Source organism: Microcaecilia unicolor, chromosome 3 (genome assembly GCF_901765095.1).
Source record: "Microcaecilia unicolor chromosome 3, aMicUni1.1, whole genome shotgun sequence".
NCBI lineage: Eukaryota > Metazoa > Chordata > Amphibia > Gymnophiona > Siphonopidae > Microcaecilia > Microcaecilia unicolor.
Window position 1 is genome coordinate 99,286,679 of NC_044033.1, and position 72,089 is coordinate 99,358,767.

The following is a 72,089-nucleotide window of genomic DNA, read 5'->3' on the forward strand; positions in this document are numbered from 1 at the left end:
ATCCCTCTGCCTGTCGGCATACCTCAGGGTTCTGTTCTTGGTCCCATCGCTTTTCCTACCATCTCTATGCTGATGACTCCCAAATCTACCTTTCTACCCCTGATATCTCACCTTGCATCCAAACCAAAGTTTCAGCGTGCTTGTCTGACATTGCTGTCTGGATGTCTCAACGCCACCTGAAATTAAATATGACCAAAACCGAGCTTCTCATTTTCCCTCCCCAAACCCACCTCCCCGCTCCCCCCATTTTCTATTTCTGTTGATGGCTCTCTCATTCTCCCTGTCTCCTCAGCTCGAAACCTTGGGGTCATCTTTGACTCTTCTCTCTCCTTCTCTGCTCATATCCAGCAGATTGCCAAGACCTGTCGTTTCTTTCTTTACAACATCCGTAAAATCCGCCCCTTTCTTTCCGAGCACTCTACCAAAACCCTCATCCACACCCTTGTCACCTCTCGTTTAGACTACTGCAATCTGCTTCTTGCTGGCCTCCCACTTAGTCACCTCTCCCCCCTCCAGTCGGTTCAAAACTCTGCTGCCCGTCTCGTCTTCCGCCAGGGTCGCTTTACTCATACTACCCCTCTCCTCAAGACCCTTCACTGGCTCCCTATCCGTTTTCGCATCCGGTTCAAACTTCTTCTACTAACCTATAAATGTACTCACTCTGCTGCTCCCCAGTATCTCTCCACACTCGTCCTTCCCTACACCCCTTCCCTTGCACTCCGCTCCATGGATAAATCCTTCTTATCTGTTCCCTTCTCCACTACTGCCAACTCCAGACTTCGCGCCTTCTGTCTCGCTGCACCCTACGCCTGGAATAAACTTCCTGAGCCCCTACGTCTTGCCCCATCCTTGACCACCTTTAAATCTAGACTGAAAGCCCACCTCTTTAACATTGCTTTTGACTCGTAACCACTTGTAACCACTCGCCTCCACCTACCCTCCTCTCTTCCTTCCCGTTCACATTAATTGATTTGATTTGCTTACTTTATTTATTTTTGTCTATTAGATTGTAAGCTCTTTGAGCAGGGACTGTCTTTCTTCTATGTTTTTGCAGCTCTGCGTACGCCTTGTAGCGCTATAGAAATGCTAAATAGTAGCAGTAGTAGTAGTAGCACAAGGTGTGCTTATATACATTAAAAAAATAAAAAAAAATTAGGAGAATTTCAATGATTGAGAAACTTATCCACCCTCTAAGAGTAGCTGTTTACCTCAGAGTTAGCACTCTGCTTGGTGAGTTACCACTCTGTGAATTTCTCCAGGTATTCTTTTCATAATCTTAGTGCTCTTTTCATTTCCTCTTAAATAGATTCTTTTCAGTTGATTTGGATTCTTCCATATGTCCTCCATGGTATTTTGTAGTTAGTACCCTGGTTTGTAGTTATTATTTCTTGTGGGTATACCAGTGGTCTTATTGGGAATAATATATTTGAGTTTGATATCCCAGTATGGAGGAGGCAGAACTAGGCTTCCAGCTGTCACCTCTGTGACATTGACCAAACTGAGGGGCTAGAAATGGCTGACTTTCCCGCTTTTGAAAGGTTAGTGAGCTGAATTATCCTCTTTTGAAAGGCTTGGATTCCAGTTCCAGAGCTTTGGATGTGTTGTACAGTAAGAGTTCCTCCATAGCAACTAAAGACATTGCACTTTCTAAGGGAAAGCATTTCACCTTTGGAAAGTAGAAGAAATATAGATGTAGTTTCAGCTGGGTCAAAGACTGGAATTTCTGGTCTTCTTTGCTGCCCAAATCATGGTGATTTACATCCCCTCCCTCCCGTTTATCTACAACTACTTAACTGGTCATAAAAGTAAAACAGTTGAACCCCCTCACACATTAAAAAAAAAAAACTAGGGAGCCACACTACCCTTAAACTTTCACTGGACAGGCCCCCCATCCAGCTACTAGCCTGGGCTGAACCTGCTTAGTTTTTGTAGCGCTCCGGGATACAGGTTCAGTAAGGGTAATGTGGCTCACTGAAAGTCAAGCTTCCTTTAGGCCTCTTAACCTTTACCATAGCCTGCCAATGCCTGCTAGGGGACTTTTTCAGGCTGCATACTTACATATTTGAATTTCTTTATGTGGAAGTGTTCTCTCTAGGTTAGGATCTGCTTCACCTGCATTTTTCTAAATTTGCCAAAACCTCTCTCAGCCATGTCACTACCAGGCTTAGAGCCCTTCTTCTAAGAACAAGATACCCTTGTCTTCTAAAAGCAGCATTTCCACTGGGGGATGTGACAGGGGGCATTATTGTTCCAACTATGCTCATTAAAGAATAAGGGTAGCTTGGTGGTTTCGAGCACTGCTGAGGAGGGCAGCACAAAATGAGAAAACAATCTCAATGGACCTTTGTGGACTAGCCCTAACCTGTGGGAAAAACTATTGAATGAGTAGAATCACCAGATGGGGCCCTCCTGAAATTTTCCAAGCTACTACACCCCTAATTATTTAGTAAGTGGGTGATAAATGAAAGATTAAAACTATTGGGGTTGGGGGTAGTTAGTGAATTAGGGTATTAATGATTGAGATACCTAGGTAAACAGTAATTATTAAGTAGGTACGGGGAAGTTTGTTTGAGGGAGGTATTTACGTAAGGCTCAGTAGTGGCTATAAGGTAGTAAGGTATTTACTTGAGTTATTATAGTTAGGTTAGTTGGGGTTAATGAGAAACTACTGTTAAGTAGTAGTAGTAGTAGACTGACTCTCACACTTGTTGAAGAGTGCAAGAACTAGGACATTAATTGTCTCCTCCATGACTCTTGCTAACCTGCGTGGCAGAAAATGGCCATGAAATAAGAACTTTGAGCTCCATTAGGCCATTACACTGTCTAATGACTTGCTTTTTCCCTCATTTACAAAGGTTTGGATTCCAGTTCCAGAGCTTTGGATGTGTGTTCCACAAGAATTATTCCTACATGGGAACCATAACTTGCACTTTCTAAAGCATATAAAAATGTTTCACCACGGGAAGGTCTGAAAGAATATGGATCTGTTTTTAGCTTGCTCTTCTTTGTTTTCTATATACTTAGGTCATGGATTAGAGAACTGTAGCTCTTCCTTAACTGCAGTCCATTTTTTAGTTTCCCTTAGCTACAAATTAGCTAGTCATAAAAGTGAAAGAGGCAGAAAAGGAGCAGGACTCAGTTTTGGACAGTGAAACATCTGTTGGCCATTGGGGGGTGGGGGGGGGAGAGAGAGGGGATAAAAGCCACCCAACCCAACAAGCCCCTTGTATTCCCTGATGGTCTTTCACTTAAGTACTAACCTAGCCCAACCCTACTTATTTTCTGGTTTTAGCCAAGGAGCAGATGTTATCAGAATTGTATAGGTAACTGCTGATATAACTTTCTGAAGGCCTTTTAAGCTCAGTTTTAGGCTGGTTGGATATTTACAAATCAGATCCTTTGGGTGGCAGTGTTATGCCTGTGTGACCGTTTCCTTCATCTTCCTTTTGCTAGCCTTCATTCCTGTTTGCCTCAGCCATTTCCCTTCCAGGTATTGAACCCCTTTCCTCTTTAACAAACAGGCAGTATTTCTAATGGGGGATAAGAGAAGGATACTGGCTCCAACCAGGATGATTAAAAGAATACCTGAGCGAACGTAGTTTGGTGTTCTGACACTGCTGAGGAGAACTATGAGAAAAGAAATAAAATTATAGTTTTAGGCCTAGCCTGCAGAAGGAATCCTAGGGTGAGTAGAACTGTTTGATGGGTAGCTACTGAAAATTCCCAAAATGTTCAAGGACCTTTTTCTGATGGAGCAGAAAAACATTTGCTTCAGTTGCACTCCTGGAAAGTCTCAATGACTTTCATTGAGGAGCTTATTTCTCATCTTTCCATCTTTCTGTTTGTGACATATTTGTGTCTTGCATGGCTGGGAACAATAGAAACTTGGAAGACAAGAATGCAGAGGGTGATTTAAAGAAAACCTCAGAGGATGAATAGGTGAGTAAAAAGCTTATAGCAACTTAAGGAGAAGAGCAGAGAGCTAGAAGTATATGTACGCCAGAGACAGATGTGGCTTAAATTCCAAAGCAGAAAATAAGTACTTGTATATATGTAGACCACTTTGAATGCAATTGCAAAATACCACAGAAAGGCGATCAAGTCCCATTTCCCTTTCCCCAATAGATTGGAGAGATAATATTGACTGGTGAGTCCAAGAGTGGCCAATTCAGGACTTCCGTAGAAAGCCAAGTGGCTCTTTAGAAGAGAGGGCTAGCTCTGTTCCCAGTATGGAGAAATGTGTGTACTCACTTATATTGAACTGGATCCTCAGATTGCCTATGTTATCAACCAACATTAGGAAGTACTTTCTTTTTATTCTATTTATGAACAGCGTCCCCGTATAGATTACCACATGGACGTAGTTTACGGACCCAATTGGTTCATTCCATGTATAACAGGGACGTTTCATCTCAGGAGTTTCTTTAACCTAGATATTCAGCATGTGTGCATTGTCAGTTTTGCTCACAGACTATTGAATGTATTCAATGGCAACAAGGTGAAGAAGACATTTGAAATTTAACACGACATATGAAACTACTTATAGTATATGCAGTTATCTGTGCCTGTCAAAAGTGGTATGTGGAACGAACCACTAAAAAGATGAAAGTTCCCTTAACACAACAAAAAAGCCGATTAAACAAACAGGTACTCACAGCTCCAATTGTGAGAACTGATGCTGAAATTGTTCACAATTGCAGTGGTTTATTGTTGATCATGTCTCAGGTCCTGATCGAGGTGGAAACATGGAGAGCATTTTAACTAAGAAGGAGCAATGTTGGATCTTTGAACTCAATACTGTAGCTCCTAATGGGTTGAATGACTTCATTGAGTGGAACACTGTTATTTAATGGACTGACTTTATATGAGACCATTTTTATAATTGCGACTACATTTATAATTTTGTTATTGTATATATTTTTACATTTTTCTGTATTTTGCATTCCAGGGTGGGCAGGTGGGATTTTTGCTTTTATATGCTTATTACTCTGTATGACTTTGTTCAGGGTCATGATTTGATAGTGTTCCGGGGTCCCAGTTTTTTGGTTTCCATTATGTTTGTTGTCGATTGAAGGTCGGTTACATCTTTCCCTACCGAGGGAGCATTTTAAGTAGTTGACTTTAGGCACTGTTTGTTCATAGAAACTTGTGCCCTTGGTTGCAGGTTGTAGCAATATGAATCCGGGTCCCTGGCGAAGATATTTTCAAAACCCAGTGGCGTCGGACATTAGGATGATCCTGCCATTACAAGCCTCCAGCGTTCAGAAGAACTAGGAGAAACAGCGTGCAGTGAGCTCACCCGACAGCCCTGAGATAAGTACGATTTAGATATTTAGCTTTCAAACTATTTTTATTCATATTTTATTGACATTAGACATCTTTATGTGATATTGAGTAGTTTACTGTTTGTAAGTTGTGGTAAACACAGGTTTCCCTACCCCAAGGAAGCCGCCAGAGGGCGCTCTTCTACAAGAAACTGGGAAAATGCCATGATAGAGCCAGTAGAGGGAGCTCCAAGGGAATATCTGGGTTATACCCTGAAGGGACAGCTAGAGGGCGCTCATGGCATAGGATCAGCTTTTCCCTATGGAGGCCACCAGGTGGAGCTATCGAAGTGGGGGAGGGAAAGGTAGCGAAGGAGAGTTCTAGACTGAGACCTGACTGGAACCAAGGGAGCAGGGCCTAAAGAGGTGGGGAGGATTATTGATCACCTCATAAATGCCTTTCTCCCAGTGGAGAGAGGGAGGATGGGAAGCCAGATGCCTAATGTTTGCTGCTTGATGGGGTATGCCTGGTGCCTGGGAGAGAAGGTCTCAAGGAAGGAGGGACAGGAGGAGGCTCTCAAAACCAGGAAGGTACTAAATGCCCTGATGTTGTAAGGCTGTTGGAGCTGATAATTGGCTAAGTGTCTTGATGCTATGCAGCTAATAACCCTGGCAGGTTGCTGAAGAGTTCAAGCAGGGTCTGTGATGAAATGCTCTGATGTTACAAAAGCTGTTGCAACTAATTGGCTAAGTAGTGGGAGCAGTGTCCTAAGAGACTGAGCACACATTAAGGACCTCTTGGAGAGGTATTCTGGACTGTGTTAAAGGGCCAAGTGCACAATGAAGGTTAGGAATTGTGTGACTAAAGCTTAAGCCAAATAAAATTGTTAATTATAAGAAGCATTGGAGTTGCTGTGTGTTTGTCAATGAAACTTGTTAGGAAGAGAACAGAGGGTGATGATCATTTACAAAGAGGACTGGAACCTGAGAGTGTTGAATGAGTGCCAGACACTGGAGTAAAGCTGTCCTAGTGGTACTGTGAAGGAAGCTAAGCAGGGTCAGCTCTGGCTGCTTCCTGGATGGGTGACCCAGTTATAAAGTGAGTGCTTCTCCATAGAAGTGAGGGACATGAGAAATGTTATGGGTGTTGCAAATATTGTAAAAATAGGGGTAGATAATTCTAATTGTTTAATTTTCCATTGCTTTTCTCACTGTCTAAACTGTATATTTTATGTCTGAGCACAATATTGGAGCACAAGGTGTGCTTATATACATTTACAAAATTAAAAAAAAAATGAGAATTTCAATGATATACATTAAAAAAAAAATCAAAAAAATAAGGAGAATTTCAATGATTGAGAAACTTATCCACCCTCTAAGAGTAGCTGTTTACCTCAGGGTTAGCACTCTGCTTTGGTGAGTTACCACTCTGTGAATTTCTCCAGCTATTCTTTTCATAATCTTAGTGCTCTTTTCATTTCCTCTTAAATAGATTATTTTCAGTTGATTTGGATTCTTCCATATGTCCTCCATGGTATTTTGTAGTTAGTACCCTGGTTTGTAGTTATTATTTCTTGTGGGTATACCAGTGGTCTTATTGGGAATAATATATTTGAGTTTGATATCCCAGTATGGAGGAGGCAGAACTAGGCTTCCAGCTGTCACCTCTGTGACATTGACCAAACTGAGGGGCTAGAAATGGCTGACTTTCCCGCTTTTGAAAGGTTAGTGAGCTGAATTATCCTCTTTTGAAAGGCTTGGATTCCAGTTCCAGAGCTTTGGATGTGTTGTACAGTAAGAATTCCTCCATAGCAACTAAAGACATTGCACTTTCTAAGGGAAAGCATTTCACCTTTGGAAAGTAGAAGAAATATAGATGTAGTTTCAGCTGGGTCAAAGACTGGAATTTCTGGTCTTCTTTGCTGCCCAAATCATGGTGATTTACATCCCCCCCCCCCCCTCCATTTATCTACAACTACTTAGCTGGTCATAAAAGTAAAACAGTTGAACCCCCTCACACATTAAAAAAAAAAAAAAACTAGGGAGCCACACTACCCTTAAACTTTCACTGGACAGGCCCCCCATCCAGCTACTAGCCTGGGCTGAACCTGCTTAGTTTTTGTAGCGATCCGAGATACAGGTTCAGTAAGGGTAATGTGGCTCACTGAAAGTCAAGCTTCCTTTAGGCCTCTTAACCTTTACCATAGCCTGCCAATGCCTGCTAGGGGACTTTTTCAGGCTGCATACTTACATATTTGAATTTCTTTATGTGGAAGTGTTCTCTCTAGGTTAGGATCTGCTTCACCTGCATTTTTCTAAATTTGCCTAAACCTCTCTCAGCCATGTCACTACCAGGCTTAGAGCCCTTCTTCTAAGAACAAGATACCCTTCTTTTCTAAAAGCAGCATTTCCACTGGGGGATGTGACAGGGAGCATTATTGTTCCAACTATGCTCATTAAAGAATAAGGGTAGCTTGGTGGTTTCGAGCACTGCTGAGGAGGGCAGCACAAAATGAGAAAACAATCTCAATGGACCTTTGTGGACTAGCCCTAACCTGTGGGAAAAACTATTGAATGAGTAGAATCACCAGATGGGGCCCTCCTGAAATTTTCCAAGCTACTACACCCCTAATTATTTAGTAAGTGGGTGATAAATGAAAGATTAAAACTATTGGGGTTGGAGGTAGTTAGTGAATTAGGGTATTAATGATTGAGATACCTAGGTAAACAGTAATTATTAAGTAGGTACGGGGAAGTTTGTTTGAGGGAGGTATTTACGTAAGGCTCAGTAGTGGCTATAACGTAGTAAGGTATTTACTTGAGTTATTATAGTTAGGTTAGTTGGGGTTAATGAGAAACTACTGTTAAGTAGTAGTAGTAGTAGTAGACTGACTCTCACACTTGTTGAAGAGTGCAAGAACTAGGACATTAATTGTCTCCTCCATGACTCTTGCTAACCTGCGTGGCAGAAAATGGCCATGAAATAAGAACTTTGAGCTCCATTAGGCCATTACACTGTCTAATGACTTGCTTTTTCCCTCATTTACAAAGGTTTGGATTCCAGTTCCAGAGCTTTGGATGTGTGTTCCACAAGAATTATTCCTACATGGGAACCATAACTTGCACTTTCTAAAGCATATAAAAATGTTTCACCACGGGAAGGTCTGAAAGAATATGGATCTGTTTTTAGCTTGCTCTTCTTTGTTTTCTATATACTTAGGTCATGGATTAGAGAACTGTAGCTCTTCCTTAACTGCAGTCCATTTTTTAGTTTCCCTTAGCTACAAATTAGCTAGTCATAAAAGTGAAAGAGGCAGAAAAGGAGCAGGACTCAGTTTTGGACAGTGAAACATCTGTTGGCCATTGGGGGGGTGGGGGGGGAGAGAGAGGGGATAAAAGCCACCCAACCCAACAAGCCCCTTGTATTCCCTGATGGTCTTTCACTTAAGTACTAACCTAGCCCAACCCTACTTATTTTCTGGTTTTAGCCAAGGAGCAGATGTTATCAGAATTGTATAGGTAACTGCTGATATAACTTTCTGAAGGCCTTTTAAGCTCAGTTTTAGGCTGGTTGGATATTTACAAATCAGATCCTTTGGGTGGCAGTGTTATGCCTGTGTGACCGTTTCCTTCATCTTCCTTTTGCTAGCCTTCATTCCTGTTTGCCTCAGCCATTTCCCTTCCAGGTATTGAACCCCTTTCCTCTTTAACAAACAGGCAGTATTTCTAATGGGGGATAAGAGAAGGATACTGGCTCCAACCAGGATGATTAAAAGAATACCTGAGCGAACGTAGTTTGGTGTTCTGACACTGCTGAGGAGAACTATGAGAAAAGAAATAAAATTATAGTTTTAGGCCTAGCCTGCAGAAGGAATCCTAGGGTGAGTAGAACTGTTTGATGGGTAGCTACTGAAAATTCCCAAAATGTTCAAGGACCTTTTTCTGATGGAGCAGAAAAACATTTGCTTCAGTTGCACTCCTGGAAAGTCTCAATGACTTTCATTGAGGAGCTTATTTCTCATCTTTCCATCTTTCTGTTTGTGACATATTTGTGTCTTGCATGGCTGGGAACAATAGAAACTTGGAAGACAAGAATGCAGAGGGTGATTTAAAGAAAACCTCAGAGGATGAATAGGTGAGTAAAAAGCTTATAGCAACTTAAGGAGAAGAGCAGAGAGCTAGAAGTATATGTACGCCAGAGACAGATGTGGCTTAAATTCCAAAGCAGAAAATAAGTACTTGTATATATGTAGACCACTTTGAATGCAATTGCAAAATACCACAGAAAGGCGATCAAGTCCCATTTCCCTTTCCCCAATAGATTGGAGAGATAATATTGACTGGTGAGTCCAAGAGTGGCCAATTCAGGACTTCCGTAGAAAGCCAAGTGGCTCTTTAGAAGAGAGGGCTAGCTCTGTTCCCAGTATGGAGAAATGTGTGTACTCACTTATATTGAACTGGATCCTCAGATTGCCTATGTTATCAACCAACATTAGGAAGTACTTTCTTTTTATTCTATTTATGAACAGCGTCCCCGTATAGATTACCACATGGACGTAGTTTACGGACCCAATTGGTTCATTCCATGTATAACAGGGACGTTTCATCTCAGGAGTTTCTTTAACCTAGATATTCAGCATGTGTGCATTGTCAGTTTTGCTCACAGACTATTGAATGTATTCAATGGCAACAAGGTGAAGAAGACATTTGAAATTTAACACGACATATGAAACTACTTATAGTATATGCAGTTATCTGTGCCTGTCAAAAGTGGTATGTGGAACGAACCACTAAAAAGATGAAAGTTCCCTTAACACAACAAAAAAGCCGATTAAACAAACAGGTACTCACAGCTCCAATTGTGAACAATTTCAGCATCAGTTCTCACAATTGCAGTGGTTTATTGTTGATCATGTCTCAGGTCCTGATCGAGGTGGAAACATGGAGAGCATTTTAACTAAGAAGGAGCAATGTTGGATCTTTGAACTCAATACTGTAGCTCCTAATGGGTTGAATGACTTCATTGAGTGGAACACTGTTATTTAATGGACTGACTTTATATGAGACCATTTTTATAATTGCGACTACATTTATAATTTTGTTATTGTATATATTTTTACATTTTTCTGTATTTTGCATTCCAGGGTGGGCAGGTGGGATTTTTGCTTTTATATGCTTATTACTCTGTATGACTTTGTTCAGGGTCATGATTTGATAGTGTTCCGGGGTCCCAGTTTTTTGGTTTCCATTATGTTTGTTGTCGATTGAAGGTCGGTTACATCTTTCCCTACCGAGGGAGCATTTTAAGTAGTTGACTTTAGGCACTGTTTGTTCATAGAAACTTGTGCCCTTGGTTGCAGGTTGTAGCAATATGAATCCGGGTCCCTGGCGAAGATATTTTCAAAACCCAGTGGCGTCGGACATTAGGATGATCCTGCCATTACAAGCCTCCAGCGTTCAGAAGAACTAGGAGAAACAGCGTGCAGTGAGCTCACCCGACAGCCCTGAGATAAGTACGATTTAGATATTTAGCTTTCAAACTATTTTTATTCATATTTTATTGACATTAGACATCTTTATGTGATATTGAGTAGTTTACTGTTTGTAAGTTGTGGTAAACACAGGTTTCCCTACCCCAAGGAAGCCGCCAGAGGGCGCTCTTCTACAAGAAACTGGGAAAATGCCATGATAGAGCCAGTAGAGGGAGCTCCAAGGGAATATCTGGGTTATACCCTGAAGGGACAGCTAGAGGGCGCTCATGGCATAGGATCAGCTTTTCCCTATGGAGGCCACCAGGTGGAGCTATCGAAGTGGGGGAGGGAAAGGTAGCGAAGGAGAGTTCTAGACTGAGAGCTGACTGGAACCAAGGGGGCAGGGCCTAAAGAGGTGGGGAGGATTATTGATCACCTCATAAATGCCTTTCTCCCAGTGGAGAGAGGGAGGATGGGAAGCCAGATGCCTAATGTTTGCTGCTTGATGGGGTATGCCTGGTGCCTGGGAGAGAAGGTCTCAAGGAAGGAGGGCCAGGAGGAGGCTCTCAAAACCAGGAAGGTACTAAATGCCCTGATGTTGTAAGGCTGTTGGAGCTGATAATTGGCTAAGTGTCTCGATGCTATGCAGCTAATAACCCTGGCAGGTTGCTGAAGAGTTCAAGCAGGGTCTGTGATGAAATGCTCTGATGTTACAAAAGCTGTTGCAACTAATTGGCTAAGTAGTGGGAGCAGTGTCCTAAGAGACTGAGCACACATTAAGGACCTCTTGGAGAGGTATTCTGGACTGTGTTAAAGGGCCAAGTGCACAATGAAGGTTAGGAATTGTGTGACTAAAGCTTAAGCCAAATAAAATTCTTAATTATAAGAAGCATTGGAGTTGCTGTGTGTTTGTCAATGAAACTTGTTAGGAAGAGAACAGAGGGTGATGATCATTTACAAAGAGGACTGGAACCTGAGAGTGTTGAATGAGTGCCAGACCCTGGAGTAAAGCTGTCCTAGTGGTACTGTGAAGGAAGCTAAGCAGGGTCAGCTCTGGCTGCTTCCTGGATGGGTGACCCAGTTATAAAGTGAGTGCTTCTCCATAGAAGTGAGGGACATGAGCAATGTTATGGGTGTTGCAAATATTGTAAAAATAGGGGTAGGTAATTCTAATTAATTTTTCCATCGCTTTTCTCACTGTCTAAACTGTATATTTTATGTCTGAGCACAATATTGGAGCACAAGGTGTGCTTATATACATTTAAAAAAATAAAAAATAAAAGAGAATTTCAATGATATACATTAAAAAAAAAATAAAAAAAATAAGGAGAATTTCAATGATTGAGAAACTTATCCACCCTCTAAGAGTAGCTGTTTACCTCAGGGTTAGCACTCTGCTTTGGTGAGTTACCACTCTGTGAATTTCTCCAGCTATTCTTTTCATAATCTTAGTGCTCTTTTCATTTCCTCTTAAATAGATTCTTTTCAGTTGATTTGGATTCTTCCATATGTCCTCCATGGTATTTTGTAGTTAGTACCCTGGTTTGTAGTTATTATTTCTTGTGGGTATACCAGTGGTCTTATTGGGAATAATATATTTGAGTTTGATATCCCAGTATGGAGGAGGCAGAACTAGGCTTCCAGCTGTCACCTCTGTGACATTGACCAAACTGAGGGGCTAGAAATGGCTGACTTTCCCGCTTTTGAAAGGTTAGTGAGCTGAATTATCCTCTTTTGAAAGGCTTGGATTCCAGTTCCAGAGCTTTGGATGTGTTGTACAGTAAGAATTCCTCCATAGCAACTAAAGACATTGCACTTTCTAAGGGAAAGCATTTCACCTTTGGAAAGTAGAAGAAATATAGATGTAGTTTCAGCTGGGTCAAAGACTGGAATTTCTGGTCTTCTTTGCTGCCCAAATCATGGTGATTTACATCCCCTCCCTCCCGTTTATCTACAACTACTTAACTGGTCATAAAAGTAAAACAGTTGAACCCCCTCACACATTAAAAAAAAAAAAAAAAAAACTAGGGAGCCACACTACCCTTAAACTTTCACTGGACAGGCCCCCCATCCAGCTACTAGCCTGGGCTGAACCTGCTTAGTTTTTGTAGCGCTCCGAGATACAGGTTCAGTAAGGGTAATGTGGCTCACTGAAAGTCAAGCTTCCTTTAGGCCTCTTAACCTTTACCATAGCCTGCCAATGCCTGCTAGGGGACTTTTTCAGGCTGCATACTTACATATTTGAATTTCTTTATGTGGAAGTGTTCTCTCTAGGTTAGGATCTGCTTCACCTGCATTTTTCTAAATTTGCCTAAACCTCTCTCAGCCATGTCACTACCAGGCTTAGAGCCCTTCTTCTAAGAACAAGATACCCTTCTCTTCTAAAAGCAGCATTTCCACTGGGGGATGTGACAGGGAGCATTATTGTTCCAACTATGCTCATTAAAGAATAAGGGTAGCTTGGTGGTTTCGAGCACTGCTGAGGAGGGCAGCACAAAATGAGAAAACAATCTCAATGGACCTTTGTGGACTAGCCCTAACCTGTGGGAAAAACTATTGAATGAGTAGAATCACCAGATGGGGCCCTCCTGAAATTTTCCAAGCTACTACACCCCTAATTATTTAGTAAGTGGGTGATAAATGAAAGATTAAAACTATTGGGGTTGGAGGTAGTTAGTGAATTAGGGTATTAATGATTGAGATACCTAGGTAAACAGTAATTATTAAGTAGGTACGGGGAAGTTTGTTTGAGGGAGGTATTTACGTAAGGCTCAGTAGTGGCTATAACGGTAGTAAGGTATTTACTTGAGTTATTATAGTTAGGTTAGTTGGGGTTAATGAGAAACTACTGTTAAGTAGTAGTAGTAGTAGTAGACTGACTCTCACACTTGTTGAAGAGTGCAAGAACTAGGACATTAATTGTCTCCTCCATGACTCTTGCTAACCTGCGTGGCAGAAAATGGCCATGAAATAAGAACTTTGAGCTCCATTAGGCCATTACACTGTCTAATGACTTGCTTTTTCCCTCATTTACAAAGGTTTGGATTCCAGTTCCAGAGCTTTGGATGTGTGTTCCACAAGAATTATTCCTACATGGGAACCATAACTTGCACTTTCTAAAGCATATAAAAATGTTTCACCACGGGAAGGTCTGAAAGAATATGGATCTGTTTTTAGCTTGCTCTTCTTTGTTTTCTATATACTTAGGTCATGGATTAGAGAACTGTAGCTCTTCCTTAACTGCAGTCCATTTTTTAGTTTCCCTTAGCTACAAATTAGCTAGTCATAAAAGTGAAAGAGGCAGAAAAGGAGCAGGACTCAGTTTTGGACAGTGAAACATCTGTTGGCCATTGGGGGGGTGGGGGGGGAGAGAGAGGGGATAAAAGCCACCCAACCCAACAAGCCCCTTGTATTCCCTGATGGTCTTTCACTTAAGTACTAACCTAGCCCAACCCTACTTATTTTCTGGTTTTAGCCAAGGAGCAGATGTTATCAGAATTGTATAGGTAACTGCTGATATAACTTTCTGAAGGCCTTTTAAGCTCAGTTTTAGGCTGGTTGGATATTTACAAATCAGATCCTTTGGGTGGCAGTGTTATGCCTGTGTGACCGTTTCCTTCATCTTCCTTTTGCTAGCCTTCATTCCTGTTTGCCTCAGCCATTTCCCTTCCAGGTATTGAACCCCTTTCCTCTTTAACAAACAGGCAGTATTTCTAATGGGGGATAAGAGAAGGATACTGGCTCCAACCAGGATGATTAAAAGAATACCTGAGCGAACGTAGTTTGGTGTTCTGACACTGCTGAGGAGAACTATGAGAAAAGAAATAAAATTATAGTTTTAGGCCTAGCCTGCAGAAGGAATCCTAGGGTGAGTAGAACTGTTTGATGGGTAGCTACTGAAAATTCCCAAAATGTTCAAGGACCTTTTTCTGATGGAGCAGAAAAACATTTGCTTCAGTTGCACTCCTGGAAAGTCTCATGACTTTCATTGAGGAGCTTATTTCTCATCTTTCCATCTTTCTGTTTGTGACATATTTGTGTCTTGCATGGCTGGGAACAATAGAAACTTGGAAGACAAGAATGCAGAGGGTGATTTAAAGAAAACCTCAGAGGATGAATAGGTGAGTAAAAAGCTTATAGCAACTTAAGGAGAAGAGCAGAGAGCTAGAAGTATATGTACGCCAGAGACAGATGTGGCTTAAATTCCAAAGCAGAAAATAAGTACTTGTATATATGTAGACCACTTTGAATGCAATTGCAAAATACCACAGAAAGGCGATCAAGTCCCATTTCCCTTTCCCCAATAGATTGGAGAGATAATATTGACTGGTGAGTCCAAGAGTGGCCAATTCAGGACTTCCGTAGAAAGCCAAGTGGCTCTTTAGAAGAGAGGGCTAGCTCTGTTCCCAGTATGGAGAAATGTGTGTACTCACTTATATTGAACTGGATCCTCAGATTGCCTATGTTATCAACCAACATTAGGAAGTACTTTCTTTTTATTCTATTTATGAACAGCGTCCCCGTATAGATTACCACATGGACGTAGTTTACGGACCCAATTGGTTCATTCCATGTATAACAGGGACGTTTCATCTCAGGAGTTTCTTTAACCTAGATATTCAGCATGTGTGCATTGTCAGTTTTGCTCACAGACTATTGAATGTATTCAATGGCAACAAGGTGAAGAAGACATTTGAAATTTAACACGACATATGAAACTACTTATAGTATATGCAGTTATCTGTGCCTGTCAAAAGTGGTATGTGGAACGAACCACTAAAAAGATGAAAGTTCCCTTAACACAACAAAAAAGCCGATTAAACAAACAGGTACTCACAGCTCCAATTGTGAACAATTTCAGCATCAGTTCTCACAATTGCAGTGGTTTATTGTTGATCATGTCTCAGGTCCTGATCGAGGTGGAAACATGGAGAGCATTTTAACTAAGAAGGAGCAATGTTGGATCTTTGAACTCAATACTGTAGCTCCTAATGGGTTGAATGACTTCATTGAGTGGAACACTGTTATTTAATGGACTGACTTTATATGAGACCATTTTTATAATTGCGACTACATTTATAATTTTGTTATTGTATATATTTTTACATTTTTCTGTATTTTGCATTCCAGGGTGGGCAGGTGGGATTTTTGCTTTTATATGCTTATTACTCTGTATGACTTTGTTCAGGGTCATGATTTGATAGTGTTCCGGGGTCCCAGTTTTTTGGTTTCCATTATGTTTGTTGTCGATTGAAGGTCGGTTACATCTTTCCCTACCGAGGGAGCATTTTAAGTAGTTGACTTTAGGCACTGTTTGTTCATAGAAACTTGTGCCCTTGGTTGCAGGTTGTAGCAATATGAATCCGGGTCCCTGGCGAAGATATTTTCAAAACCCAGTGGCGTCGGACATTAGGATGATCCTGCCATTACAAGCCTCCAGCGTTCAGAAGAACTAGGAGAAACAGCGTGCAGTGAGCTCACCCGACAGCCCTGAGATAAGTACGATTTAGATATTTAGCTTTCAAACTATTTTTATTCATATTTTATTGACATTAGACATCTTTATGTGATATTGAGTAGTTTACTGTTTGTAAGTTGTGGTAAACACAGGTTTCCCTACCCCAAGGAAGCCGCCAGAGGGCGCTCTTCTACAAGAAACTGGGAAAATGCCATGATAGAGCCAGTAGAGGGAGCTCCAAGGGAATATCTGGGTTATACCCTGAAGGGACAGCTAGAGGGCGCTCATGGCATAGGATCAGCTTTTCCCTATGGAGGCCACCAGGTGGAGCTATCGAAGTGGGGGAGGGAAAGGTAGCGAAGGAGAGTTCTAGACTGAGAGCTGACTGGAACCAAGGGAGCAGGGCCTAAAGAGGTGGGGAGGATTATTGATCACCTCATAAATGCCTTTCTCCCAGTGGAGAGAGGGAGGATGGGAAGCCAGATGCCTAATGTTTGCTGCTTGATGGGGTATGCCTGGTGCCTGGGAGAGAAGGTCTCAAGGAAGGAGGGCCAGGAGGAGGCTCTCAAAACCAGGAAGGTACTAAATGCCCTGATGTTGTAAGGCTGTTGGAGCTGATAATTGGCTAAGTGTCTCGATGCTATGCAGCTAATAACCCTGGCAGGTTGCTGAAGAGTTCAAGCAGGGTCTGTGATGAAATGCTCTGATGTTACAAAAGCTGTTGCAACTAATTGGCTAAGTAGTGGGAGCAGTGTCCTAAGAGACTGAGCACACATTAAGGACCTCTTGGAGAGGTATTCTGGACTGTGTTAAAGGGCCAAGTGCACAATGAAGGTTAGGAATTGTGTGACTAAAGCTTAAGCCAAATAAAATTCTTAATTATAAGAAGCATTGGAGTTGCTGTGTGTTTGTCAATGAAACTTGTTAGGAAGAGAACAGAGGGTGATGATCATTTACAAAGAGGACTGGAACCTGAGAGTGTTGAATGAGTGCCAGACCCTGGAGTAAAGCTGTCCTAGTGGTACTGTGAAGGAAGCTAAGCAGGGTCAGCTCTGGCTGCTTCCTGGATGGGTGACCCAGTTATAAAGTGAGTGCTTCTCCATAGAAGTGAGGGACATGAGCAATGTTATGGGTGTTGCAAATATTGTAAAAATAGGGGTAGGTAATTCTAATTTAATTTTCCATTCGCTTTTCTCACTGTCTAAACTGTATATTTTATGTCTGAGCACAATATTGGAGCACAAGGTGTGCTTATATACATTTAAAAAATAAAAAATAAAAGAGAATTTCAATGATATACATTAAAAAAAAAATAAAAAAAATAAGGAGAATTTCAATGATTGAGAAACTTATCCACCCTCTAAGAGTAGCTGTTTACCTCAGGGTTAGCACTCTGCTTTGGTGAGTTACCACTCTGTGAATTTCTCCAGCTATTCTTTTCATAATCTTAGTGCTCTTTTCATTTCCTCTTAAATAGATTCTTTTCAGTTGATTTGGATTCTTCCATATGTCCTCCATGGTATTTTGTAGTTAGTACCCTGGTTTGTAGTTATTATTTCTTGTGGGTATACCAGTGGTCTTATTGGGAATAATATATTTGAGTTTGATATCCCAGTATGGAGGAGGCAGAACTAGGCTTCCAGCTGTCACCTCTGTGACATTGACCAAACTGAGGGGCTAGAAATGGCTGACTTTCCCGCTTTTGAAAGGTTAGTGAGCTGAATTATCCTCTTTTGAAAGGCTTGGATTCCAGTTCCAGAGCTTTGGATGTGTTGTACAGTAAGAATTCCTCCATAGCAACTAAAGACATTGCACTTTCTAAGGGAAAGCATTTCACCTTTGGAAAGTAGAAGAAATATAGATGTAGTTTCAGCTGGGTCAAAGACTGGAATTTCTGGTCTTCTTTGCTGCCCAAATCATGGTGATTTACATCCCCCTCCCTCCCGTTTATCTACAACTACTTAACTGGTCATAAAAGTAAAACAGTTGAACCCCCTCACACATTAAAAAAAAAAAAAAAAAAAACTAGGGAGCCACACTACCCTTAAACTTTCACTGGACAGGCCCCCCATCCAGCTACTAGCCTGGGCTGAACCTGCTTAGTTTTTGTAGCGCTCCGAGATACAGGTTCAGTAAGGGTAATGTGGCTCACTGAAAGTCAAGCTTCCTTTAGGCCTCTTAACCTTTACCATAGCCTGCCAATGCCTGCTAGGGGACTTTTTCAGGCTGCATACTTACATATTTGAATTTCTTTATGTGGAAGTGTTCTCTCTAGGTTAGGATCTGCTTCACCTGCATTTTTCTAAATTTGCCTAAACCTCTCTCAGCCATGTCACTACCAGGCTTAGAGCCCTTCTTCTAAGAACAAGATACCCTTCTCTTCTAAAAGCAGCATTTCCACTGGGGGATGTGACAGGGAGCATTATTGTTCCAACTATGCTCATTAAAGAATAAGGGTAGCTTGGTGGTTTCGAGCACTGCTGAGGAGGGCAGCACAAAATGAGAAAACAATCTCAATGGACCTTTGTGGACTAGCCCTAACCTGTGGGAAAAACTATTGAATGAGTAGAATCACCAGATGGGGCCCTCCTGAAATTTTCCAAGCTACTACACCCCTAATTATTTAGTAAGTGGGTGATAAATGAAAGATTAAAACTATTGGGGTTGGAGGTAGTTAGTGAATTAGGGTATTAATGATTGAGATACCTAGGTAAACAGTAATTATTAAGTAGGTACGGGGAAGTTTGTTTGAGGGAGGTATTTACGTAAGGCTCAGTAGTGGCTATAAGGTAGTAAGGTATTTACTTGAGTTATTATAGTTAGGTTAGTTGGGGTTAATGAGAAACTACTGTTAAGTAGTAGTAGTAGTAGTAGACTGACTCTCACACTTGTTGAAGAGTGCAAGAACTAGGACATTAATTGTCTCCTCCATGACTCTTGCTAACCTGCGTGGCAGAAAATGGCCATGAAATAAGAACTTTGAGCTCCATTAGGCCATTACACTGTCTAATGACTTGCTTTTTCCCTCATTTACAAAGGTTTGGATTCCAGTTCCAGAGCTTTGGATGTGTGTTCCACAAGAATTATTCCTACATGGGAACCATAACTTGCACTTTCTAAAGCATATAAAAATGTTTCACCACGGGAAGGTCTGAAAGAATATGGATCTGTTTTTAGCTTGCTCTTCTTTGTTTTCTATATACTTAGGTCATGGATTAGAGAACTGTAGCTCTTCCTTAACTGCAGTCCATTTTTTAGTTTCCCTTAGCTACAAATTAGCTAGTCATAAAAGTGAAAGAGGCAGAAAAGGAGCAGGACTCAGTTTTGGACAGTGAAACATCTGTTGGCCATTGGGGGGGTGGGGGGGGGGAGAGAGGGGATAAAAGCCACCCAACCCAACAAGCCCCTTGTATTCCCTGATGGTCTTTCACTTAAGTACTAACCTAGCCCAACCCTACTTATTTTCTGGTTTTAGCCAAGGAGCAGATGTTATCAGAATTGTATAGGTAACTGCTGATATAACTTTCTGAAGGCCTTTTAAGCTCAGTTTTAGGCTGGTTGGATATTTACAAATCAGATCCTTTGGGTGGCAGTGTTATGCCTGTGTGACCGTTTCCTTCATCTTCCTTTTGCTAGCCTTCATTCCTGTTTGCCTCAGCCATTTCCCTTCCAGGTATTGAACCCCTTTCCTCTTTAACAAACAGGCAGTATTTCTAATGGGGGATAAGAGAAGGATACTGGCTCCAACCAGGATGATTAAAAGAATACCTGAGCGAACGTAGTTTGGTGTTCTGACACTGCTGAGGAGAACTATGAGAAAAGAAATAAAATTATAGTTTTAGGCCTAGCCTGCAGAAGGAATCCTAGGGTGAGTAGAACTGTTTGATGGGTAGCTACTGAAAATTCCCAAAATGTTCAAGGACCTTTTTCTGATGGAGCAGAAAAACATTTGCTTCAGTTGCACTCCTGGAAAGTCTCAATGACTTTCATTGAGGAGCTTATTTCTCATCTTTCCATCTTTCTGTTTGTGACATATTTGTGTCTTGCATGGCTGGGAACAATAGAAACTTGGAAGACAAGAATGCAGAGGGTGATTTAAAGAAAACCTCAGAGGATGAATAGGTGAGTAAAAAGCTTATAGCAACTTAAGGAGAAGAGCAGAGAGCTAGAAGTATATGTACGCCAGAGACAGATGTGGCTTAAATTCCAAAGCAGAAAATAAGTACTTGTATATATGTAGACCACTTTGAATGCAATTGCAAAATACCACAGAAAGGCGATCAAGTCCCATTTCCCTTTCCCCAATAGATTGGAGAGATAATATTGACTGGTGAGTCCAAGAGTGGCCAATTCAGGACTTCCGTAGAAAGCCAAGTGGCTCTTTAGAAGAGAGGGCTAGCTCTGTTCCCAGTATGGAGAAATGTGTGTACTCACTTATATTGAACTGGATCCTCAGATTGCCTATGTTATCAACCAACATTAGGAAGTACTTTCTTTTTATTCTATTTATGAACAGCGTCCCCGTATAGATTACCACATGGACGTAGTTTACGGACCCAATTGGTTCATTCCATGTATAACAGGGACGTTTCATCTCAGGAGTTTCTTTAACCTAGATATTCAGCATGTGTGCATTGTCAGTTTTGCTCACAGACTATTGAATGTATTCAATGGCAACAAGGTGAAGAAGACATTTGAAATTTAACACGACATATGAAACTACTTATAGTATATGCAGTTATCTGTGCCTGTCAAAAGTGGTATGTGGAACGAACCACTAAAAAGATGAAAGTTCCCTTAACACAACAAAAAAGCCGATTAAACAAACAGGTACTCACAGCTCCAATTGTGAACAATTTCAGCATCAGTTCTCACAATTGCAGTGGTTTATTGTTGATCATGTCTCAGGTCCTGATCGAGGTGGAAACATGGAGAGCATTTTAACTAAGAAGGAGCAATGTTGGATCTTTGAACTCAATACTGTAGCTCCTAATGGGTTGAATGACTTCATTGAGTGGAACACTGTTATTTAATGGACTGACTTTATATGAGACCATTTTTATAATTGCGACTACATTTATAATTTTGTTATTGTATATATTTTTACATTTTTCTGTATTTTGCATTCCAGGGTGGGCAGGTGGGATTTTTGCTTTTATATGCTTATTACTCTGTATGACTTTGTTCAGGGTCATGATTTGATAGTGTTCCGGGGTCCCAGTTTTTTGGTTTCCATTATGTTTGTTGTCGATTGAAGGTCGGTTACATCTTTCCCTACCGAGGGAGCATTTAAGTAGTTGACTTTAGGCACTGTTTGTTCATAGAAACTTGTGCCCTTGGTTGCAGGTTGTAGCAATATGAATCCGGTTCCCTGGCGAAGATATTTTCAAAGCCCAGTGGCGTCGGACATTAGGATGATCCTGCCATTACAAGCCTCCAGCGTTCAGAAGAACTAGGAGAAACAGCGTGCAGTGAGCTCACCCGACAGCCCTGAGATAAGTACGATTTAGATATTTAGCTTTCAAACTATTTTTATTCATATTTTATTGACATTAGACATCTTTATGTGATATTGAGTAGTTTACTGTTTGTAAGTTGTGGTAAACACAGGTTTCCCTACCCCAAAGAAGCCGCCAGAGGGCGCTCTTCTACAAGAAACTGGGAAAATGCCATGATAGAGCCAGTAGAGGGAGCTCCAAGGGAATATCTGGGTTATACCCTGAAGGGACAGCTAGAGGGCGCTCATGGCATAGGATCAGCTTTTCCCTATGGAGGCCACCAGGTGGCGCTATCGAAGTGGGGGAGGGAAAGGTAGCGAAGGAGAGTTCTAGACTGAGAGCTGACTGGAACCAAGGGGGCAGGGCCTAAAGAGGTGGGGAGGATTATTGATCACTTCATAAATGCCTTTCTCCCAGTGGAGAGAGGGAGGATGGGAAGCCAGATGCCTAATGTTTGCTGCTTGATGGGGTATGCCTGGTGCCTGGGAGAGAAAGTCTCAAGGAAGGAGGGCCAGGAGGAGGCTCTCAAAACCAGGAAGGTACTAAATGCCCTGATGTTGTAAGGCTGTTGGAGCTGATAATTGGCTAAGTGTCTCGATGCTATGCAGCTGATAACCCTGGCAGGTTGCTGAAGAGTTCAAGCAGGGTCTGTGATGAAATGCTCTGATGTTACAAAAGCTGTTGCAACTAATTGGCTAAGTAGTGGGAGCAGTGTCCTAAGAGACTGAGCACACATTAAGGACCTCTTGGAGAGGTATTCTGGACTGTGTTAAAGGGCCAAGTGCACAATGAAGGTTAGGAATTGTGTGACTAAAGCTTAAGCCAAATAAAATTCTTAATTATAAGAAGCATTGGAGTTGCTGTGTGTTTGTCAATGAAACTTGTTAGGAAGAGAACAGAGGGTGATGATCATTTACAAAGAGGACTGGAACCTGAGAGTGTTGAATGAGTGCCAGACCCTGGAGTAAAGCTGTCCTAGTGGTACTGTGAAGGAAGCTAAGCAGGGTCAGCTCTGGCTGCTTCCTGGATGGGTGACCCAGTTATAAAGTGAGTGCTTCTCCATAGAAGTGAGGGACATGAGCAATGTTATGGGTGTTGCAAATATTGTAAAAATAGGGGTAGATAATTCTAATTGTTTAATTTTCCATTGCTTTTCTCACTGTCTAAACTGTATATTTTATGTCTGAGCACAATATTGGAGCACAAGGTGTGCTTATATACATTTACAAAATAAAAAAAAAAATGAGAATTTCAATGATATACATTAAAAAAAAAATCAAAAAAATAAGGAGAATTTCAATGATTGAGAAACTTATCCACCCTCTAAGAGTAGCTGTTTACCTCAGGGTTAGCACTCTGCTTTGGTGAGTTACCACTCTGTGAATTTCTCCAGCTATTCTTTTCATAATCTTAGTGCTCTTTTCATTTCCTCTTAAATAGATTCTTTTCAGTTGATTTGGATTCTTCCATATGTCCTCCATGGTATTTTGTAGTTAGTACCCTGGTTTGTAGTTATTATTTCTTGTGGGTATACCAGTGGTCTTATTGGGAATAATATATTTGAGTTTGATATCCCAGTATGGAGGAGGCAGAACTAGGCTTCCAGCTGTCACCTCTGTGACATTGACCAAACTGAGGGGCTAGAAATGGCTGACTTTCCCGCTTTTGAAAGGTTAGTGAGCTGAATTATCCTCTTTTGAAAGGCTTGGATTCCAGTTCCAGAGCTTTGGATGTGTTGTACAGTAAGAATTCCTCCATAGCAACTAAAGACATTGCACTTTCTAAGGGAAAGCATTTCACCTTTGGAAAGTAGAAGAAATATAGATGTAGTTTCAGCTGGGTCAAAGACTGGAATTTCTGGTCTTCTTTGCTGCCCAAATCATGGTGATTTACATCCCCTCCCTCCCGTTTATCTACAACTACTTAACTGGTCATAAAAGTAAAACAGTTGAACCCCCTCACACATTAAAAAAAAAAAAAAAAAAAAAACTAGGGAGCCACACTACCCTTAAACTTTCACTGGACAGGCCCCCCATCCAGCTACTAGCCTGGGCTGAACCTGCTTAGTTTTTGTAGCGCTCCGGGATACAGGTTCAGTAAGGGTAATGTGGCTCACTGAAAGTCAAGCTTCCTTTAGGCCTCTTAACCTTTACCATAGCCTGCCAATGCCTGCTAGGGGACTTTTTCAGGCTGCATACTTACATATTTGAATTTCTTTATGTGGAAGTGTTCTCTCTAGGTTAGGATCTGCTTCACCTGCATTTTTCTAAATTTGCCAAAACCTCTCTCAGCCATGTCACTACCAGGCTTAGAGCCCTTCTTCTAAGAACAAGATACCCTTGTCTTCTAAAAGCAGCATTTCCACTGGGGGATGTGACAGGGGGCATTATTGTTCCAACTATGCTCATTAAAGAATAAGGGTAGCTTGGTGGTTTCGAGCACTGCTGAGGAGGGCAGCACAAAATGAGAAAACAATCTCAATGGACCTTTGTGGACTAGCCCTAACCTGTGGGAAAAACTATTGAATGAGTAGAATCACCAGATGGGGCCCTCCTGAAATTTTCCAAGCTACTACACCCCTAATTATTTAGTAAGTGGGTGATAAATGAAAGATTAAAACTATTGGGGTTGGGGGTAGTTAGTGAATTAGGGTATTAATGATTGAGATACCTAGGTAAACAGTAATTATTAAGTAGGTACGGGGAAGTTTGTTTGAGGGAGGTATTTACGTAAGGCTCAGTAGTGGCTATAAGGTAGTAAGGTATTTACTTGAGTTATTATAGTTAGGTTAGTTGGGGTTAATGAGAAACTACTGTTAAGTAGTAGTAGTAGTAGTAGACTGACTCTCACACTTGTTGAAGAGTGCAAGAACTAGGACATTAATTGTCTCCTCCATGACTCTTGCTAACCTGCGTGGCAGAAAATGGCCATGAAATAAGAACTTTGAGCTCCATTAGGCCATTACACTGTCTAATGACTTGCTTTTTCCCTCATTTACAAAGGTTTGGATTCCAGTTCCAGAGCTTTGGATGTGTGTTCCACAAGAATTATTCCTACATGGGAACCATAACTTGCACTTTCTAAAGCATATAAAAATGTTTCACCACGGGAAGGTCTGAAAGAATATGGATCTGTTTTTAGCTTGCTCTTCTTTGTTTTCTATATACTTAGGTCATGGATTAGAGAACTGTAGCTCTTCCTTAACTGCAGTCCATTTTTTAGTTTCCCTTAGCTACAAATTAGCTAGTCATAAAAGTGAAAGAGGCAGAAAAGGAGCAGGACTCAGTTTTGGACAGTGAAACATCTGTTGGCCATTGGGGGGGGGGGGGGGGAGAGAGGGGATAAAAGCCACCCAACCCAACAAGCCCCTTGTATTCCCTGATGGTCTTTCACTTAAGTACTAACCTAGCCCAACCCTACTTATTTTCTGGTTTTAGCCAAGGAGCAGATGTTATCAGAATTGTATAGGTAACTGCTGATATAACTTTCTGAAGGCCTTTTAAGCTCAGTTTTAGGCTGGTTGGATATTTACAAATCAGATCCTTTGGGTGGCAGTGTTATGCCTGTGTGACCGTTTCCTTCATCTTCCTTTTGCTAGCCTTCATTCCTGTTTGCCTCAGCCATTTCCCTTCCAGGTATTGAACCCCTTTCCTCTTTAACAAACAGGCAGTATTTCTAATGGGGGATAAGAGAAGGATACTGGCTCCAACCAGGATGATTAAAAGAATACCTGAGCGAACGTAGTTTGGTGTTCTGACACTGCTGAGGAGAACTATGAGAAAAGAAATAAAATTATAGTTTTAGGCCTAGCCTGCAGAAGGAATCATAGGGTGAGTAGAACTGTTTGATGGGTAGCTACTGAAAATTCCCAAAATGTTCAAGGACCTTTTTCTGATGGAGCAGAAAAAAATTTGCTTCAGTTGCACTCCTGGAAAGTCTCAATGACTTTCATTGAGGAGCTTATTTCTCATCTTTCCATCTTTCTGTTTGTGACATATTTGTGTCTTGCATGGCTGGGAACAATAGAAACTTGGAAGACAAGAATGCAGAGGGTGATTTAAAGAAAACCTCAGAGGATGAATAGGTGAGTAAAAAGCTTATAGCAACTTAAGGAGAAGAGCAGAGAGCTAGAAGTATATGTATGCCAGAGACAGATGTGGCTTAAATTCCAAAGCAGAAAATAAGTACTTGTATATATGTAGACCACTTTGAATGCAATTGCAAAATACCACAGAAAGGCGATCAAGTCCCATTTCCCTTTCCCCAATAGATTGGAGAGATAATATTGACTGGTGAGTCCAAGAGTGGCCAATTCAGGACTTCCGTAGAAAGCCAAGTGGCTCTTTAGAAGAGAGGGCTAGCTCTGTTCCCAGTATGGAGAAATGTGTGTACTCACTTATATTGAACTGGATCCTCAGATTGCCTATGTTATCAACCAACATTAGGAAGTACTTTCTTTTTATTCTATTTATGAACAGCGTCCCCGTATAGATTACCACATGGACGTAGTTTACGGACCCAATTGGTTCATTCCATGTATAACAGGGACGTTTCATCTCAGGAGTTTCTTTAACCTAGATATTCAGCATGTGTGCATTGTCAGTTTTGCTCACAGACTATTGAATGTATTCAATGGCAACAAGGTGAAGAAGACATTTGAAATTTAACACGACATATGAAACTACTTATAGTATATGCAGTTATCTGTCCCTGTCAAAAGTGGTATGTGGAACGAACCACTAAAAAGATGAAAGTTCCCTTAACACAACAAAAAAGCCGATTAAACAAACAGGTACTCACAGCTCCAATTGTGAACAATTTCAGCATCAGTTCTCACAATTGCAGTGGTTTATTGTTGATCATGTCTCAGGTCCTGATCGAGGTGGAAACATGGAGAGCATTTTAACTAAGAAGGAGCAATGTTGGATCTTTGAACTCAATACTGTAGCTCCTAATGGGTTGAATGACTTCATTGAGTGGAACACTGTTATTTAATGGACTGACTTTATATGAGACCATTTTTATAATTGCGACTACATTTATTTATTATTTTTTGGTGTAGTTTTTTTGATTCCCCTGTTATGTTTGTTGTCAGTTGTATGACAGTTACATCATTTCCTGCTGAGGGAGCATTTAAGTAATTGACTTTAGGCACTGTTTGTTCATGGAAACTTGCACACTTGTTGTTGGTTGCAGGTTGTGGCAGTACAAATCCGGATCCCTTACAAAGATATTTTCGAAATCCTGCAGTGTTGGACATTAATAGGATCCTGCCAGAACAAGCATCCAGCGTTCAGAAGAACTAGGAGAAATAGCATCATGTTACAACGGATGCCAGGTGTAGTGAGCTCACCCAACAGCCCTGATAAGTGCGGTTTAGATATTTTCATTCATATTTTATTGACATTAGACATCTTTATGTGATATTGAGTAGTTTACTCTTTGTGAGTGACTGCTCTCCATAGAAGTGGGGGAGATGAGATATGTTATGGTTGTTGAATATTGTAAAAATTGGGATAGATAATTCTCATTTAATTTTCCACTGATTTTTCTCACTGTCTATACTGTATATTTTATGTCTGAGCACAAATATAATATATTGGAGCACCAGCCACCTTATAATCGAAAGAGAAAAACGCCTAGATTTCGACCCAAATCGGGAGATAGACGTTTATCTCACAAAAACGAATAAATCGGTATAATCGAAAGCCGATTTTGGACGTTTTCAACTGCACTCCGTCGCAGATGCGGACAAAGTTGATGGGGGTGTGGCGAAGGTGGAACTGGGGCGTGGTTATTGGCTGAGGAGAGATGTACGCGTTAGGGCGATAATCGAAAAAATTAAGGCGTTTTTAGCGAACATTTAGGCCACTTTTGTTGGACCCTTTTTTCACACGAACAGGTCCCAAAAAAGTGCTCTAAATGACCAGATGACCATCGGAGGGAATCGGGGATGACCTCCCCTGACTCCCCAGTGGTCTCTAACCCCCTCCCACCACAAAAAAAATGTTTCACAACTTTTTATTTTCACCATCAAATGTCATACCCACCTCCCTGGCAGCAGTATGCAGGTCCCTGAAGCAGTTGTTAGGGGGTGCAGTGGACTTCAGACAGGTGGACCCAGGCCCATCCCCCCCTACCTGTTACAATTGTGCTGCTTAATGCTTATTAGTCGTCCAACCCCCCCCAAACCCACTGTACCCACATGTAGGTGCCCCCCTTCACCCCTTAGGGCTATAATAATGGTGTAGACTTGTGGGCAGTGGGTTTTGAGGGGGATTTGGGGCTCAACACACAAGGGAAGGGTGCTATGCACCTGGGAGCTCTTTTACCTTTTTTTTGTTATTGTAAAAGTGCCCCCTAGGGTGCCCGGTTGGTGTCCTGGCATGTGAAGGGGACCAGTGCACTATGAATCCTGGCCCCTCCCACGAACAAATGCCTTGGATTTATTCATTTTTGAGCTGGGTGCTTTCATTTTCCATTATCGCTGAAAAACAAAAACGCCCAGCTCACAAATTGTCGAATAAAACATGGACATCTACTTTTTGCGAAAATACAGTTCGGTCCGCCCCTTCACGGACCCGTTCTCGGAGATAAACGCCCATGGAGATAGACGTTTTCGTTCAATTATGCCCCTCAAGGTGTGCTTATATAAATTTTAAAAAATCAAAAAATAAGGAGAATTTCAATGATTGAGAAACTTATCCACCCTCTTAAGAGTAGCTGTTTACCTCAGGGTTAGCACTCTGCTTCGATGAGTTACCACTCTGAGAATTTCTCCAGATATTCTTTTGATAATCTTAGTGCTCTTTTTATGTCCACATACATACATTGTTTTAAGAACCCAGTGGTCTTACTGGGAATAATATATTAGAGTTTGATATCCCAGTATGGAGGGTGCAGGACCAGGCTTGCGGCTGTCACTTCTGTGACATTGACCAAACTGAGGGGCTGACTTTCCCTCTTTTAAAAGGTTAGTGAGCTGAATTATCCTCTTTTGAAAGTCTGGTATTCCAGTTCCAGAGCTTTGGGTGTGTTGTACAGTAAGAATGTCTTCATAGCAACTAAAGACATTGCACTTTCTAAGGGAAAGTATTTCAAATTTGGAAATTAGAAGAAATACGGATGTAGTTTCTGCTGGGTTTTCTATGCTTTTGAATTTAGGTCAAGGACTATATTTTGTGGTCTTATTTGCTGCCCTCCCTCAGCCACCTTTTCTCCAAGCTGAAGAGCCCTAGCCGCTTTAGCCTTTCCTCATAGGGAAGTCGTCCCATCCCCTTTATCATTTTTGTCGCCCTTCTCTGCACCTTTTCTAATTTCACTATATCTTTTCTGAGATGCGGCGACCAGAATTGAATACAATTCAGCTGTTTTCATTTCCAAGCAATTCTGGAGTGCTATGGGCAAAAAACTGAAATAAACATCAGTTTCTTTCAGTGGTTGGAGTACGTTACAAAAGGATATTGAACAGTTCAATCAGTTATCAAATGGTGTTAGTTTGGTACTCCCTACCTAATGATATTAGACTTCAAAGCTCTTATTTGCTTTTGCATCATTCCTCATTTTATTCTATGATATCTAATTAAAATATTTAAAAATGATACATTTGTTTGTGTTTTGTCTAACATGAATTTGATATTGGTATTTATACTCCTGGATTATGTTCAATTCTCTTTTAATTGTAATCCTCCTTGGGCCCTTCTGGGGAGTTGGTGGAATATAAACAATAGATTAGATTAGATAGAAATGGGAGGAGATGAGATAGAAGTGATCTGCTGTAGAATTCTATAGTAGTAACCTTGTGAATTTTGTTATGAAAGTGGTCGTCCATACACTGGGATGAGAATGAAGGGAGGTTAGGGCACTTTGAGGAGTGAACAGAGTGTTGTGAAGTGACGATGAAGGTTGAAAGCAAGAGTGTTTATCAGATTGACACTGTAGTTTTGCTCAGTTAATGCTTTAGCAGACTACAAATGAGTAAGCCATTATTTTAAAATATATGAAGTCAGTATGGGCATGACATTTTACCCAGGTGCACTCTACAGAGCTGGTATTGAAAAATAGGGAGCAAATTATAGAGATCAGCCAAGGATGGGGTTTGGCATACCCTACTGAAAGTGGAAGGGTAGAAGCAAAGGACAGTATAGTGTTATATTCAAAGACTTCCTCATTGACAGATTATGATAATGTGGTGAATGAAAGGAGAGAGGAAGCCATGGTGGAAAGAGTGCAGTTTGATGGTGACTGGACAAGACTAAGGGGGAGAGTGGTTAAGTGTGAAAGTTATCATATGTTTGTTAGAGAAGGGAAGAGCTGAGAAAATTTTGAGAGAGAGAGCAGTTCTAGAAAAAAACTAGCTAGAGCAAATAGCTATGCTAGGGAATAGGGATAGTAGAACATAGGTGTGGGATGAAGATGTTAAAGCAAGGAGCTTTGAGGCATAAAACTCAGAGAGGTCACCAGCATGAAATTTAATGTCTCCAAGAATTAGAGAAGGGAAATATTGTTCAAAGAAGGAAAACCACTAGTCAAAATCAGTGAAAAAGGAAGAAGGGGACTTTATCAGTAGAATAATAAATGGAAGTGCCTGGAGAAGCAGTGGTATTAAGTGATGGAGTGGACCTTAAAGGAGAAAAAGTGAAATTGTGGTGGAAGAACAGGTTTAAATCTACAGAAAGGAGAAGTTGGTGGCCTGGCACTACCACCATGGTCAACTGGCAAGGGGTAAGAGAGAAAAAGTCCATGTCAGACATCAGCAACTGAAGAAGAATCTTCAGGGGGAAGTCAGGTATCAGTTAAAGCAAGAATATGTAGAGTAAGAGAGATAAGAAGTCAAGAATTAGGCAAGCCTTTCAGAAATAGAATAGGTATTCTACAGGGAGAAAGATTAATGGAAAGAGGAGTATGATTGGAGGGGTTACAGTTTAATGTTCACATATGGGATTAGAGTTACCCTGAAGGACTAGGATTAACATTGATATTACCAGCTGAGAGGAGAAAGACGAGCAAGGGAATACAGAGAAGAGAAAAAGAAGCATAATTGTAACGAGGATGAGATTACTTTAGGGAAAACAGAGAAGGGTGAATGAGAGAAAAAATTTGAGATTCAAGAGCAGAGAATAGTGTAGAAGACAAAATGGCTGGTGAGATGAAAAATGTGGAGAATGGGTTATAAATGGTCTCAATTAGAAAACAATCCACTATACTTTATCATCAGCAAGATAAAGTATAGTGGATCTGTAAGAAATAGAGAAATGGGGGAAAATATAAACTTGATGTGATAAGACTGCATCTTTTGACAAGGAGCTCAAGGTGTTAGAAGTCAAAGTCCAAATGAGTTATGGTGGACTTGAGAGTCACCATGGAGGAAACTAGGAGAAATATATAGATGGACACCCACAGTTAGTTTTGCACTCGGAGCCTACTTAGCTTGACTTCTGGATAAATAGTAGTAGTAGTAGTCCTTTTTCATTCTTGGCTTGTTCATTTATCGTCTCTCCAAAACCAGCATATTCTGGAAATCTGGTTCTCTAAAGCACAACTTCCCTTTTGTTGGGAGTTCTAAGATGCAGGTCATCCAGGTATGGAACTGTTATTACTTTAAATATAGTGGCTAGGTCAGCACTTGTTCCCTCTCCACCAGACTTCAGTTCAACAAACAAGCTGCTATCCAAATAACACTGCACAGCCAGTTCTCCAAACTTACAACAGTCCATCTAGTATTATCTTTTTGTTTTCCACCCTTCTTGTTTTACATGTCCACAATTTTTGCATAAAACCCTAAGGGCAGAAAAACCTACCTCTTTCTCTCTTGGCCCCCTTGTGTGTGTGTCTCTATGAATAGACCCACTAAACAGAAAAACATTTTAAATTTGAGCTGCTTTCTCTTTTACCTGGCTTCTTTACAGATAAAAGGGGAAAAAGGGAGTCCTCCACTCACAATATAAGCACTCAATAAGCCTCCCACCAAATGGGTTTAAAGTATAGAGGCAGGTAGAGAGAGAGCTGTTATACTGCCTAAAGCAGCCTGTAGCTTCACAATCCATCTCAGCTTCTCCTAGTACTCTCTCTTCAAATATGGCACTTGCATCCATAGGTTCCATGTCAATCCATGTTTCATGGTCTGTGGAGAACACCCAGCCTCCTTCTGCTCTTCTCATGGGCATAATATACTGATATTCCATTCACAGTAGAACTTCAGCCCCACTCCTATCTTCTGGGAATCTGTGGAAGCTCTAGGGATCACCTTCCTGGGGAGTGGCTCTTCCATAAGAGACTGTTCCCAATTCCTAACCCAAGGCTGAGGGAGCTTCCTACAAGTAGGGATTGAAGGCCACTTATATGTTTCCGAGTGATTCAGTGCTGTCCTAGTTTGCCTGAAGTCCCTGGTAGGATGTTGACTGTTCAGAGCTGGGGCTCTGATATCAAGGGACTCAGCTCTCTTCTTCATTAGCTTGCTGTGTTCCTCTTAGTACTGCATCATCCCAGTCCCCTTCCTGCCCCTTTTCTGGCCTCCTGAGAAGATGTGCTTGCCAGTATGTCAGTGGGCTGCAACAAGGCACATGGCTAGAAGGTGAATGGTGTATAAACAGCTGAAGTGCAAGGGATCATGGTATTCTTGGGAGTCACCTAAGCTGGTAGGAGTATTCAGATATACTACAACCACCTCAGAATTTGGTAAACTGCTAGAAGGAATGAGGAGTGTCAGCAGCCAAAGGCCCAAGGAGTCATGGTGGACTCAGAAATGGACTGAAATGTAGTAGGCTACTGGAAGAAATACAGAAAACCCCATCTGGTTCATTGTGGACTCAGTGGTAACAGCAGAGAAATACAGAAGTGTGTAGATGGGCTAGAACATCCCCAACAATTTGCAAACAGATGAAAGGAGTGCTAGGATGTCAGCCGCCAAAGCCCCAGTGGGTAATGATCGACTTAAAATTCATCACAGAAGAAGCTAGGAAGAGTTTGGTTTTTTTCCCTCCTTTATTTATAAATTCAATCTATAGTTTTACAAGTGAAACACTTGACAAAGGAAATTAGATTAAGTATATAAGAAGAAAAGAGAATTTTTTTTAAGAATATACAGTACATATCAATCCTAGTAGTCCACAATACAGAGAGGGGGATGTGTAGAAAGGATAAGGAGATCCTAGATAAAAAAAATTTTTTAAAGGTAAAGATGTAGTTCAACCCCTCACTATAATTCAATCCCAACTTCAAATATGACTAAACATTTCCAGTGACCAACTTTTTCGTATCAAGAAAAGTTCTCAGCTGCTCCAGGGAGAAAAACATATATCTAACTCCTAAATATTTAACTATACATTTACAAGGATAAGCTAACCAATAAGTAATGCCCAAGACTAAAGTCTCAGATCTCATAGTTGCAAGCAACTTTCTTCTTTCTTGGGTCTGCCTTGCAAGATCTGGAAAAATCCATATTCTTTTCCCACAAAAGGAGCCTGTGAATTTTTAAAGTAGAGGCACATCACAGCATTTAAATCCTGTTCAAAAATGAATGAAACTACTCAAGAAGCTCTCTCAGTAGAATCTGAGAGAGAAGTCTCTAATAATTCAGACACAATAATAATTCAAAAAAAGTCTTTGTTATTTGCATCTCAAACTCCAGTCCCTGGAGATTCCTCTGAAGATACTTTAGAAGAAATATAGTATAAGTGATTAACTGGAGGAATAGCTTTGGGTGAAAACTTTAATACCTCTACAAGGTGCTTCCTAAAGGCATCTGAAGGGACTACACCTAGAAACTTAGGAAAATTCAAAAAAACGTAAATTAAGTCTATGATTGTAGTTTTCTATTTGTTCAATTTTCTTTTGCAGTAACAACTTATGTTTAACAGTTGTAGCAGTAAATTCTTGTAAAGATTTAACATCCTCCTGAACCACCTTCATTTTGGATGCAAACTCCACCCTCGACCCTTCCAAAGCATTGGAAAGGTTGTCCACAGTACTCACAAGAGTGGTAATTTCCTGAGTTGACTTAGCCACTGTAATGTATAGCTACTGGAGAGCATTCCAAATGCTCTCCAATGTCACCACCTCGGATCTCATTTGTGGAGCACAAGGCTCAGCAGGAACACCAACGATTTTCAAAAATCAAGGTAAGGTATACACATATGAGTTTATCGTGGGCAGACTAGATGGACCGTGCAGGTCTTTTTCTGCCGTCATCTACTATGTTACTATGTTACTATGCTTCAGCGAAACCTGCTCCTCGAATAGGGATACCTTCCTCAGCTTCCGTTTCCTGAGTAGGCCCCTGCTGCATCGCTGATCTATGCGGGAGAGGTGGAATGCTAGGAGCTAGCAGGGACAGAGTGACATCAAGCCCTCTGCCAGTCAAAACAGCAGGGCCCCCACCAGCCTCAAATGCAGGGGTTCTAGCAGCAAATCGCTCGATGCTTCTGAAACAGACAGGATGTCTTCATCGCCAAGGAAACGGCTTTAACAATCCCCTTACGCTTAGTATGCAGCATAGCGAAAAGAAGAAATTTTATAGTGAGAAAGCAGTCAGCAGCAAGAACAGACCGCTACCAGATATATGCCACCATCTTGACACGCCCAGAGTAAGCTAGGAAGAGTTTTTAGATGGGTTGCCACCTGGCCAGTGACTCGGAGGAGCACAGGGCTTTAACATCTGAATCCCAAATGTGTTGTGGTGGTTCACACTAAGAATTAGACTTCCTCTGCAGATTGGCCTTGAAGGGGGAGACAAACCAATTGTGTTTGAAATTTTTCCAGGTTATTTGGACCCCTGCACACTAAAGTAAATTCTGACTTTAAAATAAAGTCCAAACTTCTCAACTTTCAGGCTAGAGGTGAGATACCTGATTCTTCTCGTAAATTTAATGCTTATTGCTTAATTAATAAACTAATTAGCCCTGTGAAACCTTTTCTTTCTTTCTATCTTGTCCTGCCAAGCTCTGATTGATAGGAAGAGAGAGGAGAGGCTGTTAAAACAGCATTGAATTCATTTGAGACTCAAAAGTAACATTTTACACAGCTGTAATTATTGGGAATATTTAGATTAAAAAGTTATAATTCTTAGACAATTTTAAAGGTTAATTCAATTGGAAATTCTTTGGTCCTGGTCCCACCCAGCTAGAGAATTCCCTTGATAAAACAGCAGTTAGCTGACACTACAGCATTGCGATGTTCCTGAAAATAAAACTGAGGCAGAACAAAAACCAAGGAAGGTGGAACAAAAAGATAAGAAGGTACCCAAAGAGAAAAGACACCCCCAAATCACTAAAACCAAAACACATACTAGGAAATGTAGATGGAAAGCGATGACCACAAATGCTCATAGTCTAAGCAATAAAATTCATGACCTTCAAGCCCTGATGTTGGAGGCAGACTTGGACATAGTTGCAGTCACAGAGACATGGCTCAATGGTTTCCATGAATGGGATGTAAACATACCAGGCTATAATCTTTTTAGGAAGGACAGAGAGGGGCGTAAAGGTGGAGGAGTAGCTCTGTATGTGAGAAATGATATCGCAGCGACTGAAATGACAGGAAACTGGGGAAAGGAAGAAGCGATATGGATCACCTTAAAAAGAGAGGATGGAACCTCTGTCCACGTGGGCGTTGTCTACAGACCCCTGACACAATTGGAGGAACTAGATAAAGATTTGATCGCTGATATTCATAAGTTGGCGAAGAAAAGAGAGGTGCAGTTGTTGGGAGATTTTAATCTGCCAGATGTAGATTGGAAGGTTCCATCTGCCAAATCTGAAAGAAGTAGACAGATTGTGGATGCTTTCCAAAGTGCTCTGCTCAGACAAATGGTGACGGAACCCACGAGGGAGGGAGCAACGTTGGATCTGGTGCTCACAAATGGGAATAGTGTGTCAAATGTCAGAGTGGGTGCACACCTGAAAAGCAGTGACCATCAAACGGTTTGGTTTGATATGACGGCTGAAGTGCAGGGCGGACACTCTAAACTCAAAGTCCTGGATTTCAAGCGTGCTGACTTTAGTAAAATGGGCGAATACCTGAGAAAGGAGCTGATGGGCTGGGAGGACGTACGAGAAGTGGAAGGACAGTGATCCAGGCTGAAAGAAGTAATAAATAGGGCCACAGACCTTTATGTAAGGAGAGTAACTAAAAGAAAAAGGAAACCGATATGGTTCTCCAAGCAAGTGGCTGAGAAAATAAAGGCTAAAGAGTTGGCGTTCCAGAAATATAGAAAATCTCAAGAACAGGAACAAGGGGAGGAATACCGGATGAAACTGAAAGAAGCCAAGAGAGAGGTACGTCTGGCGAAGGCGCAAGCGGAAGAACAAATGGCTAGAAATGTAAGAAGGGGAGACAAAAACTTCTTCAGGTATATTAGTGAAAGGAGAAAGACTAAAAACGGAATTGTGAGACTAAAAGATATAACAAAACGCTATGTAGAAAATGATGAAGAAAAAGCCAATTTGCTAAATAGATACTTTTGCTCTGTTTTCACAGAAGAAAATCTTGGAGAAGGACCGCTAGGGACTGGCAAAAGTACACCTGAGAATGGAGCGGATAGAGCACCGTTCACGGAAGAGAGTGTTTATCAACAACTTGGAAAGCTAAAGGTGGACAAAGCCATGGGACCGGACGGGATCCACCCCAGGATATTGAGGGAGCTCAGAGAGGTTCTGGCGGGTCCTCTTAAAGATTTGTTTAATAAATCCTTGGAGACGGGAGAGGTTCCGAGGGACTGGAGAACGGCGGAGGTGGTCCCTCTTCACAAAAGTGGTGATAGGGAAGAGGCTGGAAACTACAGGCCGGTAAGCCTCACTTCGGTTATTGGTAAAGTAATGGAAGTGATGCTGAAGGAAAGGATAGTGAATTTCCTGGAAGCCAATAAGTTGCAAGATCTGAGACAACATGGTTTCACCAAAGGGAAATCGTGCCAAACGAATCTCATTGAATTCTTTGACTGGGTGACAGGAGAATTGAATCAAGGACGTGCTATGGACGTAATCTATTTAGATTTCAGCAAAGCTTTTGACACTGTTCCCCACAGGAGGCTCTTGAATAAACTAGATGGGCTGAAGATAGGACCCGAAGTGGTGAACTGGATTAGGAACTGGTTGACGGGCAGACGCCAGAGGGTGGTGGTGAATAGAGTTTGCTCGGAGGAGGGAAAGGTGAGTAGTGGAGTGCCTCAGGGATCGGTGCTGGGGCCGATTCTGTTCAATATATTTGTGAGTGACATTGCCGAAGGGTTACGAGGTAAAGTTTGCCTTTTTGCGGATGACACCAAGATTTGCAACAGAGTGGACACCCCGGAGGGAGTGGAAAACATGAAAAAAGATCTGAAGAAGCTAGAAGAATGGTCTAACGTTTGGCAATTAAAATTCAATGTGAAGAAATGCAAAATGCACTTAGGGAGTAGAAATCCAAGGGAGACGTATGTGTTAGGCGGGGAGAGTCTGATTGGCACGGACGGGGAGAGGGATCTTGGGGTGATAGTATCCGAGGACCTGAAGGCGACGAAACAGTGTGACAAGGCGGTGGCCGTAGCTAGAATATTGCTAGGCTGTATAGGAAGAGGTGTGACCAGCAGAAGAAGGGAGGTTTTAATGCCCCTGTATAAGACGTTGGTGAGGCCCCACCTGGAGTACTGTGTTCAGTTTTGGAGGCCGTACCTTGCGAAGGATGTCAAAAAAATGGAAGCGGTGCAAAGAAAAGCTACGAGGATGGTATGGGATTTGCGTTCCAAAACGTATGAAGAGACTTGCTGACCTGAACATGTATACCCTGGAGGAAAGGAGGAACAGGGGTGATATGATACAGACGTTCAAATATTTGAAAGGTATTAATCCGCAAACGAATCTTTTCCGGAGATGGGAAGGCGGTAGAACGAGAGGACATGAAATGAGATTGAAGGGGAGCAGACTCAGAAAAGATGTCAGGAAGTATTTTTTCACGGAGAGGGTGGTGGATGCTTGGAATGTCCTCCCGCGGGAGGTGGTGGCGATGAAAACAGTAACGGAATTCAAACATGCATGGGATGTGCATAAAGGAATCCTGTGCAGAAGGAATGGATCCTCAGAAGCTTAGCTACAATTGGGTGGCAGAGCAGGTGGGGGGAAGAGGGGTTGGTGGTTGGGAGGCGAGGATAGGGGAGGGCAGACTTTTATACGGTCTGTGCCAGAGCCGGTGATGGAAGGCGGGACAGGTGGTTGGGAGGCAGGAAAAACTGCTGGGCAGACTTATACGGTCTGTGCCCTGAGAAAGACAGGTACAAATCAAGGTAAGGTATACACATGAGTTTATCTTGGGCAGACTGGATGGACCGTGCAGGTCTTTTTCTGCCGTCATCTACTATGTTACTATGTAAACGCAGTGAAGATTTTCTTCCAGGACACCAAAGAGAAGGCTTGGTGGCTTTTCCCTCCCTGTTTTTCTGTTTGCAGGATTTGAAATGGATGAAAGAGTTGGAGGACAGAGAAATAGAAGCTCATTTTCAAAGCACATAGACTTACAAAGTTACATAGGTTACTGTAGGGTCCTATTATTAAGTGGCAGTACGCACTATGTGCTTCACACACCACAGTGCACTACCATGGAACACGCTCATGTATCCTGTGGTAGTTCTGGTATCTATGCATGCTTGCCTGGTGTTAAAAAAAAATACTTTTTATTTTTTAGCTCTGGGGGTGTGTTTGGGGGTGTCGAGTAGGCATGCCCAACACTAATCGGTTAGAACAGCTACATTGCCACATGTCTACCGATTAACGCAAGGTTACCACGTGAGCTCTTTCTGCCTACTAAATAGATGTTGGTAAGATCCCACGAGCTAATGGCCATGCACTAATTGGAAAATTAACAGGTGGCCATCAATTGAGGAAATGTAAACTCGGACATTCTACAACTGTGCTAAAGGTGGATTCAGCATGTGGGAAAACCCATGCACTAATCATAGCACGGGCCACCTTTTAGTGCAGCTTAGTAAAAGGGCTTCTAAATAACTTTGTAAGTCTGTGTGCTTTGAAAATGTGCACCATAGAGTTACTTTAAAGAAAACCCTGGAGGAGGAGAGGGAAGTGGAGGGGAAGGCAAGGAAAGAAGTAGGGCCGTACATCGATTACAATTTTTAATCAGATGATTAATCACATAAAGCACCCCTTTACGTTCACTCCTGTACTGTATAGAGATAGCAGATGTAAATTCTATAAATTGACATATTTCAATTACTAAGCTAAAAATAACCCCCCTTTTACAAAGCCGCTCTAGCGGCTGCAGGTGTGGTAATGCTGACATAGCCCATTCAAAGTGAATGGGCTGTGTCAGTATTGCCACATGACTTTGTAAAGGGTTGGGGGGGGGGGGGTAAATCATTTATTTTACCTTTGGTGATTTTATCTTTCTGGTCTTCTCATTCCTTGTCTCTGATTCTGCTTCCCTGTGCTGGGAACTCTTATTTCAAGAACCTCCTGTCTATTGTAAATATAGAGAAGAAAAGAAGCCTTTACCTTGTCGTCGTCCCCCCTCTTTCCTGGGAAGGGGGCATCTTGCAGAGAGCAGGGAGACACAGAGGACAAGCTGAGAGCCAGCAACAATGCTCGCACCTTTTGTTAGAATGTTTAAAGTGTTTAGAATGCTCCAGCACTGCTATAAAACAAAGAACTCAGGTGTCCATAAATGCTAGATGTGTGTTTTTAAAGTTTCAGCAGTTTGTAACTGTGAGAGAAGGGCAGACTTGTTACAAATCTTCCGATTGGCTGTCTGAGAGCACAGTGCAAGGCTCCTGATTTGCTGTTTGAGAACTGGAAGTAGAGGAGGGGACAGTGTGTGAGATAGCCAATAGGAGACAGGATCTGCAAAAAGGCACAAATTTGGACCAATGAGGTGGCAGGAGGCAATCTGATCCTTAGATTGGCGCGAATTTCAAGCCAATCCAGGGGACAGATAGGTGGGACAAAGAAGTTTTTACAGTGCAGAGGCTGCCTGGGAAGAAGGCAATCGAGGCTAGAGACAATGGAAGCTACAAGCATGGTCTGAGGGAAGAATGTGCTGCAAGCTGGGGCAGAAGCAGGGCATGCTCAAATAAGAAGAGGCAGTTGCAGGCTGGAACCCACAGATGAAGAAAGAGAGATGGTGAGTGTGGCCGGGCATTGAAGCAGACAGGAACAGAAGCAAGGGGGCCTGAGGTGAGCTGAGCAGAAGATTTGCTGTTACAGTGGTCACAGGGACGTGCTGGGAGCAGTGCATAGCTGGAGAGAACCCCAGAGGAATCCACCCAGGGCAATCCGCGTGTGTGTCTGTCTGTCCAGAGAGCAGAGGAGAAAGCCAGCCATGTGACTGTCCTGTAAACAAGAGGCTGATCCAGAGAGGGAAGAAGCTCCAGAGAGAAAGAGGCACCCCCCCCCCTTGCACTGAGTGCCCAGATAAGAAAAGGAACTGTGCTTTTTGAGTGCCTGCCTCAGGAGGGATCTAGCCCAGAAGCTTGCTGGGTTGAGCGTCCACAAAGAGAGAGAAAGGGGCATCCCCCTGCACTGAGTGGCCAGACTAAAAGTGAACACTGTGTTTTTTTGTTTGTCGGCCTCCGGGGATCCAGACAAAAGCCTGCCTTGGGGAAAAGCTGCCCAGCCTAAGCCTCGAGTCCTGTGAGTGCCTGCCTTTAGGAGACTTAGTCTAGCAGTCCATAAGTGGAGTTAGAAGGTGGGTGTATAGCAGAAGAAAAAGGGGGCATGTTTTGGGTGGTGTAGATAGGAATTTCCCTTGCTTATCTTTTATTTGAATCCAGTTAGTGCACAAGTTCCACAGAAAGTCAAGTAAACTGCGCTTACTAACCGAAACTGCGCTTACTAAAGTCTCCAATGACCTATTACTGGCTAAATCCAGAGGTCAATATTCCATCCTCATTCTTCTTGATCTTTCCGCTGCTTTTGACACTGTCGATCACAGCATACTTCTTGATACCCTGTCCTCACTTGGATTCCAGGGCTCTGTCCTTTCCTGGTTCTCTTCCTACCTCTCCCTCCGCACCTTTAGTGTTCACTCTGGTGGATCCTCTTCTACTTCTATCCCTCTGCCTGTCGGCATACCTCAGGGTTCTGTTCTTGGTCCCCTCCTCTTTTCTATCTACACTTCTTCCCTTGGTTCATTAATCTCATCCCATGGCTTTTCCTACCATCTCTATGCTGATGACTCCCAAATCTACCTTTCTACCCCTGATATCTCACCTTGCATCCAAACCAAAGTTTCAGCGTGCTTGTCTGACATTGCTGTCTGGATGTCTCAATGCCACCTGAAATTAAATATGACCAAAACCGAGCTTCTCATTCCCCCCCCCCCCCCCCAAACCCACCTCCCCACTCCCCCCCATTTTCTATTTCTGTTGATGGCTCTCATTCTCCCTGTCTCCTCAGCTCGAAACCTTGGGGTCATCTTTGACTCTTCTCTCTCCTTCTCTGCTCATATCCAGCAGATTGCCAAGACCTGTCGTTTCTTTCTTTACAACATCCGTAAAATCCGCCCCTTTCTTTCTGAGCACTCTACCAAAACCCTCATCCACACCCTTGTCACCTCTCGTTTAGACTACTGCAATCTGCTTCCTGCTGGCCTCCCACTTAGTCACCTCTCCCCCCTCCAGTCGGTTCAAAACTCGTCTTCCGCCAGGGTCGCTTTACTCATACTACCCCTCTCCTCAAGACCCTTCACTGGCTCCCTATCCGTTTTTGCATCCTGTTCAAACTTCTTCTACTAACCTGTAAATGTACTCACTCTGCTGCTCCCCAGTATCTCTCCACACTCATCCTTCCCTACACCCCTTCCCATGCACTCCGCTCCATGGATAAATCCTTCTTATCTGTTCCCTTCTCCACTAGTGCCAACTCCAGACTTCGCGCCTTCTATCTCGCTGCACCCTACGCCCGGAATAAACTTCCTGAGCCCCTACGTCTTGCCCCATCCTTGACCACTTTTAAATCTAGATTGAAAGCCCATCTCTTTAACATTGCTTTTGACTCGTAACCACTCGCCTCCACCTACCCTTCTCTCTTCCTTCCCGTTCACATTAATTGATTTGATTTGCTTACTTTATTTTTTTTTTGTCTATTAGATTGTAAGCTTTTTGAGCAGGGACTGTCTTTCTTCTATGTTTGTGCAGCGCTGCGTACACCTTGTAGCGCTATAGAAATGCTAAATAGTAGTAGTAGTTTTTGAGTTTTTTTGAGTCAGAGTAGTAGGTATCGTGGAGTCCCTGAACCAGTGAGCTGATCTCACCAACCGAGGAGACGTGGAAGTGGAGAAGACTAAGGTACCCAACGCAAGAAAGCAGCGATGCTAGCGAAGACTTTAATATACTGGTAACGAAATTGTGTGCACACAAATTGAAAACTATATATATCAGATCTGAGCACACTAATTAGTGCTGTGTACATGTGTGGGATGTTTTGGGTTACTGCAGATGTGGAGTTGGGGTCTTGATAGCTGTGATCCTTGATAACTGTAATTCTTGGTGACTGTGATTGTAGTTTTAAAATTGTTATTGCCTTTATTTCCTTTGTAACTTATCTCAAAGCATTTAACATCTTGCACTAATTTTAGTTAATACCATCAACCTGTAAAAATTGGTACCAGCATTTAAGAAACATATCCCAGTGTTTCTATTTACTTTACCCTTTAATAAAACCTTTAATATTTTTTTTCTTTCTAAATCCCTTGGTTGTGTGGAGTTTATTTGGGAACCCTATTTAAAACTGTGACACTCATATATTTATTTCTTCAATTATTCAAATTTACCTGCTCCACGACTAGGGGGTTTACAAGAATCCACGACTAGGGGGTTTACACTATTAACAATTTTTTTTCTCCTTCTTCACTTCCTGTCCTATATTCATCTTTCACATTCAATTTTCTTCCTTCTCAGATCTGTCTAGTTTCCATCTCTTCCCTACAGCACTAAAGGCAAGATTAGGGGCCTGAGAGGGGCAAGTAGAAAGAGTGAGAACACAGACTGCAAGCAAGGGCTGTGGCATTCCACTCCAATGGGCCACCTCTTCTGGGCAACATTCCTGCTGCCCAGAGCTTCTCCTGCTTTGCCCCAGACCCAAAGTGCCATGGGCTCGTTCCTCCACAGTTACTTCGGGTCACAGGTGCGCCGCTTCACCTTCCCCATACTGCCAGCAGCCTCAGGAGCTCTTCTGACTGGCAGCTGCCTCTTCCCACAGCAGAAGGGCTGACCCAATACCCGGCAACCGGTTTCTGCAGCCCAGGTGAATCCTAATTTTTTATTTAGTACGGTGAGGAGGGAAATGGAACAAAGCTGGATGATTGCGAGTGAGGAAGAGAGAGACCTGCTGTTAACGTACGTTAAAATTTTTAATGCACGTTAAACATAAGGAGGTCCTTTTACTAAGGCGTGCTGAAAAATGGTTTGCAGTAGTGTAGGCACGGGTTTTGGGTGCATGCCAATCAATTTTTTAGCGCGCCTGTAAAAAAGGCCTTTTTTTTTTTGTGCCGAAAATGGATGTGCGGCAAAATGAAAATTACCGCACGTCCATTTTGGGTCTGAGACCTTACCGCCAGCCATTGACCTAGTGGTAAAGACTCACACTGTAACTGGGCGATAATGACCTACGCGTGCCAAATGCTACTTGGCGTGCGTCCGTTACACGAGCCCAAAAATAAAAAATATTTTTCAGACACGCGTATCGGGCACCCGCCAAAAATGAAATTACTGCAAGAGCCACATGGTAGTTGGGCGATAACTCCATTTGTTGTGCATTGGGCGCAGTTAGACACTTATGCAGCATAGTAGAAGGGCCCCTCGACTTCTTAATCGCATTATTAATGTGTTAAACGTGCAGCAATAAATAGCTTATTATGGGGCACGCTGAGGCTTACCACGGTAATTGTGGGATGTGTGTGTTAAACCCTTCTGCTGGGGTTGGGTCTGGGGTGGAAAGTGGGTATGTTCTGCGCTAATTGGTTAGTGCAGCTACATTGCTATGCTCTAACCAATTAATGCGTGGTTAGCACCCTTACTGCCTACATAATGGGTGGTGGTAGGGGCTATGACAAAATTTGCATGTGGCTAATAATAAGGAAAATAGAAAAATTGGTCACTCTACCACAGCAGTAAAAATGGACTTAGCATGCAAGAATGACTTGCACAGTTGTGTACCAAGGGCAGGCAGTGGGGGCAGCCTCCCTAGGTGCATGCAGCAAGGGGGAGCACAGAGCAGTCGCGTGGCTGTCGTCTCCGCCAGTCCCCTGCCTCCTCTGACATTACTTCCTGTTCTGGGACAGGGGACCGGCAGAATCTACAATTGCATGACTGCTCCATGACCCCCCTTGCTAGGAGGAAGTGTGGTGAGGGTGATGCGCTTCATGGGGGGATGATACGCTTCAGGAGGGTGGGGGTGAAGCACCTTGGAAGGGTGCAGCAGCAACCTGCCCTGGGTGGCAAGCAAGCTAGGTACGCCACTAGACTTATATAAGGCTGTGGTAAGACCATCTTTTTCCACTGTTTGGTAAAAGGACCCCTAGCTGCCTTTCCTGCCTGGGTGTGCTCTTATACAATTATCCTCTATGGCTTTTGATAATTGCCCTCAGAACATGATAATCTATATTTACTGAAGTCAATGAATAATCTTCTGTTGAAAAGTGTTCTGCCTCACATTTCAGTGAATCGAATCCTTAAAGGGTTTAATTCAATTACCAACTGCAATATTTTCAAAAGTATTCCAGTCCTGATGATTAAATACTTCAAATTAATGGGAAAACAGAAAACAGCCATATATTTTTAGTAATATGATGACACTTCATTGGTAATTTAACGATAAACAGCGTTATCTTTTTATAGCCGATCTTCCTTATATTTCAACTTTTAACAAATTAAAATCTTGTCCATTCGAGTAACTTTGTACAGTATTTGTTACAATAATGCTCTAAAGCAGTATGGTTACAAAACACTGAGGTCTTGACTCTAATTTATCTATGGTATTTCTTAGGAGAATCCACTTATGCAAAACTAAATCTTGTTTCTAACAACTTTGTTGACTCCCAATTTGCTTGCTACAAAGAGAGCAGAATGGCTTCAAGCTAGTAATCTAACTGCATTACATTGCCACTGTTTAGCATTCTCTGTGTGTCCATTGTGCTTTTTGATCTAGTTATACACAATCCAGCTGATATTCAGCCTGCGGCAGTCAGCATCACTTGCATTGCATATCAGGGGCTAATAACACTTATTTTAACCTCCAGAGATTATGTGGGTCCAGGCCGCTATTAAGCCAGGACCTGCATAAATATTTCTTACATTCCCAATTCCCTTCCCCCTTCCCTCCTGATTCCAATCCTCCCTCCTTCCTGTGGAAGAAGATCAAGACCCCCCCCCCCCCCCCCCCCCGGATCTCCCTCCTACCTTCATAACTCTTTCTCTGGAACATCAAGACCCCTTCCCCCTCAGGATTGTGGTAAGATTATCCTATTCCTGGTGGTCTAGTGGGGAAACGGGCAGCAGCGATGCTCACTCACTACTGTCCGGTGCAGCTGACTCCTTAAAATGGCCACCTCAACCTCTAGTGGCATCCTTGTGGTACTTCGAATATTCAGTGCCATTTAACCGAACAATGCCAGTAAATATTGGCTCTCACTGCTGTGGCAGTGCTGCGGCGATCCCCGAACTTATGTGGGCACTGGTGATTTTCAGTACCAGTGCCCCCATAGCTAAACAGCCAAGTAAGACTGTGTAAATATCCAGGTTACATGGGTATGGTATTATATTAACCATACACACATTTTCTGGCACTGCTCACCTGAATATTCATTGCCAGCACCCAAACATGGCCTGGAATTGAATATGCAGGTATAATTTGACCAGTGGTGGTGAGCGTTTAGAAAAATGCTCACCACCACTGGCAAAATATTAACCGGTAAGTATGTCTCACCCACGTTTTTTATTTCTCTTTACAAAAAAGTGTTATCTTAAACACATTTTCTGTTTAATTTATACAATACTAGTGAAAAAAGGCCCGTTTCTGAAGGCAAGGAAACGGGCCCTAGGCAGGCAATTTCTACCCCCCCCCCCCTTCCACAACCCTGTCGCCCCCCCCCCCCCCGTGCCGGCGAAAACCTTCGCGTTGCTTCTTCAGTCATCTTCTCTGGAAGTTCCTCTGCGTGCGTCTGACGTCAGACGCACGCAGAGAAACTTGCAGAGAAGATGATTGAGGAAGAAACGCGAAGGGCACAACAGCACTTCGGCTGTCGGGGGTTTGGGTCCCCCATCAGCACAGGTAGTCCACAACGGCGGCGGGGGGCGGTTTTCAGCGGGCCGGGGGGGTCGACAGGTTCGCGGAAGGGGGGGTCGAGGGGGTCGTAGCGCGGGGGGTGACAGATGATTCTGAGGGAGTTGGAATCAGCTGTCATGACGTCAGTGCGTGTCTGCCTAGCAGACCACCTCCAGGGATCCACGGTCCCAGACACAGAACGTTGGAGGTGAGAATTATTATATAGGATCAACAAGTTTCTAAATGCGTTCTTCATATCTCACTTGTTTTTTTTTTTTTTTTTGGGGGGGGGGGGGGGTTCCAACTAAAAAATGTCCCTGCTTCCATTTTCTGGTAGCTCCATTAAGGGAATTAGAGAGAAGCTGGAAGTACCAGGCTAACAAATGAGACAATTTACTGTAGATATGTGGCAGAGACAGAAAATAAAAAAGTTGTAAGTCAAGAGCTGCAGAGAAAGGAATGTAAGAAAGAAAGGGGAATAACTAGGAAAGAAAGAGAGCAAGAAAGCAAAATAAGTAGGTCTGGTGCTTTCTTTAAGGTAACTAGATGGTGGCCTAGAGTGCTGAAATTCTGGGGGTAGCAAAAAGGCTGCAAACAGTTATTTTGAATTTCCTTCATTCTCCAGAGGCCCTTCCCTAGTAATTTCCTCAGCAGCTTAGTCTCTGTGGCCAGCAAAACGAGGCATTTCCTCTGTGATGCAGGGTCGATTTTGCAATATGAACCACAATATTTCATAAACTTGCAACTCATACATGAGACTGGTCCTATTTGGCAAAGGAAATTGATGCATTTTTAAGAGCTCGTCCTCCTAAAGGTCAGTCACATGGGCTGGCGTAAGCGCTGGGGTAAGGCCTCTGAGAGAAGGAGAGAATTTAAAATAATGACCTGTCTTTTTTACCACCCCAGAATCTCGGTCATTTTCAAGTGCCCTTCTTCCTGTCAAGCTGTTGGTAGGTAAGCTATGGCAGGGGCAGGGGTTGAGGTAGAGCACTCATGGGCTCATTTTCAAAGCACTTAGCCTTCCAAAGTTCCATAGAAACCTATGGAACTTTGGGAGGCTAAGTGCTTTGAAAATATGCCTCTCAGTATCCTTGTACTTGCTTTGAAAATGGGTCGAGAAGAGGAAGGGAAACAGGGAAGGAACAACAGAGAAAGAGGGGAAAAAATAAGAAATAATAAAAAAATATTGTAGTAGAGAAATGAAAATGTGAGAGAATGGCAAGGCAAAATGAATAGCCCAGATACAAAATTGTTTTAGGAGGTGGATCTATTAACAACATAACAAAATATGTGATGGCAGATAAAGAACAATTGGTCCATTCAGTTTATCCACTCTTTCTGGCCTACACTGATAAGGATATGTCCAGGAAGCTAGCTATGACACAGATTAATAAGGGCAATTAACACCGAGTGATATCAAGCTGCCCCTTTTCCAGAGAGGGCAGAAATCTTGGTGTCATTTTTTGACTCTAGGCTCTAAATGGTACTGAAGTTACTGCATAACTTTTGAAAAATTTACTTTAGTCTTCTGATCTTAGAGCCATAATATAGTCATTAATCTTCCAGAAATTGACTAATACAGCACAGTCCGTCTGGGTCTTCCTAAAACATTTGTTTGTGTGTTATAAGTAATGCAAAATGCAGCAAAATATATTGTCTCTGGATGTGATTAGTGAGACAGTATTGATACCATTTTCAGTGATCTACAGTGACTTTCCATACTATGTATTTATTTATTAGGATTTATTTACCGCCTTTTTGAAGGAATTCACTCAAGGCGATGTGCAGTAAGAATAGATCAAACATGAGCAATAGGCAGTTACAGAAGTAAAAATATTCAACTAATAATACACAGTATGGCATGGTATATACTATTTGCAATGTCAACACAATACGTAATAGAACATTATAATTGATGGTGAAGGGTAGGGCAAAGTTGTAACATACAGATGGGTAAGAAAGTAGGAAGAGTTAGAAAGAAAGGTGACTGATTTGAAGAAAGTTTCACATGAGGTCAGAGAGATGGTTAAATATTATCTCAGCTAGAGTAGGCGTGGGTAAACATGTTCCGCTGCAGTATGTGCAGTCCATGTCCCTTCTTGTGTGTGTGTGTGTGTATAGTGAATAAGGTGTAAAATCCTTATGCTCTAAAATCATCAGAGACAATTCACCCAAATATTTTCTTAGGTGTCACCTCAATATTGGTTATTTCTGAAATCTAGTTGTTGCTGGCTACTGAAGGTAATGTTTCTCTTTTCTATTTCTCCAATTACAGAAAATAAAGATATGAATGTACCATTATTTAATATGATAATAAACAACTCTGTAAGCTAGTGTGTTCTGCCCTCATTTTCATGGAGGCAGGTTGTTTATTTTTTATATTGCTTATTGATGTATCAGATTGCATTGCCTGTAACATTTACATTGCTTGTGCCTTTAAGAAATTCAGGAAGTGTCTTTGAACTACAAATGTTGGTCTTCCTGCAGTGCTCTGTAATAGGCATTTCCTGAGCATATGTCCCAGTTCCCTATGCCTTATGGAACTTTTCTTATTGGCTGGCATTGTCCCTGTTACGTGGGCTGGAGCCTGCTCTTCTGTCTGTTTGGGGTTTGAGAGTGTGACTACAGCATGGTCTTCTAAGTTGTAAGTTGACTTTGCTGTCCCTGTTGCATACTCCCCCTCTTTCAAGCTGTTGTAAATGACCAAGTTTTTTACCCATTTAAAAGTTTTTACAGCATTCACTCTTCAGTGTTGAAAGCCACCCCATCTTATCTCTGCAGTGAGAGAAGGGTGAGCTGGTAGAGAACAGCCTTTCAGTTCTGTAAGACAGAAAATCTACAACTGTAAGATATTTTCTTTTTGTTTGATTTGCATTAAAGAAGAGTTTGGTTCAAGAGTTCTGAGTCTTCACAGTGATATTTTTTTTACTCTGCTTAACTGCATGCTAATCTCCTGAGAAGACAGAGCCTATTGGGAGAGAGAGCAGAACAAAGTGCCTAAATTTAGGTGTCAATAGTGTGCCTTGTATATAGAAATGTAGCACTTATATGCCTAATTTTTGCCAATAATTGGCAGATATATGCGTGCTGGACACTATTCTAAAAACAGTGCACATAAATCCTTTAGCATGCATTGTCAATGGGGCATACGTTTGGGCACAGCATGGGTATTTTATGGGCATATCACCAAGCAATGCATGTATCTTATAGAATATTACCAGGTTTGTTTTTTTTTAGCTCCTGCATCTTGGAACAATCTTCCCTTGGAAATTTATGGAGAATTGTCTCTTCCAAAATTTAAAACAACAATTAAGACTTGGCTATTCAGGCAGGCCTTTGGTTAGAGATTAAAGTTGAGTCCTGGTGACTTTCATTCCTTCCCCTTTTATCCTTTTTCCCTCTCATCAGTTCCCTATTGTCTTTTTCCTGGTTTCTTTGTATATATTTATGCTGTCTTCTTTCCCCACCTGTCCTATATGATATTGTAGTTTTTTGTTTTTTTTTTTTTAAATTGATTTTGTCTTTTTAGCATGTAAACCGCTTAGTTCTGTGCACCAGCTGAAGCAGTATAGTAAGTGTAATAAAGGATAAAGGATTGTACGCATTGTATGGTGCACTTAGGCATGCCCACTTATGCCAGCCATTGACCTATCGTAAGTAGGCGCACCTAACTTTTGTCATGCCAGTGTGGCTTTGTGCTTATTTTCTATAGCGGCTTAGGTGCACTGTTAAGACATTATAGAATTGGTTCTAAGCATGCCCCCATATGGTATCTAAATTGACGTGCCAATTCATAGAATCGCCAACATAGCTCGTAGTTTATAGTAATGTATATGATCAAAACATCACTAAAGTTAAATAAGAATTGTCAAATAGCTGATAAGTGATCATTTTAATACAAAATTTCTGAGGACAGCCTTTTAGAAATCATGAAGTTATGTTGTAAAAAAGAGGATATCCGTAAGGTTATTCTAGCCTTACAAACTACCACTGCCCAAAAAGGTCAGTGCAGAATTCTTCACTAGGATTGGCCATATCTCCTTGTCTACAGGTGTACTGACCTTTCAACTTATAAGGGCAAGTTCCAGGTCTGCCTTGGACACTTTACATCATACCACCACCAGCTTCAGATTTACTATGATGAATGCTCTCCTCTTGATTCTCTTCTCAACAACATGGCTTTTATTCATTTCATGCTGTTTAAGCCTTAATGGTTGTGGTGTTGGATACCTTATTTAAGGGCTTGGAACCACCTAATATGGCATTTTTTACTCTCTTGATGTTGCCTTTGATTCTGTTAATCATAATATTGTTAAATCAACTTCATTCTATGGGCATGAGTAAGGCTATTGGTTTTCTTCTTATTTGACTGAATGCCAACAGCAGGTTGTTATAGGGATGTTGGTGTCTTCCTGGTGCCTTATCAAATATGGGGAATCTCAGCCCTCTCTGCATTACTTTTTAATCTTTTTACATCTTTTACATGTGAATGAATGTAAATACTACATAAATAGAAAGCACATATATGTATGGATCAGTACAATAATACAGCTAGCAGCAGTGTGGTGTAAACAAAGGAGAAGAATCCCTTAAGAGAATCCAGGTCACTGTGAGCCTGCCATCTTTTGGCATACAGTGGTAAGAGTCTTGTTTGTTCTTTTTCTCTATTTTACTACTTTGTGAGTCTGCCACCTTTTGGCACATGTTTGAATGAGAGATGTTTTGTTTTAGCAGATTCTTTTCATAACATATGATTTTAAGTGGTGGTGTCCCTTTCACCTATTGTTTAGCTTGAAACCGAGGACGTGAATTGGCTTGTGCATACCCGCCTGGGTAAGTGCCCTTGTTTTACAATCTCTTTTGTTCAGATGATCCATACGTATATGTGCTTTCTATTTATATAGTATTCATTCATCTACTGTGATCTACTGTTCATTTACCCATTTTATATTCATTTTGGATTTATTTGCTGTACTTGTGGTATTTTAGTATTACTATTTTATTATTTTAATCAATTACATATTTAACATTATTTATTAATGCTTACTAATATGTCTTTGTTGTATTTGTTATTGGTTATCATAGCCTCTGACACAACCCTTGCATGGGCAAAACACAACCAGTGTCGGGCTCTTTTTTTATTTATAGACCTCACATGAATAAAGCATTTCTCAAGGGACTTTTCCTCGTGTGATCTGCTCCTTTCATACCACCCTGCTGGATATTCATAACTAGGCCCAGCTTCTCCTTAACCCTTGGTCCCACGAGTGGGTACAGCAGATTCCTTGTTTCCACTGTCCCAGTCACAGTGCAAATCTTAATTGGCTGCTGTCACTGAAAGGTACCCCTATATTTCTCCTTATAGATTGCCCTGACTAGAGCAACCAGGTATCCTTATCTCCAATGCTTGCTTGGACTTAGTAATTGTTTTTAACATCATATTTTAATGTGCTTTTTAATGTGTTAACTATTTTTTATTTTTATTTTTTAATTTTGCTATTTAAAAACTCTATTGTATATAGCATCTATCTCAGCAAAATATATTGTCGGTCAATTTAGGACTGTTCACTTTGGAGACATAGATAAAACTGCACTTATATGTTTATCTTGCATAAGTGCTAGATTCCCATTTTACAGAGCCAGGATATGCATGTCAAAAACCCAAGTGCATGCAAATGGAAAGGGGATATGGTTGGGGCATGTTTTGGGTAGAAGATACAGGCTTATTCCCCATTTCAGAAAAGAAATACATATTGATGTCCTAACAGATCGTTGTTAGGAGTTACACCTATTACCAAGCACATTTAAGTTTTGGCATACTGCTCCAATTGAACAGCACTGCACTGGAGGGATTAGGGGAAGGTTGCCTCCTTAACCCCCCAGTGCTTTTTGTACCCTCCCACTACCCCCCCCCCCAAAAAAAAAAAAAAGCCAAATTGGTAAAGGATACTGGTTTTTGTGATAATGTCAGGAAAATACATGTTTATATTTTTAGAATAGAAGATAGATGCATATGTGCTGGTTTTCAAGCCATTGAAATTTTTGATGTTTATGATGTTTATTTTTCCAAAATGGTTCAAGGTTCAAAGTTGTTTTTATTTGATAAACCGCCTAAGGCAAACCCATCAAAGCACAGTACAATAAATTAAAGTCAGTAGAAAGAAAGGAATTCCATCATCAAAATAGTGATAGAAAGGAGATAAAGCGGAGGGAAAACAGGAGCATTAGCTGCAGACTGCCATCCACTGGCTCCTACGGCAGGTGAGTCCTGCAGTGTTCAAAAACTCCCAAGCTAAAAGCTAACCAAAATAAGTATGTTTTTTTCAACATACTCTTAAATTTGAGGGGGTGTCAGGTTCTCAGGTTCAGAGCCCGCGGGGCCGGGCTGTGGAGCAAAAGTGAGCCCTTGGGCTGCTGACGAGGAGCGACAGCAGCAGGCAAAACCCACCAACCAACGCTGGGCAAGCACACCGGCAGGGACTGCAGGCACCGCCCAGCGAGCCGGAACACACGGACTGGAATCCCCCGGACTGGAGGACACAGGAGTGGAACACTGGACTGGAATCCCCCGGACTGGAGAACACAGGACTGGAACACTGGACTGGTCCGTACAGCTTCACCTGCACTTAGCCACTGCCCCCCAAGGGTTGAGCCCCTGGGTTCGAGTGGCCGTCAGGACTTACCGGATACTGGATGACACGGGGACCAGGACTAGAACAAGCTGAAGCAGGAGTGCTCCAGGTACTCAACTAACTGAAGCGCTCCTAAATCTTAAACTGACAAACCTAAGCCCTATCCTACCAGGGGTGCTCCTAAGCCCTGCACAACAAAGGGACTTCCTAAGCCCTAAACTAACAGGAGCTCCTAAGCCCTGCTCAACAAAGGGACTTACTAAGCCCTAAACTAACAGAGCAGGGAACTAAACACAAAGCTAACACAGGTGCTAGTAAGCACCAAGCTACAAGTAGTGCTCTACAACTCTAACTAAGGTGCTCCTATGCACCAAACAACCAGAAGTGTTCCTAGCACTAAAAGGGACACCGGGGAGCCACAAGGGAAAAACAAGGAAGAAAAAAACACAAAAACTAGCAAAGGTGCTTCCTAAACACCAAGCTACAGCTGTGCCCCACAGCACTAAACTAACCAATCACTAAACCTACAGAAGTGCTAGTAACAGAAACTAACAGGGGAGCAGGGGAGCCACAAGGAAACAAGCAGGAAAGCTAACCACACAGTCACAAGTGCACACTGCACTAACACTAACCTGGACCTTTAGCAAAACCAAGCAGGGAAACTAGACACGAAGTCAGAAGTTCAAACTGCACCACCCTACCTCAAGCAAACGTTGCAAAGGCCCTGAAGGAAAGAACACCACTTCCTTATCAAGGCCCTCCCAGATGATGTCACACTCCCTAGACCCAGGCATACAGCACACTGAAACCCAGAGAGCCCCAACCCACACCAATGCAGCACCGTGAAGCACTTGAAGCCAGTACACCCAGAGAGAGGTAGAGCTAACTCAGTCCACACCCACAGCTGCAGTATAAGGAAACAATTAACCCAATGCTGGCAGTAGCCAGCACAGAGAGAGAGAGAGAGAGCTAGCTCAGACAGGACAGACAGAAGAAACGGAAGCCAGCTAAGAAGCTGACCACCAGGAAAAGGTAAGTTTGAGAGGGGTCCTGACCACAATCATAACAGGGGGATATCCTCAGCTCGCAGTGCCAGTGGCAGGGTGTTCCATATTGAGGGACCAACAACATTAAACACCTGTTTCCAAAATGTACTTGATGGTACTTCCCGAACCAAAGGCACTGCCAGTAGCTGCTGTTGGCTAGAATGTAAAGTTGTAGAGGGTACACAGGATGTCGGTAAAGAGAACAAAAAAGTAGGGGAACCTGAGTGCAACACCTTAAAAACCAAAAGCAAAATTTTATTTATTTTCAAATTTGTTTATTGATTTTCACATAACATAATAGGAAATCAAAAGCAAAATTTTATATCTGATTCGGGATTCCACAAGAAGGCAGTGCTCACACCTCAGCAGAGGCGTCACATGGTCAAATTTACGGGCATCATATACTAATGTTACCTCAATGTTTTGCTCTCCCTGCAGTTGTTTGATCTCCCTCTGTGTAATTCCCCTAAGCAGGGCATTGCAATAATCATACCACAAAGGCATGGAGAAGGATGCAACGTGCACCTTGCATGATTAATGGGCTCATTTTCAAAAGAGAAGGACGCCAATTTTTGATATAAATCGGAAGATGGGCGTCCTCACAGGGTCGTCCAAATCGGTATAATCGAAAACTGATTTTGGACGTCCCCAGCTGCTTTCCGTCGCAGGGACGGCCAAAGTTCAAGGGGGCGTATTTGAGGCGTAGCGAAGGCGGGACTTCAGCGTGCCTAATACTTGGACGTCCTTGACCCATAATCAAAAGAAACATGGACGTCCCTGACGAACACTTGGACGACTTTACCTGGTCATGTTTTTCTTACAACCAAGGCACAAAATGGTGCTCGAACTGACCAGATGGCCACCGGAGAGAATCGGGGATGGCCTCCACTTACTCCCCCAGTGGTCACTAACCCCCTCCCACCCTCAAAAAAACAATTTAGAAATATGTTGTGCCAGCCTCAGATGTCATACTCAGGTCCATCACAGCAGTATGCAGGTCCATGGAGCAGTTTTAGTGGGTGCAGTGCACTTCAGGCAGGCAGTCCCAGGCCCATCCCCCCTACCTGTTACATTTGTGGAGGAAACAGTGAGCCCTCCATAACCCACCACAAACCCACTGTACCCACATCTAGGTACCCTCCTTCACCTGTAAGGGCTATGGTAGTGGTGTACAGTAGTGGGTTTTAGGGGGGGGTTGGGGGGCTCAGCACACAAGGTAAGGGAGCTATGTTCCTGGGAGCAATTTATGAAGTCCACTGCAGTGCCCCTAGGATGCCCGGTTGCTGTCCTGGCATGTCAGGGGGACCAGTGCATTAGAAATGCTGGCTCCTCCCATGACCAAATGGCTTGCATTTGGTCGTTTCTGAGATGGACGTCCTTGGTTTCGATTATTGCCGAAAATCAGAAACGACCAAGTCTAGGGACGACCAAATTTCAGGATTTGGGCGTCCTTGACCATATTATCAAAACGAAAGATGGACATCCATCTTGTTTCGAAAATGCGGGTTTCTCCGCCCCTGGATGGAGACGTTTTGCGAGGACGTCCTCATCAAAACTTGGATGTCCCTTTTGAAAATGCCCCTCCATGTGCTTCACTGACCGAATATATTGTAAATGAAAAAAAAAAAACAGGTCTTAACCACATGAGAGACATGTGCATGAAAGGAAAGTTTGGAGTCCAACAAGACCCCCAAGACCTTTATAGTTTCACTCATCTGAAGTGTAGTTTCCTCCAAACGCAATGACCATGAATCAGAATAATGTTGGGTTATACCAAAAACCTGAACACGTGTTCTCGGTGTTAAGAAGTAATTTGTTTGCTCTAAGCCAAGACTCAATATGGTTTAATGGATGTTTATACTGCACATACCTGGTGTGTAAATGTCAATTTCTCTTACATTTTAGAACAGACTCTACATCAAGAGATTCTGTTCTGAAATACTAGAGAAACTTGTGACGGACTGACTTGGACGTCTCAATTTTTGACTTCTATGACTTTTCTAAAATGGGGCTGATTATAATAGAAAATAAACCAACGTTAATTAAGAAAAAAAAACTGAGGGATTTTTTTTTCATTTATGCAAACCCTTTCAGTTGATCTATCAAATCATTCAAATTGTAATGCTATCATAACATAGGGGCCCTTTTACTAAAGCTTAGCCTGTGCTAACAGATGTGCGCTAAGCTTTAGTAAAAGTGTCCTATAATTGAAGGGTTTTATGGAATTGACTGAGTGCATAAGCACAGTTTGGGCAAGGGCAATGTGGGAATTGCTCCCATCCAAACTCTGCAGGACATGTTCCTATACCCTCTTCCTGTTCATCATCTCCCTCACATGCCACCCCCAAATCTCTCCCTCCCCTAGTCCACTCCTTCCCTTCAGACCTTTTTTCCAATGTCACTACAACCATTAGAAGTAAAAGAGGAGAGAATGGGCTGCACAGTCTCATGCACAAGTGTTCTGCAAGATTCTGCTGGCCCCACCCCCTATGGAGCATACTTACTACTGACTGAGGACTGGGGGGGGGGGGGGCTGAAGAAAGAAAAAGGGAAGGGGACTTGATTGTAAAACCACGTGTTTAGTACGCAAGTACACAATGCATTCTTCCACCATGTATGTACGCACTTGATTGCAAAATCATGTGCATATCTGAAGTCCGGAAATGGCAATCGCTATAACGGCAAATGTAAGCCACATTGAGCCTGCAAATAGGTGGGAAAATGTGGAATACAAATGCTACAAAATAAATAGATATACTGCCTTTCTGTAGTTACACTAAAGCAGTTTACACATTATATCTAGGCACTTATTTTGTACCTTGGGCAATGGAGGGTTAAAGGGTCCTTTTACCAAGCTGTGGGAAAAAGGGCCCTGCGCTAGCGGCTGTGGCCATTTTTCCCACACACCAAGGCCATTTTTACCCCAGTGGGTAAAAAAGCCCCCAGCACACATGGCCATGCGGTGCGAGAACTCTTACCGCATGGCCATGTGTCAGGGAGCCCTTACTGCCACCCTCTGAGGCATCCTGAAGGGACTGAATACTGCGGGACAATCTTCTATGTTGCTGCCGATTCAACTACTGAAAAAAACAAAATAAATCAGTCACATCAGATGAACCTGCAACTGAACAGGTGAGAAGGTTGAGGCTGGTGATGGAAGACCTGAGAGGAGGGGGTTGGGCCCAATTGATTGATAGCGTGTGTGTGTGTCTTCAAAACGGTGGTAAATAAATAAAGGCCCATTTGAGGGGAGAGAGAAAAAGTTCATCCTGCACTGCTAAACTGAATTCCCCTATCCCTTGCTCCTCCCCCCTCAAATAAAGCAAGAAAACTACACCTATGGCTGAATGGGTGAGTACAGAGTGTTTACAGTATAACTGAGCACTTCCATTTTAGGTGCCTCAGGGCCACACAGTAGGATCCTTTTCTATGATGGAACCACGTAGTCTAGTTTCCATTATAAAATGCAGCTGTAACCCAGTATTGGTACTCCAACATCTAGGTTCCCACACGTACACCATCTATAGAGCTGGAATAAGTGTTGGAACCTAAATGTAGCAGCAATATGTGGAGCTTATACTATATTGTAAATTACGCACATAAGTGAGAGCCCTGCCTATGTCCCACCCATGTTTACACCCCTTTTTATATAACAAACTCAATAGTGAAGGAGATAAATATGAGCACAACTGGCATTCCTTCTGACCAAAGATTAAATCTTTAGATTACAGAGGTATTGCCTCAAAAAGCCCCCAGCTCTATATCTATAAAAGCTCACGGGGGCGGGGCTGCTTCATCACTGGCAAACACCTCATATAAATTTTTGAATATCTTTTTTTTATATATCTCTTCATTTTTCCATTCTCCTATTTCTTCTCTTTCAATATGTGAATATATACACTATACATAGTATTGAACTTAAAGGCTACTTAGCTTTGTAGAGGTCCAGTTTTTTTCTTTATTTGACGCTGAGCGCGACCACGACCAACGATGGCCAGTGTTTTGTTACCTGCCTCAGGGTCATATGGTCTGCGTCAATCTCAGCTAAAAAATCGAACAGCTCCAACGGACCAGCTGGCCATCGTTGGATTAAAACATATAAATCCCATATACATCATAATAATGCCTCAAGACATTACCTCACGTACTCCACTTCCCCGTACTCTCTCCCAGTCAACAATCTACCCACAGATAAAAACTGTCTACCCATCACTCTCTTGCTATTATTCGATCACCGTAGTAATTCCCCAACGTCATATCCTATAGTTTCTATGCCCCAAAGGTGACCGATACAACTCTGTCTTCCTTAACTATTCACAATGTAACCATAATCGTAATGTAACAAACTGTAATTCCATTATTTACAATGTATTGTAAGCCACACTGAGCCCGCAAATAGGTGGGAAAATGTGGGATACAAATGCAACTAAATAAATAAATAAATGAAGCAGCCCAGCCCCCGTGAGCTTTTATAGATATAGAGCCAGGGGCTTTTTGAGGCAATACCTCTGTAATCTAAAGATTTAATCTTTGGTCAGAAGGAATGCCAGTTGTGCTCATATTTATCTCCTTCACTATTGAGTTTGTTATATAGACAGCAGAGTCAGGAGGAGATTGCCTTCAGAATTTACTATAATTGTTTGATACACCCCTTTTTCACATGCTATACAACATAGGCTACGAAAGACAGGCCTAGGTGGAATATTGTGATATATATGTTTATATGCTAGTATTCTAAACATTTATGTATATAGCACACACATAAATATTAGCACTTGGTTTATGGAATTATTAATTCCTGGCAACCTGAAAAAGAAAAATTAAGTAAAGATATTATAAGATTCTTTTTCGTTAATAGGACAAATGGGTATGTCTCTGACTGAAAAAACAGGTCAGAGTGGGGTTAACATAAAACAGATGTTCATCCTTAGCAGTGCCTGTACTTTTCCTGTAAGTAATCTACAAGGATAGATTTAAACAGTTGTGTATAATTTATCAGCTTTTGGCAAGTACTTATATAACTGTCTTTGTCCTGTAACTTTATAACTGTTTGATTGGACTGCAATTATTCATTTATGATTCCATAAAAAGTGTTTATCTTATATACCCTGATTCATTCACTTTAATTGAACATTGACCTTACCAAACCAAAGCATTTTTTTAAATGTATTTTACTTATTAATGATATTTTTATCAGAAACTTTCCTGCTGCTTACTATGGACATCCAGCTCTGGAATTTCTCCTGGATGCTCTGAGCCATCTGCATAGACATTTCCTCACAAACTGTACCCACCCCCTAATCTTGCAGTAATTATCATTTTCCTGAGAGGAATGAACTAGAGCCCCTTTGCATGCTGTGGGGTGTTGAACCAGTCCACTGTAGATCTCCACATTTTTGAGGATGCTTTTGTCACTTAAACCCTATGTGTGGGAGTCTATAGGAAACTACCGCTTCCCCTTTACGGCACTCCCTCACAGTTAAAGAGCCTTCTTAAAAGGCAAGGCCTAGAACAGGAAATGGGTGACTCAGCAAGTACAGAGCAGAAGGATGTGGCCAAGCTCAGATAAAAAACCCCACAGCTAAGACCAGGCAAGAGGGCCCCCAGGAAGAAAGAAGCCACCCTGCAGCATATGCCTTCACAGATTATGTATAAGGTACCAGAACCTGGCTAAAGTAGGCCTAGCATTAACTTGTGTATTATAAGAAACCTGTGCTTGAGGCCTTGTTGGAGCCAGACCACAGGACCACCGAGAGACAAAGCTAGGCCCAGGGCAAACAATCTTCAGGGCCCCACTTCTCCCCCTCCCCATCTCTCCCTTCCCACAGCAGCGAATGAGAGTGCTCTACTAGCTATTGGTCCTTCTTCCTGAAATGTCCCGCCTCCTATGAAGTATTTTCCTGCTTCCGCATAGGCAGAATGTGGCAGGAAGAAGGACCAGTAACTGGCAGAGCAGTTTTTTTTTTTTATCACCAGTACTGATCCCTCCTTGGAGGCCGGGCCCGGGGAATCTTGCCCCCCCTCCCCCGCACTCCTCTCTGTGGCCCTGCTGGACCAGTGCTTGTGCAACTGTTCAGCAAGGCTGCATAAGCGGCAATCTTATGTGGGCCTGTCAGCAACAGGCCCACACAAGAGTGCATCCGAGTTTCCAGAGACATTATTCCTCATTTATGAGGTAACAGGCTTCAGTGTTTGTGTTAATAATTTTGGTTCTCTTTTTACCTTTGTCTGGCTGTAATTCTGAAGATTGATGGTCAAATCTCACACACACTATCAAACCTTAGTTCTCCTGATCAAGACTTCCTTGATTTTAATCATTTTACTCTACAATAATGAATATATAAATAAAATCCTGAAGATTTGTACTGTATATATACCTTGACTACACTGTAAATTCCATACACCATATACTGCCTCGCCTCTATCAGAGATGCCAAGGGTGACCCACCGCAATTCTGGAGATTGAAGGCCAAATGAATTAGATTTGTCGCACAAGCCCCAGCCATATCTAAAACTAGTCCTGGCAGATGCTCATTCCAAAAACTGACATTTTCCAATCAATAAATAGAAAATAAAATTATTTTTTTCTACCTTTGTTGTCTGGTCATTTCATTTTTCTTATTGTGTTGGTCCTACACTCTGGTTTCTGCTTTTAATTGTCATGCCAGTCTCCTTGTCCATTTGGTAATTTCTTTCTCTCCATGTCCACCATCCATCTTCTCTTTGCATCCCTATCTATCTGACCCAGCATCACCCATGTCTTCCCGCCATGTTGAATGTCTCCTCTCTCTGTATCCCTATTCCCCCCACCCCCATGTGCCAGTTCCCCCTGTTCTCTCTCTTCCCCCTCCCCTCTCTTCCCTCCCTCAGCCTCCCCCGGGGGTTCAGCAAGTGTTCCTCTCTTCCCTCACTCTTGTTCTCTCCCTTTTGCAAGACAAGCACCTCTCCCTCTTCTTTCATTCCCTGCAGGTCCTGGTACCTGTCTCTTGTCCTCCTCTCCCCCAAGTCCAGCATCTCTTTCCCTCTCCATGCCCTTCTTCCTTCCTCACCCCCTCCCTGTATCTCTCTTCCCTACCTGTTCAGCACTTCTCTCCCTTCTTAACCCCCCCCCCCCCATGCAACACCATCCACACTCCTTGCCCTGCTCTTTCAATGCAGCACCAACCTCTCCTTGCCCCTCCTGCCCGATGCAGCACCAACCTCTCCCTCCTTCCCCCTCGATTCAACACTGACCTTTCAATCCTTGCCCCACCCCCTCAGATACAGCACCCCTTCACTCCTTGCCCCTTCTCCCCGATGCAGCACAGACCTCTCATGCCTTGCCCTCCCCCGATGCAGCACCAACCTCCCATTCCTTGTCCCCCTCCCCTGATGCAGCACCAACATCTCACTCCTTGCCCTCCCCCAGCACGATAACTTCATGGTCTAAGGTACTCTCGGGCAGCAGCGATCCACAATTGCTGCTGCCTATGCTGGCTCTGAAGTTAAAAATGGCGAATGCAAACTCTCGCAGTAGTCTTGCGAGAGTTTGCAGTCACCATTTTAAACGACAGAGTTGGCACGGGAAGCAGTGATTGGGGAATCACTGCTGCCTGATGACATGCCAAAGTCCCCTCCTTTCAATACGTAAGAGGAGGATGCTTTGGCATATAAACTGGAGTGAGGGGCTGAAAGCGTGTGTCACACTCCAAATGCATGTGACTTGGTAGCTCTGTCTTACATGTGTCCACACTGTGCTGTATATGTCTAATAGTGATACAGAAATAATAAGTAGCAGTTGTAGCTAACAAGCAGGTGTCACTGAAGCAACAGCTAAGCACCCTTGCTCCCCAAGATGTGGATGTTGCCTCTGTACCAGAGTTTAATTTGTAGACAAAATGAAAGTGGAATTTTGTAGCTGGGGAAGAATGTGTGAGGGGAACGGGCAGGGGTGGGAGCAACAGGAATAGAGTAGCTGGATTAGGGAATAGATTGAATTTCTCTGCTCCAGGATCAACCTCTCCCCTCTTCTTCTCTGCAGGCTGCCTGGAAGAAAGAGGCTGGAGTAGAGCATCCCTGCTGTTCTAGAGTCTGAAAAGAAGTGTGTTTCAGGCCATTCTCCCAGAAATTAAACCTTTTTCTGCACTATGCCCAGCCCCAGCTAACCCATGCATCAAGGACCCAGCCCCAAGGAAAAGAACAAAAGCAGCTGGTGATCACACCTATTATATATCTGGTTATCATTCTATGAAAAGAAAGTAGATACCTATGTTACTTCATAAAATAAAGATCCTACTGTGTGTCCTGTTATAGAATTGACCTTCTGCTCAGGAAGTATTTCTTTTCAATTGTAAAAGTGTGTTCTGATTTGTTGCCATGAGCCTAGGGCTTATTATCTCTCTACATCCTCATAGGTGAAAGTGTATGGTACAGTATAATCCAGCTGATCAGATTGAGATAGCCTTAGAAGATACAGTCAATAGTGCTTCACTGGTAGCCTCCTTTGCTCTCTCCTCAGACACAGCCTTAGAACTAGATAGATTTACTAAACTGCATGCTAACAGCATTAATAGGCATTATCCCATCATTCTATGAAGTGGAGCCTGCATTAATATGCTGAATACGTGTGTATTATACAATGCTAGAATTTACGCATGTGACTGTTACCATTACCTGTGTAAGTGCATCTTGAGTTCACATTTACGACTGCTATTGACATGGTGCAACTGGGCACTCCTAAATGTAGGCATGTAGATGCCCATATGGGCACCCAGATGCTGTTGAATGATTAGCACTCAGGTGCTACATCTGGGTGCCAAATTTGTAACTTCCAGTTATAGAGTTGCCCCCTTAGTAAATAGGTCCTATTACGCTAAAAGGGACCCTGTTAGGGTGACAGACTATACACCAGGGGTGTGCTGGTAAATTTTTAACAACAGGCTCTTTCTCCGGATGTAGCCAGCTCTGCAGTTGGAAGGGCCAGGGCTGGCCAGGGGGGGGGAGGGGGTGGAGAGCAAAACTTGCCTATCTCCTCCCTCCCTTTGTGTGGGCACGTTAGGCATACCTTTGCTGGCAGCCAATAAATGGACTTCCACCACTCCTAACATCTTGCTCTGAGCAGCATGCTGGAACTTCCTTCACATGCTTGAGAAGTCCCAGCCTGCTTGGCTGGCAGGACTCAGCATCCCCACCAGTAAAGTAAAAGAGAATTCAGCAGGGGGCCCAAGCCCACATTTTGGGAGCCAGTTGTTAAAGTAGCCATGGAGGGCCCTACTTTAACAACCGGCTCCCAAAATTCTAAAAAAACTTAACCGGCTCTTGAGAGCCTGCTCCAGCACACCACTGCTATATACCCATTCTGCACCTGGACTAGCTTGCTACACACACTTTAACTTAGACCTGTTCCTTATATCTTGAGTAACTGTACAAAGAACTTGCTTTTAGTTTAGCCACCCATTTATTTATCTCAACTGACTCTGTACCACACATCTTGTTCCCATCTATATATCTGCATTTGGCCCTTCAGCTACATGTAAGCAGTATTGTAGAAAAGCATTAGTATCATAGCAGTGTTAGTTGAATGTTCTAATTGTGTGCTTATTAGATATTCCATCGCTGTTATGGTTTTGTTGTATTATACCTCTATTATTTGAATTTCAGTGCTGTTGAATGTGTATATTTTTGATCCTTTTCATGGTAGTCCTATTAGGTTTCAGTTTGCTGTTTTCAAGTTTTCGTCTTTCATTGTATTTATGTTTATACTTGTGTTCATTTTACTATTGTTATGCTGTTAGCAAAATTGTAAGTTTGATGTTAAACTATACCTACTGTACACCGCCTTGGGTGAATCTCTTCATAAAGGTGGTTAATAAAGCCCAATAAATTAGTAAATAAACCTAATGGTTTACTTTAGTAGATCTACAGATAAAACTTTTTTTTATTATTATAAACCAGGACCATTCACATCACAGACATAAAATTAAGGGGTCCTTTTATTAAGGTATGCTGAAAAATAGCCTACAGTACTGTAGGTGCGTGTTTTGGACACACGCAGATCCATTTTCAGTGTGCCTTCAAAAAATGCCTTTTTAAAAATTTTTGCTGAAAATGGATGTGCAGCAAAATAAAAATTGGCACGCGTCCATTTTGGGTCTGACTTAGCGGTAAGGTCTCATGCGTTAACCGGGTGGTAATGACCTATGCGCACCAAATGGCACTTGGCACACCTAGCGGACGAGCATCCAAAAATAAAAATGATTTTTCATACGCACATATCAAACGTATGCCAAAAATGAAATTACTTCAAAAGCTACACAGTAGCCGGGCAGTAACTCCAAATTGGCCACGTTGGGCATGCGTAGACTGTTATGTGGCATAGTAAAAGGGCCCCTAAGGTTTTTCCAGATTTTTCTCTTAGGGGCTTTTTTTTTAGTAAGGTGCACTAAGTCCTAAAGCAGGCTTAGCGCAAATAAAAAGCTTACTGCAGGACACACTAAAACATTGTGGTAATTTTCATGTTTGCATGCACTTAGCGTTATTTAATTTTTTGTATATATATTTTTTGGAAATGGGCGTGTTGTAGGCAGAAAATGGGAGTGGATGTGATAACCAGCTTGTGCATTGACATTAGCGTGTGCTAACTGGTTAATACATCCATTACGCAGGAACCCTTAGCACCTCCTAAATAGGAGGCGATAAGTGATCTCATATTAATTGTTTTCAGTTGCTGCAAACTAAAACTAACAGTGCATGGACTAAAAAAATGAAAAAAAGCTATTTTATAGATGTTCTAGAATTGGATTTAATGCATATGAAAGTCCCACATGAGGATACGCTAAGCCCGTTTCTTAGTACATCTTATTAAAAGGACCCCTTAGTATGAAGATAATAATGAAATTATTTATTTTAATATGTTCACAGGTTATTTCCTCATACCTCTAGCTCTTTAAGCCATGAAGGAGTATAGCATGACCAAAGATATCAAAATGCTGAAGACATATTCAAGAATATCATATTTATTAGGATTTATTTACCACCTTTTTGAAGGAATTCACTCAAGGCAGTGTATAGAAATGTTTAATAGTAGTAGTAGTAGTACAGTCAGAATAAATCAAGCATAAGCAATAGACAATTACAGCAGTAAAAATATTCAAATAACAATACAATATATAGCATAGAGGGGCATTTTCGAAAGGTCGTCCAAGTCTGAATTAGGACGTTCTCACAAAGTTGTCCAAAATCAGGTAGGTATAATCAAAAAATAGTATGGACGTCCTTAGACATTCCATTATCGTAGTGCGAAACGCCCAAGTCAGGGACATCCAAAGTATAGTAAAAAGGACGCCCATCTTCCAGAACAACCAAAGGACGTCCCCAAGACGTTTTCTACTTGCCAACATTTGCCATATGAACTTCCTTCGGCGATTCTACGAGAAAGACGTCCTTATTACTATACTTTGGACTTCTCTGATGTACCTGGTTGTTCCGCAGGTACAGTGCATGTAGTTGCGGACATCCAGATACGGGAAATATAAGGAACATTCATAAGTGCAAAGTACAGTAACAAGGATGTGTTTCTCACAGAACTGCTGAAGGATGTCCATCTTTCAGGCCAACCGTAACAAAGCAGAGAGAATGGGAGGCAGTAAGGGACCGGGTCAACATGGTCTTCCACTGTGGCAGGGATGTGGAAGACTGCAAGTGGAAGAGGCGCCAGCTGAGGCGTGATGTGAGGAAGAAGGCTGCTGCCAACCCCCAGCAGATGACATTGCTAACTTGACCCCCCCTCGAGCGCATCATTCATGGGCTTTTGCCCCAGGAGGGGATCCACGGCATTGGGTCCCTTGACACATCAGCACAGCCTAAGGGCTCAGGTTGACCATTAGGAAGCTGGGGTATCTGTTCTGCTGCACTACACTCTGTTTTACACAAGTGGGGGACAGTATGGTGCTCATAAGTAGGGGAAGGGGTGAGAACACCACATGCAATACAAATCACTTCATTACAGACCATGACACAGGGAGTAGCCAGGTGGAGGGGGGAGGGTTTCCAGCAATGTGTGTGTAGGTTACCACTGTTTCACAGCTTTGGGGGCCTTCCCCACTCCCCCCTCTTTTCCCATCACCAAACTGCATATCTCCTTCCCACACCTCTGTGCTGTAGCCACTGTGTCCTCTGCACTCCTTCCACAGTTCTATGTCTACTCACCTGCCTGTGTGGCTCTCTTGCACATCAGTCTCTGTAGTACACTGCACTCCTTGTCTCCAGCTCTGTACCATGTACAATGACATCTGTGGCTTGCCTGCCAATCCCATTCCTCCCCTTTTGCTATGCAGGTGATGACAGCCAGTCAGAGGAAGAAGCTGGCCCTAGTGGCCATCAGCAGACCAGTGGGCCTGGAGGTGTCCCTTCACAAGAAAGCATGCAGGACCATGGGGTGGAACCACAGGACCCAGCAGCAGCAGCAGGCTCTCCCTCCACCACCCGCAGCAGAGGCTCTCCACCACCCGCAGCCTTTGCCGATGGTGGCACAGAAGAAGAAGATGCAGAAGGGGGGCACATCCTCAGTAGAGGCCATCCAGCCAGAGGAAGCAGCTACTGCACCTTGCGACGCAATTGCTGGGCCACAATGTGCACCTGGAAGATTACCGGTGCCAGAAATTGGATCTGCAACGGGAAGCGCTACAGGTGCAACGGGAAGCGGTACAGGCCCAACATGAAGTGGACAGCAGCTCCGGCTGGTGCACAGCATCGAGGGCCTAAGCCGTGACCTGAAAGCATCTAGTACAGCCCTGATGCAGCAACAAGTGGCATCTACTTCCACCACTGCACAGCAATCACCCACAAAGAAAAGGAGCTTGAGATCCTCAGCCCCCCCCCCCCCCAGCTACTGGTCCAGCAGCCACCACACCATCTCCCCTTCTGGGTCCTGTGCCCAGGTTGCAGGACAAGCCACAGACTGCAAGGTGGCTGGACTTCCACATTGCAGTCAAGGCAGCAGGCTGCCTTGTGGACACAGAGGAGGAGGAGAGTTGGAGCTCATCAGTGGAGGACTCTCAAGAGTTCCCCTGGAGCATCAGCTGCAAAGGAACACGGTGGGAGGGGTAGGAGGGGATGGGGCCAGGGTAGGGGGCAGGAAAAATGATGGGACATGCTGGGAGGTGGGAGGAAGGAGTGTGAGGGTTGGAGGGAGGGAAATATGCACAGAGTGGGTGATGGTGGTGGTGGTGTGTAAGTACTATGTGATAGCAATAAATGTCAACTTACTCTCACACAAAACTTGTCTCGATGAGTCTTTGCCTGGCTCTGACCCCCAGCTGGTGTGCGCTCTGCTCTGCTCTGTGGGCGGGAGGTGGAGGGGGCTCCTCATCCTCTTCATCTGGGGCCTGCTGCTGTGGTTGCTGTGGCTCTTCTGGGAGGGCCTGTCCTCTGCGCATTGCCAAATTATGTAGCATGCAGCAGACCAGGAATATCTTTGCCACCTTTTGGGGGCTGTACAGGAGCTCCCCTCCAGAATGATCCAGACATCGGAACCTGTTCTTAAGTTGTCCGAAGGTGCGCTCAATGATGCCACGTGTGATCTGATGTTTACTGTTGTAGTTCTCCGACCCTGTTTGTGGGTGCACTATGGGGGTCATGAGCCAACTCCGCTGTGGGTAGCCTCTGTCACCTTTGGGGAGAAGCAGGATGAGAAAGATGAGTGTGTATTGTTTGGAGTGGGTACCTTGTGGAGGTGGGGGGGGGGAATAGTGGGTTGTGGAGTGAGCTGGAGGGAGACAGTGATGAGGGTTGCCCAGTGGAGGAGGTACAGTGGGGGAAATAAGTATTTGATCCCTTGCTGATTTTGTAAGTTTGCCCACTGACAAAGACATGAGCAGCCCATAATTGAAGGGTAGGTTATTGGTAACAGTGAGAGATAGCACATCACAAATTAAATCCGGAAAATCACATTGTGGAAAGTATATGAATTTATTTGCATTCTGCAGAGGGAAATAAGTATTTGATCCCCCACCAACCAGTAAGAGATATGGCCCCTACAGACCAGGTAGATGCTCCAAATCAACTCGTTACCTGCATGACAGACAGCTGTCGGCAATGGTCACCTGTATGAAAGACACCTGTCCACAGACTCAGTGAATCAGTCAGACTCTAACCTCTACAAAATGGCCAAGAGCAAGGAGCTGTCTATGGATGTCAGGGACAAGATCATACACCTGCACAAGGCTGGAATGGGCTACAAAACCATCAGTAAGACGCTGGGCGAGAAGGAGACAACTGTTGGTGCCATAGTAAGAAAATGGAAGAAGTACAAAATGACTGTCAATCGACAAAGATCTGGGGCTCCACGCAAAATCTCACCTCGTGGGGTATCCTTGATCATGAGGAAGGTTAGAAATCAGCCTACAACTACAAGGGGGGAACTTGTCAATGATCTCAAGGCAGCTGGGACCACTGTCACCACGAAAACCATTGGTAACACATTACGACATAACGGATTGCAATCCTGCAGTGCCCGCAAGGTCCCCCTGCTCCGGAAGGCACATGTGACGGCCCGTCTGAAGTTTGCCAGTGAACACCTGGATGATGCCGAGAGTGATTGGGAGAAGGTGCTGTGGTCAGATGAGACAAAAATTGAGCTCTTTGGCATGAACTCAACTCGCCGTGTTTGGAGGAAGAGAAATGCTGCCTATGACCCAAAGAACACCGTCCCCACTGTCAAGCATGGAGGTGGAAATGTTATGTTTTGGGGGTGTTTCTCTGCTAAGGGCACAGGACTACTTCACCGCATCAATGGGAGAATGGATGGGGCCATGTACCGTACAATTCTGAGTGACAACCTCCTTCCCTCCGCCAGGGCCTTAAAAATGGGTCGTGGCTGGGTCTTCCAGCACGACAGTGACCCAAAACATACAGCCAAGGCAACAAAGGAGTGGCTCAGGAAGAAGCACATTAGGGTCATGGAGTGGCCTAGCCAGTCACCAGACCTTAATCCCATTGAAAACTTATGGAGGGAGCTGAAGCTGCGAGTTGCCAAGCGACAGCCCAGAACTCTTAATGATTTAGAGATGATCTGCAAAGAGGAGTGGACCAAAATTCCTCCTGACATGTGTGCAAACCTCATCATCAACTACAGAAGACGTCTGACCGCTGTGCTTGCCAACAAGGGTTTTGCCACCAAGTATTAGGTCTTGTTTGCCAGAGGGATTAAATACTTATTTCCCTCTGCAGAATGCAAATAAATTCATATACTTTCCACAATGTGATTTTCCGGATTTAATTTGTGATGTGCTATCTCTCACTGTTACCAATAACCTACCCTTCAATTATGGGCTGCTCATGTCTTTGTCAGTGGGCAAACTTACAAAATCAGCAAGGGATCAAATACTTATTTCCCCCACTGTATAGTTTGAGCAGATCCATACTGCACTTACCTAGGAGCCATCTGCTGGTGATCTCCCCTCGGTTAAACCTGTGAAAGATTTCTGAGTGCTGCAATACATATGCGTCATGAGTGGAACCTGGGTATCGGGCACACATGTCTAGAATCTCCCCCTGGGCGTCACACACAACTTGCATATTGAGTGAGTGGAATGCTTTCCTGTTCCTATAAGTGGCCTCTCGTGCCCGGGGGGGGGGGGGGGGGGGGGGGGGGTCTGAGTGCGACATGTGTGCAATCAGTGGCGCCTATGACCGAGGGGAAGTGAGCTACGGGGTAGAAGTCAGCCATGTTGTATGTTGTTCTGCAGGGTCTGGGGGGTGGTGAGGAAGGTGATGTCCTCAGAGATGTGGGTAAGGAAGGCATCAAGGAACTGGGTGAGGTAGAAATGGAAGCCTGGGTGAGACCCGTGTTCACAGCTAGGACAGACTGGAAACTCCCAGTGGGCAGAAAAGATAGAGAAGCAGTGATCTTTAGGTGCACAGGGATGGGGTTGTTCCTACGGGTCCTAGGTTGCAGGAGGGGTTTGAGCTGGTCACAAAGGTGCTGAATGGCAGCCCTATCAAAGCGGTACCTAGTGAGACACTGCAGGTCAGTGAGGTCCAGGAAACTGCTATCGGGCCTGAAAACTCGGGCGTGAGTACCTACTGCGGTGCCTCCCCTCTTCCTGCAACATGTAAGCCACCTGTGCATTTAGTGCCTCCATTTCCCCACACTACAGGTGCAATGCAGTGCCACCAGTGCTCATCTCTCCCTACCAACTTGATGAAACACAGCAGCAACAAACAGAAGCTGACACTCATTCTCCCACCGAGAAACAATGCGGTCACACACAGCAGAGCCACACTGCAAGCACTCTCTGACCCACTACAAACTCCCCTGCCACACCCTCTAGCCACTCACTCTCCAAGCAGCAAACGACAGTCTTCACAAACACAGTGCAGCACTACACAGGACAAAGAGACAAACAGAGACAACAAGCAGGTAAGGGAATGAAATATGAACTTGGGGCCAGTGAATGGAGATGGATAGGGGGAGGGGATGGGGAGCTAGAGGAAGGAGTAGTGGTGTCTGGGTTTGGTGGCTAGAAGGGGTAGGGAAAGCTGAAAAGGCAAATCAAAAGAGACAGGTGACACCCATGCGAAACCATTTTGCTAGCCATTATACGTTGAAGGCACCCATCTCGTAACGCCGCCCATAACACCTCCTGTGGGGACGTCCTTAGATGGGCGTCCTCGTGCTGAGGACGTCCTTGCAGACCTGTTTCGATTATTGCATTTGGATGACCTTTCACAGGGACGCCCATGTGCCTTTTGTGTCGCTTTTTGGACCCCCTCTCTTTCGAAAATGAGCCTGATAGTGTACTACTTACAAAGTTTCAGCCTGCTTGACCGACATAGCTGCCTGGATGTCACACCACCACCTGAAATTGAACATGGCCAAAACTGAGCTTATCGCCCCTCCCCCCATTCTCTATTTCAGTAGATGGCACCCTCATCCTCCCTGTCTCATCTGCTCGCAACCTAGGAGTCATCTTTGATTCCTCCCTCTCCTTTTCCGCTAACATCCAGCAGACGGCCAAAACCTGTCGCTTCTTTATCTACAACATTAGCAAAATTCGCCCCTTCCTCTCTGAATACGCTACCAGAACCCTTATCCAAACCCTTGTCACCTCTCACTTGGATTATTGCAATTTGCTTCTCACTGGTCTTCCACTCAGCCATCTCTCTCCTCTCCAGTCTGTCCAAAATTCTGCGGCACAACTTATTTTCCGCCAAAATCGTTTTATCCACACTAGCCCACTCCTCAAGTCACTTCACTGGCTCCCTGTCCGCTTCCGCGTACAGTTCAAACTTCTCTTACCTGTAAATGCATCCATTCTGCAGCCCCCCCATTACCTCTCCTCTCTCATCTCTCCTTCCATTCCTCCCTGTAATCTCTGCTAGCTGGACAAATCTCTCTTGTTGTCCCCCTTCTCCTCCACTGCTAATTCCAGGCTTCGTTCCTTTTCCCTTGCGGCACCTTATGCCTGGAATGGACTTCCTGAGCCTGTACGCCTAGCTCCATCTCTACCTGTTTTCAAAGCTATGCTGAAAACCCACCTTTTCACCACTGCTTTTGGCTCCTAACCACTACTCAATTCCCCTATCCTTGTTCCTTCTCACCCAGTACTTTCCTCGCCCTTAATTGTCTTGTCTGTCTGTATTTTGAGATTGTAAGCTCTATTGAGCAGGGACTGTCTCTCTGTGTCAGATGTTCAGCGCTGCGTGCGTCTGGTAGCGCTATACAAATGTTAATAATAATAATAATGTCAACACAACACGTAATAAAACATTTTAATAGACAGCCTCTATATACATGCCTTTCCAGAATCTAGTCCATGATGTAATGAATCCGAAAGGGTCTCTGTCTGGTCATCTTGAAATCCTGATTAAAAGCATCTATATAGTTATCCTCTATGAATTCCTGTAGCAGCATCAAAACCAATTAATGTCACCAAGAAGGGAAGATTTGAAATGGGTCTGTAACTGTCAGGAACTGAAGACATTAATGTGGTGTTTTTCCTTTTAGACTGGATGGACAATTGCTCATGTCAGTGATATGGGCAGTGGGTCACTCCATTAATAAAGCATTCACACTTAACACCTTCAAAAAATGAAGTTCTATGCAATATGAACACTCTAACAGGTCAGGGGTCTATCAGACACTTTGTAATTCTCAGCTGAAAAACCACTTTAGTGACGTCATCCTTTCAAACCACTTAAAAAGTGTACCAGCTATTAGCAATTAACAAACTGCTGAAATACACAGGAACTGGATGCTCATAGACTGCTCAAGCTCATTAATTTTAGATGTAAAATATGTACACACAGTATCTGGACTGGCCATGGCCTTGCTAATAAAATTTCCCAGTTTAGTTACCAAACCCTTTATTACTGAAAGCAAATCTCATGGTTTATTCAAGGAAGATTTGATTTTCTGCATAAAGTATTTATTGTTCCACACTAAATATTAATACCCACTAATGTTTTCTGACCCTGAGTTAACACCCATGTCATGGTC